The following is a 71,580-nucleotide window of genomic DNA, read 5'->3' as shown; positions in this document are numbered from 1 at the left end:
GATGTTTAAAGTAAGCTTCTTATAGACAGTATAGAGTTGGATCATGCTTGTGATTTTTTCATCTACTCTTCCAATCTCTGTCTTTGACTTGGTTATTTAGATCATTTACAGTTAATGTAATTATTGCTATGTTAAAGATTAGGTCTACCATTTTATTTTTTGTTTTGTCTTTTACCTTAGTTTCTCAATCCTGTGTTTCTCTTATTTTGCCTTCTTGTGGGTTACTTAAACATTTTTTGGTAAGTCCATTTTAATCTAATTTATTTATAATCATTTGTGTATACTGTTTGTATAGTTTTCTTAGTGGTTGCTTTTGGCCTTACACTATACATATGTAACTTATCATAGCCTACTGGAATCTGTCTTTTATTACTTCAAGTGAAGTTTCAAAATTTTACTTCCATTTAGGTCTCTTAATAGTCCCCAGTTTTAAAGTATGATTTTCTGTAGTATTTCCTTTATATACATTGAGAACCACATCAGATGGTGTCATAATTTTTGTTTGACCATCATAGGGAATTTAAGAAACTCATGAGACTAATGATAGTCTCTTATATTTATCCCACTTGTTTTCACCCATTCCATTGTTCGCCTTTTCTTTCTGAAGTTGCCAGTCTTCTGTTATTGTTTTTTATGTTTTCATAACAGTAGGTGATATCTGGGCTTTCCAGTGCCATTGGATATGAGTTTCAGGAAACACTGAGCCTGGCTCACTTAATGCTACTGAGTTGGAGGGTTTGTATACGTTGGGCCTGTTGGCACAGCAGATGCTAGCAGATTAGACTAATGCTGATGGGACTAGTGCCACAGGAGGATGCATTCCCATTCAGGCTATGCTGCTGCTACAGTAGATCAAATCCCCCTCTACCCCAAGTGTGGGGCAGTGACCTGCTGCTGTCACTGCTTCTTTATTAGGCTGCTTTCGCCTCAGGTGTGTGGTGGGATCCCTTGGAAGCTGCTGCTGCTGTGAATCACAGGGTTAAATTCATTTTAGAAATACTTAAATATAAATATATAGCCTGGCTCTTGTAGGACGTCTGTATTTGTTTTTTATTGCTTTCATACGAATTACCGCAAATTGAGTGACTCAAAACATCGTAAATTTATTACCTTACAAGTCTGACATTGGTCTCAGTTGAGTAAAGTAAAAGTGTTGGCAGGATCGACAGATGAATGGATAAAGCTGTGGCACATATATACAATGGACTATTACTCAGCCATAAAAAGAAATGAAATTGAGTTATTTGTAGTGAGGTGGATTGACCTAGAGACTGTCATACAGAGTGAAGTAAGTCAGAAAGAGAAAAACAAATACCGTATGCTAACACATATATATGGAATCTAAAAAAAAAGAAAAAAATGGTTATGAAGAACCTAGGGGCAGGACAGGAATAAAGACTCAGCCATAGAGAATGGACTTGAGGACACAGGGAGGGGGAAGGGTAATCTGGGATGAAGTCAGAGAGTGGCATGGACATATATACACTACCAAATGTAAACTAGATAGCTATTGGGAAGCAGCCACAAAGCACAGGGAGTGGAATCCTGCATTGTTTGCTGATGGTCATTTGACTGGTGTGAGCTGAAACCTTTTTGACGTTGAATTTGCATGTGGCTAATAATTCCTTATACTGAGCTTTAGGCATGTCCTTTTTTTTCTTTTCCTTTTTTTTAAAGAGTGACTACAACTTCCCTCTTCATATTGACGTCTTGAAAAATTTGTCATGTGTTGAATTTCCTTGCCTATTCCCTACCCCAGGGCATTTTTTGAGGGCAGGCGTCATTTACAGCCCAGCAGTCCTTGTGACTATTAAGCTACCATTAGCACTGGGTTTAAAGCTGCTGTTGTGGGAAAGAGCCACAAGGTGGCAGCATTATTTCGTTCTCAACTCTTGTTACTAGGGCAACAGAGTCTTCCTGGAGGTAGCGTTCCAAGGTTGTAAATTAGAGTGGAATGTGCTGGGACAAGCCCCCAGAAGTTTATGTCTCCTTACTTATGTTTGTTTTTTAAATTTAATTTCTATTTCTTATCGGAGTAAATTTGATTAGAGTGTTGTGGTTGTTTGGCTGTACAGAATCTGCTCAACGATTCATGCATATGTCTGTTCATCTTCGGATCCTGTTACCATGTATGTTATTACAGAATGTTGAGTAGACCTCCCTTGGTATTTGGTAGGTGTTTTGTCATTATATATTTTCTATGTATTCGTGATTATATAATTCATATAGTTTATATGTTATATGTTTATATACATTTAACATACATTAATCTATGTATGTTAGTCCCTTAGTCCTAAATTATCCATCCTCCCACCTTTCATTTTGGTTAACCATTAGTTTGTTTTATAAGTCTGTGAGTGTCTTTTTCTGTGGAAATATGTTCATTGGTAGCAATCTTAGGATAACATGTATAAATGATATCATAGGATATTTGTCATTCCCTTTTGACTGACTTAACCTAATATGATTATTTCTAGGCTCATCTGTAGTCCTGTAAACGGCATTGTTCATTTTTTTCCCGAGGCTACTATTCCATTCGGTACGTATACCACTTCTTCTTTGTCCATTTATCTGTTGATGGGCATTTTGTTTGCTTCCATGTCTTGCCTATTGTAAATACTGCTGCAATACACGATTTTCCATCCCGTGTCTTTTGGATTCTGGCTTTCACAGGTGACAGGCCCAATAGTGGGCCTTCCAGATCATATGGTGACTCACTTTTTACCTTTAAACACACTGCCATTCTGTTCCTATTATTGGCTGTTACCAGTTTACATCCCACTTAGACCGAGAGGTTATGCTGTTCTCCACAACTTCTTCAACATCTATTGTTTGTTGACTTTTTGCTGATGGTCATTCTGACTGGTGTGAGGTGATACCTTTGTGTAGATTGGGTTTCCATGCGTCTGACAATTCCTGATGTTTTGCGTTTATCAATGTCCTTTTCATTTTTTTTTAAGATTGAGCTAAACTTACAACTTCTAATTGCCTTCTTGAAAAATTTGCCGCGTTTGGATTTTTTGGCCATTCCCTGCCCCAGGATATTTTTTGAGGGCATGAGTCATTTACAGCCCTGCAGTCCTTGTGACTATTAGTGACCATTAGCAGTAGATTTGAGCTGCTGTTTGAGGAAACGGCCTTAGGGTGGGAAGACTTCTACGTTGCCAACTCTGCTTGCTAGGGAAACAGAACCTTGCTGCAAGTTGTGCTTTTAGGTTGCAGATTAGAGTGGAATGTGCCAGGACAAACCCCCATAAGTTTTAGCCTCCTTAATTCTTGTCTGTGTCTTTAAGTTGTAGTTTTTATCAGAGCAAACTTGATTGAAAAATGTCTTTTTTTCTAGGTGTACAGAATCTTGTTCATTTACACATATACATATATCTATTGATCTTTGGGTTCTTTTCCATGTAGGTTATTACAGAGTGTTGAGTAGACCACTCTTGGTATTCCATAGGTCTTTGGGGATTATATATTTTATATGTATTAGTATATGTGTGTTAACCCCAATATCCTAATTTATCCATTCCTCACACCTTTTCTTTGGCTTAACCATAAGTTTGTCTTCTCAATCTGAGATTGCCTTTCTCTGTGGAAATATGTTCATTTTTATGAATTTTCAGATAACATAAGTGACATCAAAAGGCATTTGTCTTTCGCATTCTGATTTACTTCACGTTGTGTGATTATCTCTAGGCTCATGTGTGGTGCTGCATATGCCATTCTTTTACTTTTTTTCGTGACTTATATTCCATTCTGTCTATATACCACTTCTTCTTTGTCCATTCATCTGTTTATGGACCTTTTTTTTGCTTCCATATCTTGGCTATTTCAATATTGCTGCAGTGCACATTTGCCTGCCTCTGTCTTTCCGATTCTGGTGGCCTTAGGTTATAGGCCCAAAAGGTGCCCTGCCGCATCATATGGTAGCTGAATTTTTACCTTTTAAAGCAGCTCCATTCAGTTTGTGTTAGTGCTGTTACCACTTTACATCCCACCAGCAGCTAGAAGGTACACAGTTCTCTACAAGCCCTTCAGCATTTATAGTTTGTAGACTTTTTGCTGATGGTCATTTGACTGGTGTGAGCTGAAACCTTTTTGGACGTTGGATTTGCATATGGCTAAGAATTCCTTATAGTGAACTTTAGGCATGTCCTTTTTTTTCTTTTCCTTTTTTTTTTAAAGAGTGACTACACCTTCCCTCTTCATATTGAGTTCTTGAAAAATTTGTCATGTGTTGAATTTCCTTGCCTATGCCCTACCCCAGGGCATTTTTTGAGGGCAGGCGTCATTTACAGTTTTTTTTTAAATTTAATTTATTTTATTTTTTATTTTATTTTATTTTTGGCTGTGTTGGGTCTTCATTGCTGCGCACTGGCTTCCTCTAGTTGCGGTGAGCGGGGGCTACTCTTTGTTACAGTGCGCAGGCCTCTCATTGTGGTGGCTTCTCTTATTGTGGAGCACGGGCTCTAGGGTGCGCGGGCTTCAGTAGTTGTGGCACGCGGGCTCAGTAGTTGTGGCGCACGGGCTTAGTTGCTCCGCGGCCTGTGGGATCTTCCGGGACCAGGGCTCGAACCCGTGTCCCCTGCGTTGGCAGGCGGATTCGTAACCACTGCGCCACCAGGGAAGGCCAAGAAGGTGTTTTTTAACGTGTAATTTGAGCAAGTGGTTCCGTGTTATTAACATGCCCGGGGCGGGGTGGGGGGTCGGTGTGACAGGCCTGCCCTCCTCTGCAGGTCTAGTTCCAGTCTCTGAAAGGCATTGAGGATTCTGTTTGAGGATTCTGTCTTCCTTTGTGTTTTCTGCTCCCCACGCTCCCTCCTGTAACCCCTTTCTGCCATCCCCACTCCCCCCACCCCCCCAGTCACACGTTGCAAACCCCAGACCCGTTTTTTCCGTTGTGATTAAACCGTCACCTGAAGCCGCCTCCAGGAGCCTCTGATCTGAACCCCCTAGTGGCATTAACGTGGCCCTCGTGCTATTAACTTCAGCCTCACAGACTTTCCCCGCTGAGAACAGCTTTGCTGGGCACTGAGGGTCTGTGACTTTTATCTCAGTTAGGCCGTTAAAAAACTGAAACATGGTTTAGATAAATAAATAACTCCTCCTTCCCTTCCTCCTGGCTCTGAGCTTGGAGCTGGTGAGCTGTCTGGGGAGAAGGTCACGGGATGGGGGCTGGGGGATGGGGAGAGAGGACAAGGTAACCGTGCCTGACACGGATCTGTAACTACACGTGGACAGAGCTCTATACTGAACGTGTCTGGTCCCTCCTTTGCTCCGAGGCGTTCCCGTTTTCTGGTTGGTGTGAGGGGTGGGGCAGAGTGGAAGGTGGACCAAGGTTGCAGTAGCTTTGTCTGACTCTAGGTCTGTGACATCCCCCTTCAAGCACATCCCTCTTCCCCACTGTCTCCCCATCTCTTCCCTCCGCCCCTTTCCGTGACTGTCTCCCTGTGTTTCCACCTTGTTGCTTTTCTGTGGTCCCTCTGTTTCTCTTTCACCCTCTACCTGTCTCCGCCTTTTGTCTCCTTCCGAACCTTCCAGCATCCCCTGTGCTGCGGTTGGCGCATGGTTTGGGGGATCGCCCTCCAACGCGGGCTGCAGGCGACTTGTCAGACTGCTTTGTGAAACCAAAAAATGTAGAAATCTTTCATTTCCTTGGCCTCTGAGGCTTCGCTGGGGTGGCGGGCAATTGGCAGGCCTGTCGGCTACACCCCACACTGGTCGTTGTTTCATATTCTTAGCTATAAAAGTGGGGATACAAATGGTACCTGCTTCATAAGGCCGTAGTGAGGATCCAGCAGGAAGTGGATGCGAAGCCCTGAGCACAGTGATTGATTCTCAGCAGATGCTCAATGAATGAAATCTCTTAAATGAAATCGTTTATTATAAAAATGTTTAGTCCGGGGTAAAAGTGGACCAGAACAATGAGCCCCCATGCATATACATCAGCCAGATTCGGTATGTTTCAACATTTTGTGTACCTGCTTTGTCCATCCCCTCTTCTTGTGGTTGCCGGAATATTTTAAAGCAATTAGCAAACCCCTCGTAGCATTTCAGCCCTATGTGCGTCTCTAAAAAATCTGAATGTTTTCTCATACAACCTTAAGACCTTTATGCCAACCAATGAAAATGATGATTCTTACTTTAATACTGAGTCCATATTCAGGTTTTTCTGATTAACTTTAAAATGTCCTTTTACTCTTGTGTTTTTTGAATCAGGATCCAAATATTGTTCTTGTATTGTAATTGGTAATAACATCCCATTAATCCAGAACAGCCCCCCACCCCACCCCCACCCCCACCCCCACCCCCAGGTAATTGACGTATTGAAGAAACTGGGCCGGCTGTAGAGTGTTCCACATTCTGGATTTCTCTGTTTGCTTTTTCGTGGTGTCATTTAAATTGCACTTCTGCTTCCTAAATTTCCTATGAGCTGAAAGCCAGCTCCAACAGCTGGATTAGCGTGTTAGGTTCGGACTTTGTAGCAAGAGGCACATGACACGTAGGGGCCGCTCTGCCGTCCGTCACTTCTCTAAAGTGGGCTCAGGTGCGCTCAGCTCTCCGGCTCCTCACTCAGCTGTCATCTGCCATTCGTTTCATTTTCACTGACGATCTCTGCATAAATCGATTATTTTATTAGGAAGTTAGGAAGCGGTGAGTTTGCTAATCATGCCATTCCTTCCACGTTGACTGCTTTTTACTCATCCACTTGCGCTATATATTTGCCTGTAAAGACAGTCAGGTGCGGTTGGCAGATTTCTGCGACGTCTCCCGTGACTTTTAAAAGCCTCCAGGGGTTACTCCCAGGGGTAACCCGCTGAAAGAGATTTTGCAGATATAATTAAGGTTGTGTTCTGGGTGGGTTGAATTTGCTCACACCAGCCCTTTAAAAGCAGAGAATGTCCTCAGGCCGGCAGCAGAAGTCAGAGAGATTGAAGCAGGAGAAAGGTGGGACGCACCCTTGGCAACTTTGCAGGTGGAGGGGGCCCCATGAGAAGGATTGTGAGTGTGTCGAGGAGCTGAGGGTGACCCCTCCTCCTTGGCAGGCAGCAAGGGAACGGGGACCTCAGTCCTACAGCCCTCGGAACTGCATTCTGCCAACAGCATGAATGAGTTTGGGAGCAGATTCCTCCCTGGAGCCTCTAGATAAGAACCCAGGTTGCCAGCACCTTGATTCTGGCTTTGTGAGCCCCTAGGCAGAAAACCCAGCAGAGCCAGCCAGGACTTCTGACCTCCAGAACTGGGAGGTATTTATTAGTGGTGTTTTTAAGTCACTGAGTTTGTGGATGTTTGTTACACAGCAATAGAAGACTAATAGAGCAGGATCAATGCTTAACTTCTTTGTTTTTAATTGCCGGTTTCCAGAATAAAAAAGGTTAAGTAAATGACAGCTGCCTTTATCTTCCTCATCCTAACATAGAAACCATACGTCTTAACGGACACCAATGAAGTGGATTCCTAATTTGCTGTCAGTAAAACTTACTCATTTAGAGATTGACAAGTGTCCTGGGTTTGGCTCATTGAAAGAATGGTTTTAAAGGGATACTGGTTATCAAATAGACAGTAAAATCAATTTGTCGGTTAAAATCAATTTGTATGGTTAAGATGTTTTGCTACCATTTTCTTCTGTGATATACTGAAATAATTTCATCATATGCAAGTGGGGCACATAACATTTGATAAATTCCATCTGTCTGTTGACAATCTACTCACTTCTCTGACTGCATACCCTCTCCTGTTAGAGAAGGATGTTTCCGATTATAAGGAGACTCCAAAATAGATGCTTAATTCATAAAGTATGCAAATGTTACTCTCATATATAAAGAACATCATGGTTAAAGTACTATGACGTCACATCATTATTGCCATGGAAGACATTTCATTTTCTCACACTGACTTCAGAGCTTAATCCAGAGTCTGAATATTGATCTTTTTGAATTCGTGTGAGAATTGGTGTCTTTGAAACATGGTTTTGGTCAAAACAAAATTTTGCAACTTTTACTCTTTGAAAAACAGCTTTATCGAGGCATGCTATTACATGTTATAAAATTCACTCACTATGAGTGTAAATTTGATGAGTTTTAGTAAACTCTGAGTTGTGCAGCCAGCACCACAGTCTAATTTTAAAACATTTCCATGTGTCAAAGAGACCCCCTGTGCCCACTTGTAGTCACTTCCTGCTCCCATCCCCAGGCAACCAATAATCTGCTTTCTGTCTCTATAGTAATTTTCCTTTTCTGAACATTTCATATGAGTGGAATCTTACAGGTTGTAGACTGTTTGTCTTTTGCACATGGCTTCTTTCATTTAACACCAGGTTTTGGAGGTTGATCCACGTTGTGTGTTCCGGTCTCTCGTTCCCTTTTGTTGCTGAATAATATTCCATTACGTGGATAGACCACATTTTGTTTATCCCTTCGCCAGTTGATGGACATTTGAATTATTCCCACTTTTGGTCTATTACAAACGATGCTGCTGTGTTCACATTCACGTACAAGTGTGGATGTATGTTTTCATTTCTCCTGGGTATGTAACTAGGAGTGGAACTGCTGGGCTGTATGGTGAATTCATGTTTAACTTTCTAAGGAATCACTAGTTGCTTTCTAAATTATACTACATTTACATTCTCACCATCATTTTATGAGAGTTCCGGGTTTGCCATAGCCTCATCAACACTTGCTGTTGTCTTTGATTCTAGCCTTCCTAGTGGGTGTGAAGTGGTGCTTCATTGGGGTCTTGATTTGCATTTCCCTAACAGTTAGTGATATTGGACATGTTTGTGGTGATTAGCCATTCTTATATCTTCTTTGGTGAAATATCTATTTAAATCTTATGCCCATTTAAAAAATTGATTGTCTTTATTTATGTTATTTATCATGTGTATAATTCACAAATACTTCCTCCCAGTCAGTGGCTTCTTTTTCATTTTCTTCATAGTGACTTTTGAAGTACAGAAGGTTTTAATTTTGAAGTCCAGTTTACAACTTTTTGGAATGAATTTTAGTGTCTTATCTAAGAACTTTTTGCCTAACTGAATTCCCCAAAGATTTTTTTCTCTTTTTCTTCTAGAAGTGTTTTAGCATTTTAGCTCTTAGGTCTTTGTTTGATTTTTGAGTTGTCATGTATAACGTGAGGTAAGGGTCTAAATTCATCTTTTTTTGCATGTGGCTATCTAGTTGTCTGAAAAATGTTTGTTTTTTTGTTTGAAGATAAAAACGTTTTCTTCCCCCGTTGGATTGTCTTGGCACCTTTGTTGAAAATTGATTGACCATAAACTTAAGGACTTATTTCTGGACTCTTAGTTTTGTTCTGTTGATGTATATGTCTGTCCTTATGCTGGTCCCACAGTGTCTTGATTACTGTAGCTTTATAGTAAGTTTTGAAATCAGGAAATAAAAATCTTCTCACTTTATTCTTTTCTTTCTTTTTTTTTTTCAAACTTGTTTTTGGCTCTTCTGGATCCTTTGCATTTCCATATGAATTTTAGCATCAGTTTTTCAATTTCTGCCCCCCCTCAAAAAAAAGCCTACTCAGATTTTGGTAGGGATTTTGTTGAACGTATAGATTTGGAGACAACTGTCATTTTAACAACATTAAGTCTTCCAATCCATGAATGAAATGTCTCTACAGTTGTTTACGTCGTCCCTAATTTCTCTCAGCAGTGCTTTGTAGTTTTCAGTCTTATGTGTCTTCTTAAATTTATTCACAAATATTTTAATGTTTTTGATGCTATTATGGATGAAATTGTTTCTTTAATTTCATTTTTGGTTGTTCATTGCTAGTACATGGAAATAGAATTGGATTTTGTATGGTGATCTTGTATCCTACAATCTTGCTGAACTAATTTATTAGTTCTAGTAGATTTGTGTATGTGTGTATGTGTGTGAGTTCTTCAGGATTTTCTACATGTAAGATCCTGTCTCTGAATAAAAACAAATGTACTCCTTTCTTTCCAGTCTGGTGCCTTTTCTTTTCGATTTTTACTTTTCACTTTAATTTCTTAAATATTTATTAACGTTGGTCTCAAACATATTTAGCATGCTTTCAAAGAACATTCGGGTTGAAAGAATGCAGAAATTATATTTGGCGTTTGGGGCTAAGGCATAAGAAATATACTTGCCATGGACTTTGAAAAAAAAAGTATGTTTCATTATAAAAAGGATACATTGGAAAGACAGAAATTGCTACCTTACAAAGTTCTTTTTTTTTTAATTATTATTTATTTATTTATTTATTTATTTTTGGCTGTGTTGGGTCTTCGTTTCTGTGCGAGGGCTTCCTCTAGCTGCGGCAAGTGGGAGCCACTCTTCATCGCGGTGCGTGGGCCTCACTATCGTGGCCTTTCGTTGCGGAGCACGGGCTCCAGACGCGCAGGCTCAGTAGTTGTGGCTCACGGGCCTAGTTGCTCCGCGGCATGCGGGATCTTCCCAGACCAGGGCTCGAACCCGTGTCCCCTGCATTGGCAGGCAGAGTCTCAACCACTGCGCCACCAGGGAAGCCCCAAAGTTCTTTTTAAAAGGATTTTCTAAGCAGGCCTGTAGAAAGAAAGATGGACACAGACATGACATAGAGACCTCTTTTTTTAATTTGGTAATTATATGCAAAATACAGGACCACAGAAGTACTGAAAAAAAAATAAGCGACACAGAGGAAAACATTTTAGGTTTACTTTTTTGTCAGTTTCAAGGAACAAAGTTACCAGCCTATTGTATGATTATAAAATTATTGCTCGAAGTGCTTTGTGCTTCAAAACATGGTAGGTGGCTAAAATCTGCAAATACTTAACCTCTGTGCAACTTCTGACTTGAAGAGCAGAGTTAAATGATAGAACATCGAGCCCTTTTGCTTGTGGTCGTAGAGAGGGAAATCTTAACCTGGGAACCCCCCTTCAGGCTTTGTTTTCTCTTTTGTTTCCACCTTTGTTTGGAAGAGTTTGTTTGTGTCCCTGTGCAGGGCCTTCCCCAGACAAACAGCCTCCCTGATTGACAGTCACAGATGGCCGCCGTCCCACCCTGTCTGACGTGTAAAACTTCCTCCAGCTGAGAGCCACCAGCCCCAAAAGGGAAGAAAACCTGAGGCCCCATTCAACCCTGCATCAATTATCCATGGCTTTGTGGAGACTTCTAGTGAGGGAAAGAGTTAAAGATCCATTTAAACTTTCAAACAGCAGAGGTAAACACTTGGCTAAGCACAGCTGATTGGATTTTCAATTGAAGAGGCCAGGCAGCCACAGGCAACGGGTGGTGAGGAACCCACAGAAATGATGGACACAGATTCTGCACTTTCAACTTGCATCTCTAGACAGTAATGCCGCCTAGAGAGGAAAGACACTGAAGAAGAGGGAAAGGCTGTGAGTCCAAACCCCACTGGTAGGCAGTCCTTTGGGCTGACTCCTTATCTGTGTTGGCTCCCACAAGCCTGGGTATTGGCGCCCCGGGTTGGAGACGCCACCTGCCCTGCCACGCAGCCTCTGCGGCTCTGAAAACTGGGGACATCTGAGAAAATTGTGGCAGCTTTCAAAGAGAGTAAAAAGGCTTAAACCAGTCCTATGAGAAATTTCGTTGTCTTTTTTGTTCGTTTATTTTAAACCAGTTTATTTGGGCCGGTTTTCCTCTTACAAGACATCATTCAGGTTCTAAGATCAGCCATGATTATCTCTTCCCAGAAAAATTCAGAAGAGCTACACTTCTGCTGGAATGGCACAATCCTTTAACATCTGCTAATCACTAGAACTATAGGAACCCTGGCATGTGACCACCAGACCCCTGATCTGCCGGCTGGCAACTCTCTCTCTGATCTTGTAGGTGGTTGCTATTTAATTTTCCCTGAGCTCTTCTGAGCCCGTGGTTGATGGGAATTACTGTTGGTTTAAGACAGTGATGGCCACCTGTGTACTAAACACAGCACTAGTATTTTCTATGCTAGTTAAAATAATGTGACCAAGTTTGCCCATCCCCCAAAAAGCAGAGCCTGAATAGGAGGTAGGCACTTCACAACTGCTATTTTCCGTCTGTCACCAGGAAAAGTTAGTGGGGAAATGAGCACGCCTCGGGGTTTTTTTTTTTATTTTATTTTTTTCTTTAAATTTATTTATTTATATTTATTTTTGGCTGTGTTGGGTCTTTGTTTCTACGCGAGGGCTTTTCTCCAGTTGCGGCAAGCGGGGGCCACTCTTCATCGCGGTGCGCCGGCCTCTCACTCTCGCGGCCTCTCTTGTTGCGGAGCACAGGCTCCAGACGCGCAGGCTCAGTAGTTGTGGCTCACGGGCCTAGTTGCTCCGCGGCATGTGGGATCTTCCCAGACCAGGGCTCGAACCCGTGTCCCCTGCATTGGCAGGCAGATTCTCAACCACTGCGCCACCAGGGAAGCCCTGGGTTTTTTTTTAATTGAAGTATAGTTGATAGAATGTTGTGTTAGTTTCAGGTGTACAGCAAAGTGATTCAGCTATACATATATATATTGTTTTTCAGATTCTTTTCCATTATAGGTTATTACAAGATACTGAATGTAGTTCCCTGTGCCATACAGTAGGTCCTTGTGTTTATCTATTTTATATATAATGGTGTGTATCTGTTAATCCCAAACTCCTAATTTATCCCTCCCCACGTTTCTCCTTCGGTAGCCATAAGTTTGTTTTCTATGTCTGTGAGTCTATTTCTGTTTTGTAAATCAGTTCATTTGTATCATTTTTTTAGATTCCATGTATAAGTGATACCATGTAATATTTGTCTTTCTCTGTCTGACTCACTTCACTTAGTATGATCATCTCTAGGTCCGTCCATGTTGCTGCAAATGGCATTATTTCATTCTTTTTTATGGCTGCATAATATACCATTGTGTATATATTGATATATACCACATCATCTTTATCCATTCATCTGTGGACGGACATTTAGGCTGCTTCCATGTCTTGGCTATTGTAAGTAGTGCTGGAGTTTGTTTTTTAAAAAAGCATATAAACTATACAATTCCTAGTTAATATATCATGATACTAAAATCCAGAATTTGGGGGCAGTGCACAGGTCTCTGCTTTATGTGCTTTGTTGAATGAGACATTGAGAATCTAATATATATTAAGTGCTCCACTGGAAATGTCTTATTAAACAAAACAGCACATAGGGGAGACTAGAACAGCGTCAGGCCACAGAGGACTTTCCACCTGCCACCAGCTCACTCTGCAAAAGGATGGATGTGAAACCCACAGACCTCTGGCATGCCAGTATCAGACAGCTGTAAGGAGTGTTTACTACTGCCCAGAAGTCTCCGAAATTCTTGGAAGGGGCTACTGGTGATGTTTCAGAGCCATGAGTTTAGATCCCACGGCAAGTGTGGGGAAACCACTCTTAGCCAAAAGGAAAGTCTAGCCAATCAGCCAACATCTGCAACTGACTCAACTTTGTAGCTGTCTCGTTGCCTGGGTCCACATAATTAAGGGAAAATGCTACATGCTCTAGCAATATTAGCAAAGCTGGGGTCTTAATATATATTCCTAGAGAGTTCTAAGGACCCAGGAAACATCACCTCTACTGGAAAAGTTGACCGTCAGCTTTTTGAACTGACAGTAGAGGGATGATTGGGCGGGTTTAGGACTTTAGGAGCCCCAAACGCCTGAAATTCCAGGTGGCAGTGCACTGTCATTAATATCCCCTGGTTTTAGCTCTTTGGGAGATACCTTTTCTGAGGGTTTTATACATTATTTTTGATTTATTTTAGTATTCCTACTTCTAGTCAAAGTCAAGACCAGGAAATGTAGAGATATGCTATGAGGTGGTTCTCGGGCTTTGTTTGAAATCTACTAAAAATTCCGTCCTTCATTCAGTGACTTTCACTGTGTACCATGCATCCGTGAGTAGTACTGCTATGGGTGCCCCTATGGAGCTGACATTCTTTGTTTAATATACTTATTTAATTATTTATTTGGCTGCGCTGGGTCTTAGTTGTGGCACGTGGGATCTTTTAGTTGCAGCATGCGAACTCTTAGTTGTGGCATGTGGGATCTAGTGCCCTGACCAGGGATCGAACCCGGGCCCCCCTGCACTTAGCCACTGGACCACCAGGGAAGTCCCTGGAGCTAACATTCTACCAGGGGGTTGGGGGGAGGGCGGGAGACAGACCAACGAATACACACTGTCCGCACAGTAGTAAATGTTGTGGAGAATTGTAGAGGCCAGAGGGGGGCAGGGCTTGCCGGTATGTGCGGCAGTTTCAAAAGGGTGTTTGGAGAAGGCACCACTTATAAAGGGACGGTTGAACAGCGTCCTGGGGAGGTGTGAGGGCTGAGCCCCTGTGTACTGGGGGGAAGTGGGTCCAGGCAGAGGGCTCAGCAGGGCAGAGACCCTAAGACTGGAACCACGTGGTGGAGGAAGAGCAAGGTGGCTGCAGCCAAGGGGCTGAGTGCGAGGGACCGCGAGACAGGTGGGGGGTGGTTGGCGAGGCTTTTTAGGCAATCACGAGGATCTCCACTTTTACTGGTCCTGGGATGGGGCACAGGAAAGTTTGAGCACTGGGGCGGCACACCCTGACTCAAGTGCTCATGCAGCATCGTCTCGGTGCTGTGGAAGCAAGAAGCAGGAGATGCTGCAGCGCTCAGCAAGAGATGATCCCGGCTTTGGGACCAGCGGCCAGCAGTGGAGGTGGTGAGAAGTCATCTGAAGATGGGAGGATAGATTTGCAGTGAATTGTGCTGTGGTACAAAAGCGGGTGGGAGGCACAGGGGCTTGCAGGGTACCATGTGCTTGGGTTCAGCTGGGGTCAGAAGGTGAAAGAAAGGCTCAGGCAAGAGCCTGAGGGTGTAGGGCGATGACTGTGTTCATGCATCTCGGAATTAAGGTGACTTGCTTGCTTTGCACAGTGGGCCGTCTGCTGAAGAGTATTGTCACACCCGCTCTGTGTTCTGCGTGATGCTTTTAGGTCAGCCTTAGAGTTCAGAGCTTTGTCCCAACTCTGCTCGCTGATGAACAGAGAAGATTCTTGTGATTTGGTGGTTTCCAAGAGAAATCCCAGCAAAGTGTGGATGGAGGTGGGGGCAGAGAGAATTGCTTTAGTCCCTCAAAGAGACTGTTTATAACAGTAGAACACAGTGAGAGCAACTAGGACAGCTTCTTCAAGAAGCACATATTCTTTCTTCCCTTGTAAGAGGCACTTACTCTCCAAAGAAATCTTTTTTTTTTTCCTTACTGGAAATATTTCACTGCTTTGATTTTATTTTTTAATTCATTGTCTTCAAAGTTTGCTCTTTCAGAATTCATTTGCTTACCATATAATCTATGACTATTTCAGAAGATTGAAATTAGGTTTGTTTTGTGGCTTCTACTTTTAAACCAAGAAGTGGGTTCAGAATTGGTGATGGAAGAGAACTTGAAATAGGATAGCTTATTGGGAACATTGATTTGGGCCCTTTTCTTCTAGTGTTAACTTTTTAGCTTATCTCTTTCAGAATATGCCTGATTTCCTTCTCGTGAGATACCACATGTCTAAGGATCCAGTTGTTACTTAATTTTTCTTTGTTTACTGATAAATATGCTGTATGCTTTTGTTCTTTTAAAAAGCAATTTTATTGAGGTATAAAACACTCACAATAAAATACATCCAATTTAAGTATAGAGTTTGAGTTTTGACAAAAGTGTGCACCCGTGTACCTGTTACCACGATCCATATATGGACCATTTCCATCACTTTAAAAAGTACACTCTGGGCCCGTTTCTAAATAGCTCATCCCACCCAGCCCCAGGCAAACACTGATCTGCTTCTGCTTCCAGTCACAATAGATTATATTTGCCTTTTCTAGAACATCCTATCAATAGAATCAAATCCTATGCACTCTTTTGGGTCTGGCCCCTTTGCCTCAGCACCATGTTCTTCCTTGAGGTTCATTATCATGTTGCTTGTGTTGGGATTTTTGTTTCTTTTATTGCTGAATAGTATTCCAATGTATGGACTTATTAACACACTTCACTTTTCATGGACATCGGGTTGTTTCCAGTTCAGGGAAATTATGAGTAAAGCTGCTATGGATATTTTTCATCAAGTCTTGTTGTGAACAAATGCTGTCATTTCTCTTTGGTAAGTGCCTAGGAGAGGCATTGTTGCATCTCCTGTGATAGGTACACACGGTATTTTTTTGTTTTTTGGTCGTACCATGCAGCTTGCGGGATCTTAGTCCCCCGACCAGAGATTGAACCTGTGCCCCCTGCAGTGGAAGCATGGACCCCTAACCACTTACCGCCAGGGAATTCCCAGTACACACACATTATGATTGTTATGTCATCTTGATGAATCTACCACTTTTATCATGATGAGAAGTCTGTCCTGGTAATAATATATTTGTTCTGACGTCTACTTTGTCTAATATTGTTATAATCACTCGAGCTTTCTTGATATTGGTGTTTGCATGGTATGTCTGTTCTCTGACCTCTGCCTTGTAATTAGACTATTTAGACCATTTACACTTGAATAATTACCAGTTTAGTTGGATTTAAATCTCGTATGTATTATTTGTTTCCTTGTTGCTTTTTTCTTCTCCAGTCTTCTTTTGGATTGAGTATATCCTAGTAAGTTGTCATCACCACTGGCTTATAATAGCTATATAGCTCTTCATTTCATTTATTTTTCTGGTGTTTCCAGGCACCTCGTCTTCCGTGAACTCCTGGTGCCTTTGCCTCGGCAGGACCACCATGGTCTGCTTGGGTCCCCCTCCCAGCACCACATTTCAGAAAGTGCCTCCAGGCGAAGAGCTGACGCAGCCTGGGGTCCTCCTAGTTTGCTTCCCTTCTTTCAGGGACTCTAGCCCCTTCTGTGTCTGAAAACAGTTACTTCATATACTTTGTCCAGTTTTCTGGTTGTTATTGTGGGAGCTTAGGTTCGGCTCTGGTTACCATATTATGTTCTGAAGTGTAATTTTATTTTTGAAATAAAGTATTTGGTTCTTGGCAGGAGAATGTGTTAAATATGTGAAATTGGGACTGCCTGTAAAACCCTAGATGCATAACACCATTGTTATGACTTCACAAAGTGATGTAAAGATGGTGATGATCAGTTTCCGGCTTAGGCATAGCAGCACGTGTAAACCTCAGAAGCAGAAGCTTTGAAAAGTTCTGTATCAGTCCCGTTTGAATGATAACAGCCCATAATCGAGCCCTTAGGTGCTCAGTGTTCTACATACAGATCTTTTTTAAAAAAAATCATCTTACGTGTGTGTTTTTTTAAATTATTTATTTATTTATTTATTTATTTTTGGCTGCGTTGAGTCTTCGTTGCTGTGCACGGGTTTTCTCTAGTTGCGGCGAGCGGGGGCTGCTCTTCGTTGTGGTGTGAGGGCTTCTCACTGTGGTAGCTTCTCTTGTTGCAGAGCACGGGCTGTAGCACGCGGGCTTCAGTAGTTGTGGTGCGTGGGCTTCAGTAGTTGTGGCTCACCGGCTCTAGAGCGCAGGCTCAGTAGTTGTAGTGCACGGGCTTAGTTGCTCCGAGGCATGTGGGATCTTCCCGGACCAGGGCTTAAACCCGTGTCCCCTGCATTGACAGGCGGATTCTTAACCACTGTGCCACCAGGGAAGCCCCTGAGGTTTTAATTTAATTTTAATTCATTTAAATTGAAATAGCCCCATGTGGCTAGTGGCTGCCGTATTAGACAGCAAAACTCCAGGTAGCAAGGGAGCAGGGGTAGAAAGACAGCCCTGTGATGGAGCAGTCAGGGGAGCCTCCCAGCAAAAGACTGACCAGCCTCTTGCCTCACTGTGGCAGGGGAAGCCCCAGGCTGGAAATGGCAAATACTTGGCACAGGCACCACTCCGAACCATTCCTGCGCCCATGGCAGACATTGCTAGTCAATCACCACACACTTTCTTGCTAGTTCAGCCATAGCTCAGGATCCTTCTCAATACAACACTCCAGGCAGTCCCCAACTACAGATCAGTAGATGCTAGCATTTGAGAGAAATATTACTGGTCATCCCTAGGCCAGGAGGCCCATCTGGGAGGTCCAGGATCTCACCAGGCTGTAAGGTGGCTGGCAAGGGACGTGTGGCCAACCTGGGTCAGTGAGGCAACCACAAATATGGAGAGTGGAGAGGCAATGTGCTGGAGGAGCCAAGATTTTTCTATTTCTTCAAGAAACACTCAGAGCATGATTTAGGGAGAGAGGAAGGGGGTGGGGGGAGAGGTGAAGACTTGTCAAAGCCAGCTGATGTGCAAAGCATTTGGAGATTTTTATTGAGCTGGGTGCAATATTGTGATTTATGAAGAAAAATACATATTTGGTCATTCGGACCAAAAATATATATTTGGCCATCTCCCACGTGGCCCAAACCTTAAAATATTTACATTTTCGCCCTTTTTGGAAAAAAAAAATTTGCTGACCCTTATTCTAGAGAGGGTTCTGAATTGCCCACAAAAGTGGACTTGCTGGATTAAAGGAAATATGCATTGAAAATTTCAGCAGATGCTGCCCTTCATACTTGCACTAGCTAGCAGTGTATGAGATTGCCTGTTCCCCAGTATCCTCACCAACACAGAGTAATATCAAACTTTTCCATGTGGCCAATTGGATAGGTGAAAATGGTATTTCACTATCGTTTTAATTGTACTTACCTTATTAGCAGTAAGATTTAGTATTAGGCAGTAGGTATAATAAAATATATATTTGGTCTTTGTCCCTCATTCCTGGCACAAAACTTCTAAACCCCGTGGAATTTCCAGATAGGAGTGTCTTTTGATATTCATAACAAAACCCTTTCAACCACACCTGAGTTTGTGTTAATGAGGTGACTTTTGGAAAGCCCCTAAGGAAGGGGCTGGTTGCCAGGGGAACCAACCAGAATTAGAGGATTGGAACTTTCAGTCTCTTCCACCCTCCCCCCCACCCCCTTGAAGGGGAGAGGGGCTTGAGGTTGAATCAGTTAATCCTGTCTACATAACGAAGCTTCAGTGAAATTAAAAGAATGGAGTTTGGGGCTTCCCTGGTGGCGCAGTGGTTGAGAGTCTGCCTGCCAATGCAGGGGACGCGGGCTCGAGCCCTGGTCTGGGAAGATGCCACATGACACGGAGCAAGTGGGCCCGTGAGCCACAACTGCTGAGCCTGCGCGTCTGGAGCCTGTGCTCCGCAACAAGAGAGGCCGCGATGGTGAGAGACCCGCGCATCGCGATGAAGAGTGGCCCCCGCTTGCCACAACTAGAGAAAGCCCTTGCACAGAAACGAAGACCCAACACAACTAAAATAAATAAATAAATAAATAATTTAAAAAAAAAGTTCTTCAAAATTATTAAAAAAAAAAAAAAAGAATGGAGTTTGGAGAGCTTCTGGATTGGTGTACCCAGGGAGGTGCCAGGTGGGACAGCATGGAAGCTTTGCACCCCTTTCCCCATACCTTGCCCTGTGCGTCTCTTCCATATGGCTGTTCCTGAGTTAGATCTTTTTATAATAAACTGGTAATCTAGAAAGGAAAAAAAAATATTATATATATATATATATATATTTGGTCATCTCATATATATTTGGCTTTCCAAAAGTCACCTCATTAACATAACAAAAGGCACCTTTTTTAAAAAATTAATTTTATTTGAGCGTAGTTCTGCTGTACAGCAAAGTGAATCAGCTATACATATACATATATCCCCTCTTTTTTGGATTTCCTTCCCATTTAGGTCACCACAGAGCATTGAGTAGAGTTCCCTGTGCTATACAGTAGGTTCTCATTAGCCTGGAAGGGCGACGCTGCACTCTCCCCTCCGTTGCCAGGCAGGCTGTGCTTCTGTTACTGCAGCCCAAGGCCCTGAGAGCCTGCTCTGGTTCCTTAGGGGCCCCTGGGAGGGGTGTTTGTCACAGGTCTCTCCGCAAGCCCAGTTCTCTCGACCGTGACTGTCCTCGATTGCGGCGTCTGCTACACGGCCTGGGTCAAAGAGCCTAAAAGTGCGGGGATTGGGACCCAACCTGGTAGGAGGAACTTGAGTCCCGTGATCCCCCTAAGCCCCTGTAACCCTGCGGTGGGCGTGGGTCCCCCTCAAGTCACGCTGCCTCCCACACCCACAGCTTCCTTCTGTCTTTGGCTGAGTCCCCTCTGGTTCCTCAAATGGCCACCAGGTGGGAGCAGAGACCTGCGGTGAGGCTGGGACTGAGGCCTCCTTGAAGATGGGCTAGGAGGGCTCCAGGCAGGGCTGGGGGCCTCTCTCACTGGGGGTCTGGGCTTGCCGGGTGGCTGGGAGCTGGGTGCGTGCCTGGGGGTGCAGGCCTCTTTTGGGGTGAGTGTGCTGTGACTGCGTGGGGTGTAGATGGGCACACCTGTGTGCAGAGGCCTCTGCAGCTGTTGGGTGCGTGTGCCCTTGAGCATGCCCGTGTGCAAGCATGCAGGGGGTACCTGTGTGTGACTGTGGGGCCTGGGTCTGCAGAATCCTCCCTGTTCCCCTGCAGGCCTGAGAAGGCTGACGATTGGGATAGCCTGGCCCTTGAACTTTATGTTTCCAAAGCGGCAGGTGGCTCCGAGGCTCGGACCTCAGGACCCCCTGCCCGCTGCGTTCCCTTAGGCTGTGTCCAGCCAGTGTGGCGGCTTGTCCTACTTTGCCAGGTTTGGGGTCCTGCTGAGCCTTTTTTATTTATTTATTTATTTTAACATCTTTATTGGAGTATACTTGCTTTACAATGGTGTGTTAGTTTCTGCTGTGTAACAAAGTGAATCAGTTATACATATACGTATGTTCCCATATCTCTTCCCTCTTGCATCTCCCTCCCTCCCACCCTCCCTATCCCACCCCTCTAGGTGGTCACAAAGCACCAAGCTGATCTCCCTGTGCTCTGCGGCTGCTTCCCACTAGCTCTCTGTTTGACGTTTGATAGTGTATATATGTCCATGCCACTGTCTCACTTTGTCACATCTTACCCTTCCCCCTCCCCATATCCTCAGGTCCATTCTCTAGTAGGTCTGTGAGCCTTTTGATTTGTGTCAGGATGGGGACTCATTGCTGTTCCTGGGGGCCTCGGGGTAGGAAAGGCCAACAGTGCACTGGGGGTGCTCCTTAGCCCCAGGCTGGGGGTTCGGGGAGGGGGAGGGCCGCCACACCGGAGTTTGTGCCCCTGGTCCTGCCAAGCCACTGGGAGGGTGGATGCTAGCCCACTTGTCACCCGCTTAGCATCCTGGGCTTCCAAGGTCCTCCTCCAGCCAGGCCCGTTTCCCTGCTCCCTTTGGTGCCTTTCTACTGCCCTCACTACCTCCACCGCCCTCTTCCGTTCTCCCTGAAAACCACGCTAAGCAGACATTTGTCAAGGTCACAGTGACCTCCATGCTGCCAAGCCCAGTGGACAATTCTCCGGCCTCCTCTGACTTGACCCTCAGCAGCACTTCAGGGGCTGGTCCTTCCCTCCTCCTGCCATCACTCCCTTCCGCAGCTCAGGAATTCCGCTCTCCTGGTTTTCCTTCTGTCCCGCTGGCCCTCCCTCTCAGCCTCCTTTGCTGGTCCCTGATCTCTCCAAGTCTGGGTGCCCCATCCCTACACCTCTTCTGTCTCCCTCTTTAAACGCCCACTTCCTTGGTGATCTCATCCAAGCTCATGGCTTTCAAATGACTCCCGTTGAGTATAATTTAATTAGTTGGTTTTTTATCATCTGTCTTCTCCCAAAGGAAAGCAAGCTCTACAGGCAGGGCTTTTTTTGTCTTAAGTCAGGTTTATTAAGGTATAATTTACATACAGTTAATGTCACCCTTTTTAGTGTTCACTTCTGTAAGTTTTTGACAAACACGTATAGTTGTGAAACTGTCTCTGCCGTCAATTACAGGACAGTTCCCATCACCCCCAAAAGTTCTCCATACCCTTGTGGTCATCCCCTCCCCCATGTCCCGCCCTGGGCAGCCACTAATCTGTTCTTTTGTCCCTTTTCCCTAGTTGTGCCTTTTCTGAAAAGTCATATAAATGGGATTGTACTGCGTGTAACCTTTGGAATCGGCTTCTTCCACTTATCACAATGCACAGCGCATTTGAGATTCACCCATATTGTTGCAGCTGTGAGCCGTTAGTTCTTTTATTCTATTGTATTTTATTGCACAGCTTTGTTTATCTGTTCGGAGGGGGACCAGTTGTCCTGGTTTCCGTGGGAGGGAATGGTTTTTCTGGGACATGGGACTTTCAGTGCTAAAACCAGGGTGGTTGGTTATCTTAGTTCTTTAGTTGAGGGACATTTGGGTTGTTTCTAGGTTGTTGATGATTTTGAATACCTACTCAATATAACCAGTGACAGAGGGTTTTTTGGTGAACACAAATGTCCATTTCTCTTGGGTAAATACCTAGGAGTGGGGTTGCTCAGTTGTATGACGAGTGTACGTATCACTGTAAAAGAGGCTGCCAAGCTGTTCTCCAGAGTGGCTGTATTGTGTAGCATTGTGGGAGAATTCCACTTGCTCTGCATCTTAACCAGAACTTGGTAGTGTGTCAAAAAAAATTAAAAACCGGTTTTTTAGCCATCTTAATAGGTGTATAATGATATCTCCTCACGGTTGGCAGAGATTTCCTTTATTCGCCTTGAGTAGTGTTGTGCCCCCAGTGCCTGGGTTAGTGCCTGCTATGTAGTAGACACTCAATGAATTTTTTTTTTTTTTTTACTGAGTGAATGAATGTATGGATGGATGAATGAATGAAGTCAAAGGGGCTTCCGGTATCTAAATCTGTTATAGCAAATACATAGCACACGTACCGCCAATTCCCCCATGCCCCATTCTGTTTCCATGGCAGACGTCACTCATCAATTGAGCCATTTTATCCACCTGCTTCATTTCAGACAGGTACGATCCAGTCCTTTGTGTAGCAAGTGAGATGAGCCCCATGAGCTAATGCAGCTTTAGTTCAAGCCTCTCATTGGCTGAAGAAGAGGCCAGGCTCAGAGCAGGGTCCAAGGCTGCCCAAGGACTCACAGCGAGCCAGTGGCAGGACTAGATCTCCAGGCTGGGCTCTCCCCAGAAAAATGCACGACGTCTCTGACAAGGCTGGAGTAGGATGGGAGGCATGGACGTGGATCTGGGCTTGAGGCCGGGTTGGAGCATTGTGGAGTGCTCCCTGGGCCCCGGCCGGGTGGGAAGGCTGATGCCGGCGCTCTTCCTGCAGGTGCCCAGGAGCTGCTGGGATGGCCTACCCGCCCACGTTGGCTCCCTGGCCCAGCGGGCGTACTGGGCTCTGCTGAGCCAGCAGAGGGACCAGAGCATCGTGGCCCTGGGCCAGAGCGGTGCTGGCAAGACCACCTGCTGCGAGCAGGTCCTGGAGCACCTGGTGGGGATGGCAGGCAGTGTGGATGGCAGGGTCTCAGGTACAGTGGTCTCCAGGTGACGTGCAGCTGGGACGTGGTGGGGGCGGTGGCGTGGGGGAAGGGAAGGGAGAGTCAGAGGGGGTGCTGGGCGGCTCTTTCTTATATCTGCTCAGCTAGCGTTCACTGAGCACCTGTGTGCAGACCCTGTGCTGGCTTCTGGGCAGGGCCACCCCTAGTCTGTTGGGTACTTTTGTGTGAATTAGAAACAGGTACTCCTTGCCTAAGACACTCACTGCCACATGTGGAACCGTCGTCACGCATTGACATTGTTAGAACCAAACACTTGACCACCACGTTCTGGGCCATCATCCTAATAAGTATACAGGCCTATGGCTATCTGATATAAATGCTGTGCCCTTAGGTGTGGTGTCCTTGTGCAGCGCACAGCCCACTGGACTGTGCAGAGGACCCGATAAGTAAAAACAAAGACAAGGAGGCACTGACAGCCGGAAGGGAGACTCAGCTGCTCATCTGTGCCAGACTCCAGTGCTCTGCACCGCTTGCTGGCCGAGCTGGGGAGGGGAGAGGCGGAGGGAGCACAGAGAAGGGGCCGGGGGGCTTCCTTGAGGAAATGATGTTTGAGCTGGGCATTAAAGAAAGAGTTTCAACATTGTAAATCAACTATACTTCAATAAAAAATAGTGTCAGTTGGTGATAATAATTACAATATTGATGGGGATCGTGGTAAATGCTTGCTGAGGACTTACGCGCCAGGCTCTATTCCAAGCAGGTTAACTTATTTATTATTTAAAACATCCCTATAAGGTAGACATTATTATTATTTGAATTTTATAGATGAGGCCATTAAAACGCAGGGAGGTTAACCAGCTTGCCCAAGGCCACACAGCTCATACATCCTAGCACCGAGATTCAAACACAGACAGTTTGGCTCCAGAGCTGTTACCCCTGGGCCAGTGTCCTCAATGTATTGTTGCCCCTCTGAGGAGCCTTTTTAGTTGTTCTTTCTCCTAATCGTCTCCCACCGTGAAAAGTTAATGCCATAGATTCACCATATATTTGTTTATGCAGTGTGTGTGTATGTGTGTATATATATACAGACACACACAGACATGTGTGTGTGTGTGTGTGTGTATCTGTGCTCTATTCTATACATAAGAAAGGAAAACTGCCCCCATCCTCAAGAATCAGTTTCTGCCCTCTTGGGGGCAGTATTCCCCCTGCTGAGAATATATGGCCCAGGCAGTATTGCTTTTCTAATAATAACAAACAATACTAACACCACCACATTTGGAGCATGTTCTGAGCACTTTACATTATTAAATCTTTTAGTCTTTGTGGCAACCACATGAGGTAAGTAAGTACTATTATTACCCCCATCTTATAGATGGGGTATCTGAGGCACAGGGAGGTTAATTTATTCGCTCCAAATCAGGTGACTAACAACGGGGAGAGGCCATATTCAAGCTTGTTTAACCATTGTACTATCCTGCTTCTCCACTGGGCTTATTCCAATGCTTTATTGATCACCTGTTCTGCACCTGGCCCAGGTTAGAGCCCTGTGAGGAGCTGGGGATACAGCAAGGAGAGGCCCTCCCAGAATGTAGATCTGCTGAAAGTGTGTGTTGGGGGAGTGGGAGTCAGGCTAGGCTGTATCCAGGTGCCTAGCACATAGTGGGTGCTTGTTAAATAGTTATGTTAAAAAGCTTGGGACTGCTGGGCTTTTTGAGCTGGCTGTGATGGGCGTTCCCCGACAGCAGGTCCAAGAATGTTAATGCTCTGCCCTCCTCCTAGACTCCACCAGGCCCAGGAGGCCCTAGGGCAGCCCTTGTCACTCAGATCGTACCAATCCTAGGTGTGTGTATCTCCCCTTCTGGGCTCACTCTTGCTCACCCCGCGCCCCTGCTTGCAGCACAGGGCCAGCCCAGCAGCGGAAGAGGTGTGGCTTAGAGCTGAGTTGGGGGAGTGGAGGGGCCCCTGCTGGGGCCTGGGGCCAGAATGGGGTCCTGTGAGAGGTGGGGGTGGCAGCACCCGGGCCACGGGTGATGCCCTGTCTGTGCCCCACCAGTGGAGAAGATTCGAGCCACCTTCACTGTCCTCCGGGCCTTTGGCTCCGTGTTCACCGGCCACAGCCGCCGTGCCACCCGGTGCTCCATGGTGATGTCACTGGACTTGAACGCCACAGGCCGAGTCACGGCCGCCCAGCTCCAGGTGAGGCCTCTGGATGGGAGGGAGAGGGGGCTCTTTGGGGCTGCAGTAGCCTCAGCCCCACTCAGCAGGGCCCACGCCTCCAGCTGGGACCCTGGAATGTGTCTAAATGGTCATCGCTCCCCAGGCCAAGGCCAGCTCCTCCCCACCTCACTCAGTGCCCAGACATCTCCTCCCGGAGCAGGCCAGCTCGTCTGTGCCTCGGAGTATCACAGGGATGAAATATTCATGAGTAGATACATAATTCAGCCACTCATTAGCTGGGTCTTAAAAGCGTAAGCTGAAATTAAACAGGCGCTCGCTGGCCTTCTGCGGCAGCCCGTGTGTGACAGGCACATGGCCTGTTTGTTCCTCTCTCTGAAATCACCTGGCTCCTCCCCTTCCCCCCCCCCCCCCGCCCCCGCCAACATTCTGTTTGAACAGAAAACAGGATTAGGTTATTAGAAGGGTTGTTTGTATGCGGAGCTAGGAGAATACCCAGACTCGCTGGTGCACGATAAATCCCTTTCTGTCCCGGCCCTGAAAGTCTACCGTGCATCACCATGTGGGTCAAGTTATTAAGGGCTTCGGTTGCATAAGAGTGTGTTGGAGGGCGGCTCTGGGTTAATTGTTAGTACCCTTGGATTCCTTCATCGGAATGAGCCCGTTGCATTCGTTGATTGCCTGCGTGGACGCTGAATCAGTGAGACAAAGGCCTGGCACGTTTTGATTTGGAGGCGTCCAGCCAAGTTGGGGCCTGAGGTGCTGCCTCGAAGAGTGGGCCTGGGGGTTGGTGGGGGTGTGCGGGCAGCCTAGCGGGGCCTCGTGCTGACCGGCGCCTGTCCTCTCCCCTGGCAGACGATGCTGTTGGAGAAGAGCCACGTGGCCCGGCAGCTGGAAGGGGAAGGCAGTTTCGAGGTTTTCTCCCAGATGCTATCCGGATTGGACCTGGCTCTCAGGTGAGCGACTGGGCTGAGCAGGGACAGCCGAGGGCAGTGAGACAAAGGGCCTCCGCTCTCCAGGGCCCCAGCCCTGCCTCTGCCCAGAGGTGAGAGGCAGTGGAGCCCAGTGGTTAGGAATCTGGCCTCTGATTCTTGCTGCCTGGTACTGCTCCTGGGCTGGGTGAACCTGGCCAGGTGTCACCTGCTCTGAACCTCCGTTTCTTCCTCTGTAAAGTGGAAATAGTACCTTGACTGCTGACCTTACAGGATTAAGTGAGATAATTCACATATGGCTCTTTATACACGCTGGGGGGTGGTGGTGGATGTCTGCTGTGACGGTGACATTTTGGTACAGGTTCTGACAGCAGCGTGGGAGGTGGGCAAGGAACAGCAGACCCCAAATCTTCCAGAAGCTCCTAAACTCTGTGAGAGCCTTGGGTGCACCTGAGGTAGCTCAGGGCGAGGAGGCACCAGGTGGGACAGCAGAGAAGCCACAAGACTCATCTGGGAGGGCCTTCTGGGGGAGGTGGCCCAGGGAGTCATCTCTGCCCCTCGCTGACTCCTGGGAATTCTTGGACATGTGGCTCCCTGTCTCTGAGCCTTGGTTTCCTCATCTGTTGAACGAATGAGTAAGGTTCTATCTAGTGAAGCTCCAGGGAGTGCTCACCCCAGGCGAGGGGTGATAATTTTCAATTTGCCTCTGCGTCCCCCATCATTTGTCTCCTGCCTTCCACCCCCGTCTGAAGGGCAGGCCCAACCTGTCCTGAGCCTCCTGGCTAAGGCCAGAGGGGCACCTTACCCTTTGGAGAGAGGGCAGATTAGGGAGGAAACTCCCAGTTTTCAGAGCAGGGTAACTGAGGAGTAAGGAAGCTTCTGGAAGGCCTTCACTTAAGAAGGGCCCATTGAGGGCAGCAAGTGAGGAATATTCGGGAGGCAGGGCCAGGGCCTGAGGCAGACCCCGGGGCCACCTGGGGCACTCTGTGGAGCCCCGTGCCATGATGCCCACCTGCCCTGCCAGGCCACTGGTGTGGGTGGGTCCTCCCTTACTTCTGGTCCCTTCTCTGTTTCCAGGACAGAACTGTACCTGCACCAGCTGGCAGACAGCAGCTCCTTCGGCATGGGCGTGTGGCCTAAGGTAAAGAGGAGGTCCTTCTGGGTGTGAGTGGGTGTCTGTGTCCCCATGGCCAAGATGGGCGGGTCCCCTGTGTGGCTCGTCCCTCTGCCACTGGGGTGAGTAGTTGGCAAGGGCTGGTCACGTGGGGGAGGCAGGGTTGCCTTTATGGGGCCTGGGCTTGTCAGGGAAATGAGTCTTGTGCTAATAAAGGGAACCAGGAGGTGGTTTGTGTAGAGGTTAGGGCGCGGTCTCCGGGACAGGCTGTCTGGGTTCAAACCCCGGCTCTGACACTTACTGGATATGAGACCTCAGGCATGGACCCTAGCCTCTCTGAATGTCTGTGTCCTCTTCGGTAAAATAACAACAGAACGGGCGGGCAGGCTGAGGAGAGGACAGAGCGTGGCACGGCCTGCCCGCCTGGGCCACGGGGAGAAGGTCGGGGCGCCGCCCGCGCCCTCGTTCTGCTGCCTGGCGTCCTTTGTGGAGGCAGGGCTCCCAAGGAGCTCAAAGGCCAGGGAAGGACACACGGGACGGTCCAGAGCCACCCTACCGCTCCAGTGGTGCAGCACCCTCTCTGAATTCCTACTGCCACCAAAACACATCCCTAAGGCCTTTGGGAAGAATTGCTAGGACCCAGGAAGGCGGCCCCTTGCTGTGGTCCAGACTTCAGCAGCTGCCGATGACCAGAGGGAGCCAGCCGGCCGGCCGTGAGCAGGAGGACAGGACACGGGGACAGGGACAGCCACAGCCGGGCTTCCCGCAGCTGTGCCCACCGCCAGAACCAGCTCCAGCCAGTCACAGCCCCCGAGATGCCAAACAGAGACGGGCGAGAGGCCGGCAGGAAACTGACACCCCCTCACTGGAGAGCCTGCCCGGTCGGGGTGCGGGGCACCATCCCCGTCTGAACTCACCCCACAGCTCAGCCGTCTCCCAGTGACCCAGACGTGTCACCACGGCCCCAGGGCTGATCCCCGACCAAGGTCAGAACTCCCCCCAGTGTGACGGCCCCCATGCCACTCCTGTGGTGGAAGGGACGGCAGGCAGAGACCAGGAGTAGAGTCTTTTTTATTAATGGCTGCGTTTTCAAAGAACCGTTTTGTTACCAGGAAAGCTCCCCAGGAAGGGATTGCATTAGTGCAACAAGGGGGAGCCTTGATGCCAGGCTTTCCAGACACTTCCAGGTGGAGACTTTTGGCCTAGGCCGGCCGCCGGGGACTCGGGGGCTGGGAGGACACACGGCCCCTCCCCCGCCCCGACGGGGCGCTAAGGCACCCGGCCCGCCTGGGGGGGCAAAACCCCGTGCCGTCAGCAGGCCGGCGGCTTGCAGCCCTCAACCTGCAGCCCTTTGCTCAGGAGGAAGGCGTCCTGCATGGGGTCACAACCCAGGAAGAGCTTCACCATGCCCTTGGCATCCTCGGAGCCCCCTGGCCTCAGAATGCAGCTTCTGTAGTCCATGGCAACCTGAGGAGAGGGGGCGGGGCTGCAGGAGGGTGGAGCACCCCCTTCACGGAGGGTGTGGGTGTGGCCACCTCTGCTGTGACTCAACAAAGGGCAGGGGAGCAGGGGGTTCTGGGCAGGGCCCTCAGAGCCTGGCAGGCCCAGGCCAAGGACCTCCGTGTTGGTCTGCACGGCAGGCCGGCCTCTCACCTTGCCACTCAGGACGCCCTCCTGCTTGAAACGAGTGTGTGGACCGTGTCCGCGGAGTACACCTCGCTGCACAGGTAGCCATAGGACTGGGCGTCGTAGCTTCCTGCCAGGTGGCCGAAGGTCGCAGGCAGGTGGGTCCCTGGGACACATGCGGAGAGGCTCCTGCCCGGCCCCCTGGCCGCTCCGTGCCCCTTCCCCAGAGCCCAGAGCTTGGGGCCTCAAAGCAGCCCTGTCTGAGTCCCCTGCCACTAGAGGGAGTATTGGCCCAACACTTCTAGAAAACGGGGACCTTGCGGGCAACTCAGTGGAGGGACACAAATCAATCTTTGCCGACTTTCTGCTGAAGCTCACGAGGGTTCACCCCTAAGCCTCTTACAGGGACAGCTGCCCGAGGCTCCGAGGGATGAGTCAGGGCTCGCCCTCCAGCACGGGGAGAGCGCGGGTTAAAGCGCTCACGAGGGAGTGAACTGCGTCTCCGCACCGACACGCTCGGGCAAACCTCGTCGACGCGTTCCGTCCAGGGTATGAAGCCCTCTCCTGCCTCTTCCAGGCTCTCCAGAAAGCACGTGCAGATACGCCCAGCCCACCCTCGGACTCCGCGGGCCACAGCTGGAGGGACCAGCCCAGGAACCCAGGCAGGAAGAGGCCAGAGGTCAGCGAGCCTCGACCAGAGCCCGTCAGTCGGTCCCCCTTCACACACCACCAGAGGATCCTCTTGACCTGGGCAGTAGCCGCCAACCGACCGCTAAGGTGGGCCCGGCGTGCGCTTGGCTACCTGGCGTGGCTGGGACCCCGAGGATCTCCTGGCAGAGGCGGGCATTGTCCTAGGCCGGGTCCGAGGGCGTCTGCGTGTGCAGGGCCTGGTCCACCTTGGCCAGGACGATCTGGCGCAGGTTGAAGAGGCCTGGAGGGCGGGAGGAAGGAGACGGGGGCGCTGGCACTGTGTCCAGGCCGCGCTTTCCAGCCGGGCGGTCCGGGAGCCCCTTTCCTTTCCCTCGGCCCGGCCGCACGGGGGTTGGCCAGCCGGGACTTGATGAGCTTGTCCAGCAGCTCCTGGGGGACGGCGCTGCTCGTGCCCCGCCGAGACTGGCAGCAGCGCCAGGGCTTCACAGGGCGCGGCGCTCCCGGCCCCAGAGCCTACCCTCTGGTTCTCATCCCCGGCTGTCACCAGAGTCGCAGGCAACGTGCCCTTCTTTTCGTTTGTCTTTTTTCCGGCCCTCGACCACGCAAAGGTGTGAAGCCCTGCCACTCGCTGCCACGTGGATGCACCGTGAGAACACGGTGCTCAGCGAGAGAAGTCAGACACAGAAGGACACACAGGGTGTGACCCCACTGAGGGGAAACGTCCAGAACAGGTAGATCCACAGAGTCAGAGTGGGTTCCTGGTTGTCAGGGACAGGGGAGGGGAGGGAATGATAACTAAGGGCGTGAGGGACCTTTTTGGGGTGAGGGAAATGTTCCAGAACAGGGCAGTAGTGACGGCTGCACAGCTCAGTAAAGTGTCCCCACGCGCTCCGGTTGCAGTCTGTGAGAGCATCGCTCTCAGGACGAAGGGCTGACTGCAGGAAGACTGAACGAGCACTGGGTCCTGGGCCCAGACGCTCATCTGGGGACCCCCCCCCCACATTGGGAAGTCACTGGGACTTGCTGAGCCTCCACCGAGACTGGCAGCAGCCCCAGGGCCTCACAGGGCGTGGTGCTCCCGGCCCCAGAGCCTAACCTCTGGTTCTCATCACTCATCACTCACCAGCCTTGCATGCAACGTTCCTTTCTTCTATTTTGTCTTTTTTAAAGGCAACTCTTGAATACCTGTATTTAACATGCAGGGAACCAGTCCTGACTCCTTGATCTGGGACTTCCAGCCTCCAGAGTCTCGAGGACATCCACTTCCGTTGTTTACGCGCCCAGTGCGTGGGGTTTGATGATGGAAACTGACACCGAGGGCGTCTCCTCGTGCGGGGTGACATCAGCGGAAGAATCCCGTGGCGAGGGCCTGCCTGAGGACCACGGGAGAGCCCGGGCCCTCCCCGCCCCCTGCCTTCAGCCCCTCGCCCGCACCCTCCTGGGAGCGGAGCTGGTGCATCGCTTGCCAGAACTCATGGAAGTAGGTCTCCAGCTCATCATGCTGGAACAGGGAGGGCGGGTTGGGCGTAGGCTTGGTGAAGTTGGCCACCATGGCCGCGATGGCAATCTGGCGCCTCCCGTCCTGCTGCAGGCAGCCCGGCTGCAGGCCAAAGCAGGCCATGTGCCCGGACTTCCCTTCCCTGGGGAGGGACGCGGGTGAGGCCCCGCTACCACAGAGGAGCCCCGGCCCACGGCCGACAGGTTCCCCCACGCATGCACCGAGGGTAGAGGTCCAGGTAGAACTTGCTGATGGATGACCTTGCCCGAGGCCACGTCCCGGACCGTGTAGAGCCTCACATCTTCATCTTCGTGACGCATGTTGGCGCCTTCCTCCAGGTCGAAGGTCAGCCCCAGCAGCTCCTGGGAGATGCCCAGCCGCCCGCGCGTGACCACCTGCATGGGGAAGGACTCATTGAGCAGGTACTGGTCCACGTGGTAGCGCGTCTCCTCCCCCTGGTTCATGTAGTAGCGCAGGTCCTAGACGTTGATGGGCCCATCAAAGTGCAGGCCCCGCCTCTGGCACTCAGCCTTCTTTAGCTCCAGGATCAGGGCCGCTCCTGCTCCCCGAGGGGCTTCAGCTTCTGGGCCAGCTCATCTGCGGGCGGAGGGGAGAGGCTCAGCTATGTCCCTGTGGCAGCCGCCCAGCCGCCCCCCACCCCACGCCCCTCGAGGCAGAATGAAGGGTTGGGGAAGGCGACCCCCAAGGGCTGACACAGTGGGGTCTCAGGCAGCACCACGTCCAGTCAAGGTCCACCTGACCCCCGTCCCCACTGGGACTCGGGGAGGCGGGGTTACCTAGGAAAGTGGCCACCACCTGGCTGGTCTTGGCCATGTTCATCTCCAGCACAGAGTCGGCACGCGTGCTGAATCCCAGCAGGCGGGACTTCTGAGCCTGCAGCCTTACCAGCTCCCCGAGGATCGTGCAGTTCTCCTGGAACCCAGAGACAGCCAGCGCTGGGGACCGTGGGCCACGCCCTCCCCACAGGCCCCGGGCCAGGTCTCTGTGGGTGGGAGGGCTCTCAGGCCACTGGCGGGCACATCCAAACCCCCTCCCTCCTCCTCCTGGCCTGGATTTCTAGACACTTTGGTGCTGTCCTAACATGTGGTCTTTATGAACACAGGTCCTTTTGGAACCAGAAACGGCGTGAACCATGATGAGCTCTAAGGCCAAGGGCAGGAAGAAATGTGACCAGGCTCTCCAGGAGCCACCCAGGGGCCTCCCCGGGCTCAACAATACAAACTTGGCTGCCGTGCAGACAGCAGCTCATCCCCACGGCGCCCGAACACCCAGCCCCTGGACGGCGAGAGACCTGTTGCTGCAGGTGCCCCGTGGTTGGCTGGTGAGGCCTGGCCCCAGGCGTACGCCACCTTCTCTGGGGCCACCTCTCTGGGTCTGCGGTGGGGTTCTCCTGGGAGCCCCCAGTCACCACAGGACCAACGTGGCCTGTCTGCAGCCCAAGAAGGTGGGGACACAGGTCTGTCCCCCGTGGACATCACCCGCGAGGCCGAGCAAGCACCAGTGGTGTCTGCGGGGAAGATGAAGGGCTCATGCACAGCCCCCATCTACTGAAGATGCTAAACGGGAGAAGCACAGACTGCAGCCACATGCGGTATGGACCAAACGCAAGTGTCCTTGCAGGAACCGATGTCTGAATGTCGAGGCTGTTCCCGGGCCACAGTGAGAAGGCCCAGGCCCCACGCAAGGCACAGAGAGGGGATGGGGGGAACATCTGCGAATCTGAGCTCATCGGGCATCACCCCAGAAGGAGAGGGAGAGAGCCAGAAGGAGATACGGAGGGAGAGGGAGAGAGAGGGAGGTACAGACGTCTCTCCTTTCCCTGGGGGTTCTCTAGTGCAGCCAAGCCTGAAAACCACTGCATTTCGGGAGATGGGTCCTCGTGGAAAAGTTAAATAGTAGCTCATGGCATTATCGACACATATTAAAATGGCCCCAAATCTTGGGGAGTCAGGGAGGGGAGCTGGCGGCTGCCTCGTAAACGAGGAGAGATTGGGCGTCAGAGGAGGTGCCTGCCTCCACCACCTCCGCCGCCGCCGCCCCCCCCCAGGGCCCCGCAGACTTCATCTCCCAGCTGTGGTCCTGGGCTGGAAGGCAGCGGGGAGGTCAGGCCGTCCCAAGCATCAACGTTGACTTCAGGGCTGATCTGAAAGGCGCCTGGTGTTTGTTGAAGCAGAAAAAAGAGAAAGCAGTGGGCAGAGGATGGGAGGGGGAGGGAGCCCCCATCAGCCCTTCTCCCTGTCTCCCTCTCTGTCTCCCTCCCTCCCTCCCTCCCTCTACCTCCCTGCCTCTCACTCTCCCTCCATCTCTCCCTCTGCCTCTCTCCCTCCCTCTCTCCCTGTCCCTCTTGCCCTGTCCTGTCCCTCTCTCCCTCCCTCCATCCCTGTCTCTCTTTCCCTGTCCCTCTCTCCCTCTCCCTCTATCCGTCCCCCCTCCCTTTCCCCGTTTCCATCTCCCTCTCTGCCTCCCTCTTTCCCTGTCCCTGTTTCCCTGCTCTGCTCTCCCTCTCCCTCTCCCTCTCTCCCTGTCCCCCTTTCCCTGTCCCTGTTTCCCTGTTCCGCTCTTCCTATACCTCTTTCCCTCTCCCTCTCTCCCTCTCGTGCTCCCTCTCCCTCTCCCTCTCCCTCCACCTCCTTCCCTCTCCAGAGAGGGAAGGAGGTGGAGGGAGAGGGACAGGGAGCAGGAGAGGGAGGGGGGAGAGGGAGAGAGGGATAGAGGGAGGGAGAGGGACAGGGAGCAGGAGAGGGAGGGGGAAGAGGGAGAGAGTGATAGAGGGAGGGAGGGAAAGACAAAGACATCTCTCCCTCCCTCCCTCTATCCCTCTCTCCCTCCCTCTCTCCCTCCCTCTCTCCCTCTTCCTCGCTCCCTCTCCTCCCTCTCCCTCCGTCTCTCCATCTCCCTCACTCCCTCCCAGAGACAGAGAGATGAAGAGGCAGAGACAAGGGAGAGGGAGAGAGGGAGAGGGAGAGAGAGGGGGAGAGAGGGAGAGACGGAGAGAGGGAGAGAGAGAGAGGTCTCTTCCTCCCTTTCCCTCTCTCCTCCTTCTCTCCCTCTCTCCCACTCTCCCTCTTCCCTCTCCCTCCCTCCCCCCTCCCTCTCTCCCTCTCCCCCTCTCCCTCGTCTCTCCCTCTCCCTCCATCTCTCCCTCTCTGGGAGGGAGTGAGGGAGAGGGAGAGACGGAGGGAGAGGGTGAGACAGAGGGAGGGAGAGGGAGAGAGGAAGAGAAAGGGCGAGGGAGGGAGAGGGAAGGAGGACGAGACGTCTCTCCCTCTCCGTCTCCCTCCCCCTCCCTCTCTCCCTCTCCCTCCCTTCCTCTCCCTCTCCCTCTCCTAGAGGGAGGGAGGGAGAGGGAGAGACAGAGGGAGAGGAGAGGGGGAGTCGGAGAAGGAGGTAGGGAGAGGGAGAAGGCGAGAGGGTGCCTGCTTCCCTCTCTGTCTCCCTCCCTCCCTCCCTCCCTCTCCGTGTCCCTGTCTCCCCCCTCTCCCTCTCCCTCTCCCTCTGTCTCTCCCTCTCTGGGAGGGAGAGAGGGAGAGGGAGAAGGAGGGAAAGTGATGGAGGGAGGGAGAGGGAGAGAGGGTGAGGGAGAGAGGGAGAGAAGGAGGAGAGAGGGAGAGGGAGGGAGGAAGAGAGCTCTCCCTCTCTCCCCCCTCTCTCTCCCCCTCCCTCTCTCCCTCTCCCCCTCTCCCTTGTCTTTGCCTCTCCCTCCGTCTCTCCCTCTCTGAGAGGGAGTGAGGGAGACGGAGAGACGGAGGGAGAGGGAAAGGGAGGAGAGGGAGGGAGGGAGGGAGAGATGTTTCCTCCCTCCCTTTCCTCCCTCTTCTCCCTCTCCCTCTCCCTCTCCGTCTAACTCTCCCGCTCCCTCCATCTCTCCATCTCCCTCACTCCCTCCCAGAGGGAGAGGGGAGGGAGAGAAGGAGAGGGAAAGAGGAGAGGGAAGAGGGAGAGGAAAGAGGCAGAGGAAAGAAGCAGAGGGAAGAGGCAGAGAGGGAAGAGGGAGAGAGGGAGAGGGAGAGAGAGGGGGAGAGAGGGAGAGACGGAGAGAGGGAGAAAGAGAGAGGTCTCTTCCTCCCTTTCCCTCTCTCCTCCTTCTCTCCCTCTCTCCCACTCTCCCTCTTCCCTCTCCCTCTCTCCCCCCTCCCTCTCTCCCTCTCCCCCTCTCCCTCGTCTCTCCCTCTCCCTCCATCTCTCCCTCTCTGGGAGGGAGTGAGGGAGAGGGAGAGACAGAGGGAGGGAGAGGGTGAGACAGAGGGAGGGAGAGGGAGAGAGGAAGGGAAAGGGCGAGGGAGGGAGAGGGAAGGAGGGCGAGACGTCTCTCCCTCTCCGTCTCCCTTCCCCTCCCTCTCTCCCTCTCCCTCCCTTCCTCTCCCTCTCCCTCTCCTAGAGGGAGGGAGGGAGAGGGAGAGACAGAGGGAGAGGAGAGGGGGAGTCGGAGAAGGAGGTAGGGAGAGGGAGAAGGCGAGAGGGTGCCTGCTTCCCTCTCTGTCTCCCTCCCTCCCTCCCTCCCTCTCCGTGTCCCTGTCTCCCCCCTCTCCCTCTCCCTCTGTCTCTCCCTCTCTGGGAGGGAGAGAGGGAGAGGGAGAAGGAGGGAAAGTGATGGAGGGAGGGAGAGGGAGAGAGGGTGAGGGAGAGAGGGAGAGAAGGAGGAGAGAGGGAGAGGGAGGGAGGAAGAGAGCTCTCCCTCTCTCCCCCCTCTCTCTCCCCCTCCCTCTCTCCCTCTCCCCCTCTCCCTTGTCTTTGCCTCTCCCTCCGTCTCTCCCTCTCTGAGAGGGAGTGAGGGAGACGGAGAGACGGAGGGAGAGGGAAAGAGAGGAGAGGGAGGGAGGCAGAGGGAGGGAGGGAGGGAGAGACGTCTCCTCCCTCCCTCTCCTCCCTCTTCTCCCTCTCCCTCTCCCTCCAACTCTCCCGCTCCCTCCATCTCTCCATCTCCCTCACTCCCTCCCAGAGGGAGAGACGGAGGGAGAGGCAGAGACAGGGGAGAGGGAGAGAGGAAGAGGGAGAGAGAGGGGGGAGAGAGGGAGAGTGAGAGAGGGGGAGGGAGAGAAGGAGAGGGAAAGAGGAGAGGGAAGAGGGAGAGGAAAGAGGCAGAGGAAAGAGGCAGAGGGAAGAGGGAGAGGAAGAGGGAAGAGGGAGAGAGGAGAGAGGGAGATAGGGAGAGGAAAGAGAGAGGGAGAGGGAGGGAGAGGGAGAGAGGGAGGGAGAGAGGAAGAGACAGAGGGAGAGACAGAGAGGGAGTGGGAAAGAGGTAGAGGGAGAGCGGAACAGGGAAAGAGGTACAGGGAGAGAGGGAGGCAGAGAGGGAGGAGAGGAAGCAGGGAGAAAAGAGAGAAAGAACACACCGTCTACATTTCTGTCAAATGACACCGGGGATCCTTACACAACCAGGAGAAAGTAACACAGGGAGGCTCTTTCTCAGCTGGAACTGGAACTGCAGACGGGGCCAAACACCACCAGGCTGGCCACACGTGTCCAGCCGCCGCTCCAGCCCCGTCAGCCGTGAGTCCGGTCACCAGGGCTCTGAGTGTCTGCTCCAGGGAGCTGGGGTTCACCCTCTCACCCGGGAGGCCGGGCCAAGAGAGCAGGGCCCCGGGCTGGACACATAGGGGAAAACGCATCCCCACAGGACAGCTTGTGCGAGCAGATTCAGCTACCAGATTCTAGAGGCCCGGGACCACCCTGTGGCCCGTGAAACCCAGGAGCCACGAGGGTCTTGCAACGTGATTCCTGTCCGTTGGACTGTAAAGTTTGTGTAGGGAATCTTGGAAACAGTGGTAACAAGGCTGAATTGGAACGAGCTTTAGGCTATTATGGACCACTCTGAAGTGTGTGGGGTGCTAAAAACCCTCCCGGCTTCGCTCTCGTTGAATGTGAAGATCCCCGAGATGCAGCCGATGCTGTCCGAGAACTAGATGGGAGAACACTATGTGGCTGCCGAGTAAGAGTGGACCTGTCGAATGGGGAAAAGAGAAGTCGAAATCGTGACCGCCTCCTTCTTGGGGTCGTCGCCCTCGAGATGATTATGGGAGGAGGAGTCCTCCACCTCCCACACATCTCCAAGATGGAGAGCCTTCTCCGTCAGCCAGAGCAGGTCCCTTTCTAGATATAGGAGAAGAGAGAGATCCCTGTCCCAAGAGAGAAATCACAAGCCGTCCCGATCTTTCTCTAGGTCTCCTAGCCGATCTAGGTCAGATGAAAGGAAATAGAAGACCACTTTGCAAGAGGAGTGGTGTACAGGCAATAACTTCATTTGGCAGGAGTATGTACAGAAAATTCAAGTTTTGTTTGAGACTTCCGAAGCTTGGTGCACTTTTTAAATGTTTTAGTTGTTCACATTTGTTTGTCTCTTGGGACAGTGACACATAAAGGTGTCATTCTCTATGGTTTGAAATGGGTCCTGGGAGGCATGTAATATGAAGAATTGTTACCTTACAATGTTCCCTTAAGCAAAATTGAACTTGCTTTGAATTTTTGGTCTTGCCTAGACTGATAATAAAACTCTAACTCCTGCCCACCTAAAGTGTGATGTTTACTATTATGGAAACAACACTGGCAAACATTGAAAAGACTTTCTGTAGCTGGGATATGGTATGCAGCTGTAGTTAAGCAAGCAGTCTTTAAAAGGTGCTGTGAACCCAAGCCAGCAGGTAAAAATGAAAGCCGCACCCTTACCCTAGATTAGAGGTTTAAAAATTCCACTAGTCTTCACACCGGACAAGAGATTGTCCAGGGAGTTTAAAATCTAAGAAGTTTCAAGGAAGTTAGTTTACCTTTGAGTTAGGTCATACGTCCCCTCTGTGATTGCTGTACATGAATACATAGCTCTTTGTAATATTTTTTGGAAATTTGAGATTATCAAGATACCAATGTCCTGCCAGATTAAGAGTATATTGTAGAGCTGAACTTTGAGTTACTGTGCAATTTTTTTTTTCATGCTGTCATTTGTAATATGTTTTGTGAGAATCCTTGGGATTAACGTTTTGGTTGCAAAAGAAAAAAAGAAAAGAAAAGAATCCGCCTGCCAATGCAGGGGACACAGGTTCAAGCCCTGGTCCGGGAAGATCCCAGGTGCCGCAGATCAACTAAGCCCGTGGGCCACAACTACTGAGCCTGCACTCTAGATCCTGGGAGCCAGAACTACTGAGCCCCCGTGCCACAACTACAGAAGCCCACACGCAACGAAGACCCAACGCAGCAAGAAAAAAAAGATGATACTGGCCAGGTGATCAAGGGTAAAATCGTTTGTCATAAGTCCCGTTGATGGTGTGTATCCTTGATGTGACCTGAGGAGAATGGCATTTTTATCTCTGTTTGGGTCTTCCGCCCCAAACCCCATAACTCCAGACCAACCATAAGAAAACATCAGAAAACAAACAGACTAACAAATTGAGGGACAAAACACCTGACCAGTCCTCCTCAAAACTTTCAAGGTATCAAAACCCAGCGACGTCTGAGAAATGTCACAGCCCAGAGGAGACTGGGACAGAAAAAGGATGTTAGGGGAACACTAGGGAAATTCTAATAAAGTGTGGACTTTAGTTAATAACAATGTATCCATCTTGGTTCCTTAGTTGGATAAACATGTCACACTAAGGTACTAATGAGTTGGAAATAGGGGTACTGGGTCAGGGTCCACGGCACTCTGTACACTCTGTACAGATCTTTGCAACTTTTTTGTAACTCTAAGCTCTTGTAAAATTAAGCGAGTACTGAACAGAGCTAAGAATGTTATTTCCCTGATTTGAACATGCCTGAGTTTCTTTTCATGGTCACATTTTTGCTATTTGGATGTGTCTTGGAATCAGTAGCAAAGGAGAGTTGCCAGCCCCTGGGAAGATGTGGGTGGTTCGCAGGTGGCTTGCTCTGGAGCTGAAGACCACGGTGGGAAGTCTGCAGCCTCGGGCTGCACTTAGAAACATGGGAGGGGATGGGCTAGCTCAGTTAGGGATGGAACCTATAAATAAAACTTTTTTCTTTTCCGTTATGGCTTATCACAGGATACTGAATATAGTTCCCTGTGCTAGACAGTAGGACGTTGTAGTTTATCCATCCTATATTTAATAGTTTGCATCTGCTAACCCCAAACTCCCAATCCAACCCTCCCTCACTGTTTCTCCCCCTTGGCAACCACAAGTCTGTTCTCTATGTCTGTGAGTCTGTTTTTGTTTTGTAGACGAGTTCATTTGTGTCGTATTTTAGATTTCACATATAAGTGAGATCATATGATATTTGTCTTTCTCTTCTGACTTACTTCACTTAGTATGATAATCTCTAGGTCCATCCACGTTGCTGCAAATAGCATTATTTCATTCTTTTTATGGCTGAATAAGATTCCATTGTATATATGTACCACATCTTCTTTATCCATTCATCCATCAGTGGACATTTAGGTAGCTTCCATGTCTTGGCTACTGTAAATAGTGCTGCAATGAACGTTGGGGTGCATGTATCTTTCTTTCTTTCTTCTTTCCTTCTTCCTTTCTTCCTTTCTTTCTCTCTCTTTCTTTCTTTCTTTCTTTCTCTCTCTTTCTCTCTTTCTCTCTTTCTTTCTTTCTTTTTTCTTTCTTCTTTTATTGTCACACGGCATGTGAGATCTTAGTTCCCTGACCAGAGATGGAACCCACGCCCCCTGCACTGGAAGCATGGATTCTTAACCACTGGACCACCAGGGAAATGCCAGGGGTGTATGTATAGTTTTGAATTAGAGTTTTCTCCGGATCTATGCCCGGGAGTGGAATTGTGGGACCCTATGGCAGCTGTATCTGTTCCTGCACGCCTCACATCAACCACCTGCACTCCAATCCTTGCTCTCAACGTCATCTTCAGGGAACCCAACCTGCGACAGGGACCTTGACAAGAAGAAATGGCTCAGGGAAAAGCTACCTGCACAGGGAGGAGATAGAGACCATCGCCCCTGGGGTGCGGAGGGGAGAGTGGGTGCAGAGGTTTGTCATTTCACCCCCGATACTCATCTCAGCCCTCGTGGCTGCCCCACTCTAGGTCACCTCGGGATACAGAGGTGACCCGGTTAGAGTCCCTGCCTGTGCAGGAATCGGGGCACCAGCGGGTCTGAATAATATTAGTGCAGGGTCTCCCCCGTGGCACTGGGGTTATTCGGGGCGGGTCATCCTCTGCTGAGGGCCCCTCCTGGGCACTGTGTGGGGTTTAGCAGCATCCCTGGCCTCACCCATTTGATTCCAGGGGCCCTCCCTCCCAGTTGTGACAACCACAGATTTTCCCCACACATCACGGAAGAACTGGGTGAGGCGGGGGCAGGATGGCTCTGGGCGAGGACAGCTGTGTTGAAGCAACCAGCCTGGCCCAGGGCAAGGTCTGCCCCAATCCCGTCAGCGCCTGCATTTAGAACTGCCCCTTTCCTCTCCCACCTCCCCTGCCCTGCAGTGGTCTCCGAGACATCATCCCCATGTAATAAATCACACCTTCTCAGTTTACTGTTTGCTGCCCTCGCTAGAACGTGAGCTGTTTGAGGACAGGGATGCTGTTATGTCCCCAGCACCTAGAAGAGTGTCTGCTGTGTAGTAGATGCTTCATAAATACTTGCTGAATAAAGGAGTTGAATAAAGGGATGAGTGGATGAATGAATGAAGGTTACAATGGAAGGAGGGGGGAGATTCCCTTTCTGGCTCTCGGGGGTTGGGAGATCAAGTGAAAGATCTGTCCTAAATAGGCTGACCAGCCTTCTGGGGTTCCCCGGGACTGAGAGTTTCCCCAGAGTTCCAGCGCTCAAACCTGAGCGGTCCTGGGCAAACTGGGGGCGGGTGTTGGTCACCCTATCTAAACACAGTAACAATTCCAGCTGCAATAGCAATGGCCAATGACCTCTACGGTCTTATTGACCATGCACAGTTCTCTACCTGGCGGGGAAGGGTGGGCCGGGATTGGAATTCTGGTGATCCAGGGCGGGTGAGGGCACACCCCGGGCTTGTGGAGGGGAGTCCAGGAAGGTTCTGGAGGAAGTGACAGTGACACAGGAGGGAGGGAGGAGTCTAAGGAAGAACATCCCACATGACAACCTGTGCCAATGGCCCTGGGCCCAAGGTCACACCTGACCAGGGCTTGCTTTTTTTTTTTCTAATTTACTTTTCCCCACATGGATATGCAATTGTCCTAATGCCATTTATTGAAAACTCCTTAATTTCCCCACTTTCTATCATATCAAGTTCTCATATATCTGTTTCTGGACCTTTTTTCTATACCATAGAGCTATGCGTCCCATCCTTACACCACTAGGGCTGTTTCATCACTATAACTTTATTTATTCATTTTGTTTTGGCCGTGCTGTGTGGCATGTGGGATCTTATGTCCCTGACCAGGGATCGAACCCGCGTCCCCTGCAGTGGAAGCTCGGAGTCTTAATCACTGGACCTCCAGGGAAGTCCCCAGGGCTTGCTTTGACATCCATGGAATGGTGGCAGGTGGGCACGGGGAGCAGCTGTCTGTGAGCCATCCTGGGTAGAAATGCAGGGTGGAGGGGAGGACAGATGGAGCTGGAGGGGAAGAAGCGGAGGAGGGAGGGAGGAAGGGAGGGAGGCCGGGGGAGAGACAGACAGAGAGTTTCCGGAGACAATAGCTCTGGCCGTGTCCTAGGGCATGAAAGCTGAAAATAGCTCCTAGTGCCGGGAGCCTTGGAGCCGGAGCCTGGGAGCCAGGGTGACTGGCTCTCCTCCCTGGTGTGCGTGTGTTGCGGGGGGGGGTGGGTGGCTCTGGGCTTCTCAGGCTGGGAATGGGGTGCACAGAGCAGGAACGGAGCAGGGACCCTTCTCTCTGGAACCTCGTGGGCCATCCTCAGCTCACAAAGCTGAGCCACTCCTTGCCCTACGAGTGGGGGGCTTATCCTCCCTGTCCCCTGGATCATACCCCCTCACACACAACTTCCCCGTGTGTGTTCCCAGCAACCAAGAGAATCTGTTTTTAAAAGATTTGGGGGAGGGGGGTAACCATACAAACAAGAGCAGAATGGATACTTTTTCAGGATATGAATGGCTCTGTGTAAGCCCACCCCCAGGGTAACCACAGTCCTGACCTCTAACACTCTTGACGAGTCAGCCTTGGTCTGGGCTTGCGGACCCACGGAAGCTTCCTCATTCCCTCCTTCAGATCCCGACTCTCCCTCGGCGTCTTTGTGAGAAGCACCCGGGGAAGTGGGACTGCTAGGCTGTACTGCTGCTAGAACTCCACCTGGGCTCCACCAGGCTCCAGCCCCCCGCCCTGTCCACCTAACTGACCCTGAGGCACCTCAACTGGTAGGAGCAGCATCACCTTCCCTCCTGGGACTCGTGATACTTAAGGGAGACACCGAAAGACAAGCCTTTGGCTCCCTGGCTGGCAAAGAGCAGGTACTCAATTGTCATAAGTGTCCGTATCAGTGAGGGTTCTCCAGACAAACAGAATCCATATGGGGTGTGTGTGTATATACACACACACGTACATATGTACAAGCATACAAAAATATACAGCTGTGTACATATGCAGTATGCATACACACATATACACATATAGTATATACAATACACACATACATATATACACACATATAAAATGCAGTTTGTATATATACAGTATGTATACACACATATACACACAATATAGACAATACACACATACATATACACTATACATACACACATATAAAATGCATAGTTTGTATGTATACAGTATGTACACATACGTATAACATATGCAATATACACACCTAGGTACATATATAGCATACGTATATACACACATACAAAGATATTTAGGTGTGCATATAGACAGTATACATACATACACATATAATATATGCAATACATACACGTACATACATATAGACACACATATACACCTACATATAAAAGCATATAGCATAAAAATATATATGTACTGTATATAGAAATTCATCGTATATATACATACATATATCATATATATAAGATATATACACATACATATATACAATGTGTACACACACACACCTATATGTAAATATGCGCATGTACATACACATATAAATTCATACGCAAGTGTGTATATAATAGTATATTCAATATACATATAATACCTAGAAACATATTGGGGGGGAGGTGTCACGGTACGTCAAGGGCGGGAGTCGAACCCGCCACCCCAGGCCCCGAGGGGTCTCCCTGGGTCTCCACTTCGGGCCGGTGGGTGTGGCCGGGGGGGGGGGGCAGCTGAAGACGTGCGTGCGTGCTTGCGTGCGTACGTGCGTGCGTGCGTACGTGCGTACGTGCGTGCGTGGGGGCGGGTCCACGGGGCGGGAGGCGCTCGCTGCGAGTGAGTGGTTCAGCCGGGCCCCGGCTCATTGTGCTTGCCTCACGCCGGCCCCAGTTGGCAGCAGCGCTGGAGGCCCCGGGCCTGTGACCACAAAGAGGGAGCCGGGGGCCGGACGGGAGCAGGCCGGCGGCGGCGGCGGCGGCGGCGGCGCCGGCTGAGGCCCAGGCCAGGCTCCCTCCCCTCAGCCTCCCGCCCGCCCGCCCGCCTGTCCCGCCCCCGCCGGCGGCGCCCCGCCCCTCCCCCAACCGCCAGACTAGCCTGGTGCGGGGGCCGCGCGCGAAAACGTGGGGGAGAAGCTGAGGCTGGAGTCGCCCGTGGTGGCCGAGCCCGCCGTCTACCCATGGCTGCTGCTGGTCTACGTGAGTGCCGCCCGTCCCCTCTTCCCGGACCTCCACCTCTCTTCCCCCACGGCGCGCGCTGAGCCCACCGAGTAACGGAGCGACTCAAGTCGCCAGACCCTCTTTGGAGCCCCCCTTCCCGCCCTGCCTGGTTCTCCGCGGCTGTTTCCAGCCCCCGCGCGCAGGGTGGGCAGAGGGGAGCCGGGGCCGGCCGGGGGCACAGACTCGGCAGCGGGGACCCCGCGCTTCCGAGGGGCGCCCGAGCCGGTCTGCCGTTGGCCCTGTAGGGCTGGGGACCCAGGTCCGCCCCCTCCCCCCGGCCTGGACTGCCGGCGGGCTTGCCCTTCCATACTTTATGATCTGACACGTCGGGTTTCTTTTTCCTGGCCAGCTTTACCATTACCTGACCAGCTTTCCCAGCATCCCCTGATAATGTGTTAGATATTCAAGTTTTAGGGCCCGGTCCCAGCCCTATGGAATCAGCAACTCTGGTGGGGCTCAGTGATCTCTGTTACAACAGGCCCTCCAGATGATTTTTATTCACCTTAAAGTTTGAAAATATCTGCATTGTCAGCTGGCCGAAGCGTCCACCAGCAGGTGAAGGGGAGTGGCGCCTGGAAAAGATAGGGACTAGCCAAGGTAAGTACAGTAGCATTTGCCATGGTAGTAATGGAGAATGCCTTTTCTCCACTGGTTGGCACAGACTAGTATCTGGGAGCAGTGGCAGGGTTATTTAGGATGCTTTACATTGCAGTGTAGAGTGACCGCTGTCCTGGTTTGCCAGGGACTTCCCCTGTGTGAGCACTTAAAATCTCATCCTGGCAAACCCCTTAGCCTTGGGTTTGATAAACTTAGGGAATAACATGAAATTTAGGGGAAACATGATCTAGGTTTTGGGCAAGTCACAAGTGCTAATTAAAGCTAAGCAAGTATGGACAACATCTAGCCTTCTTTACCCCTTTGCGGGGAGGTAAATCTTGATTGGGTGAGAGGACTTATTGTTAAGAGATCTTTGTAGAAACATCCCCTTCTGCTTAGTCCGCTGGTTCTCCGTTCTGGCTAGACATTGGCATCGTCTGAGGAGAGTTAAAATGATTGTATTGGTCTAGCATGACCAACCGTCGGTGTGAGGGTTTTTAAAAAGTGCTTCAGAGGATTCTAATGTGCAGCCAAATTTAGGTGCCACTGCTTAAGCTTTTGAACCGCTGCTATGTATTTTCACCTCATCTTGCTGTGAGAATATCCAACTGTAGTTGAGGTTTGTTGTTTTTCTTTTTCTTTTTTTAACTGTCTTATTATAAGATTTACTGTCTTAAATAAGATTGAATGGACAGAAAATCCTGCTAGTCCATCTGGTATAGCTGGATACCCAGAGTAATATCGTTAAGATATGTACCATTTAAGTATTGTGACTGGCCTTTTAAAAATTAACATATGCATTAAATTAGTATTGATAGTATAGATCTCTTTCGAAGTTGTCATGTTGGGGAGCTATACCTCTAATCTGCTGCCATTGCTAAATATCTGGACACCTCTTATTAGGAATTGCTTTTAAAAATCTTTAGGGATTAAAACCAAGATTGTTGTATTATTTGTACTGGGACCACAAAAACCTCACAGAGTTCCCCCGCTGTACCTTCTACCCCCATCTCTAACCCTTGGCAACTTCTAATCTGTTCTCCATCTCCACAGTTTTATTATTTTAAGAATAATATGTAAACATAATCATGAATTACTTAATCTTCGGAGATTGGCTTTTAAAAACTTTTCCCTCGGCATCATTCCCTTGAAGTTCATTTCAATTTTTGCATATATTAATAATTTGTTCCTTGTTGTTGCTGGGTAGTATTCTATCATAAGATTTTATCACAATCTGTTTCAACATTCACCCATTGAAAGACATTTGGGGAGTTGCCAGTTTGTGGCTATTAGAAATAAAACTGCTATGAACATTTATGTGTAAGTTTCTGTGGGAACTTCATTAAGTTTTTGTTTCTTTTGGATAAATGCTCAAGAGTACAATTACTGCATTGTAGGGTGAATCTACTTTTAGGATTAAAAGAGACTGTCAAGCTGTTTCTCAGAGTGGCTAAACCATTTTATTTTCCCACCAGTGATGTGATATAATTTTTCTACGTACTCGCTAGCATTTGATGTTGTCACTATACTTTAATTTTAGTTATTCTCTGATATCTCATTATGGTCTTAATTTGCATTTCCCTGATGGCTAACGATGTTGAACATCTTTTCATGTGCTTCTTTGCCATGTGTATATTCTCTTCCATGAAATGTCTGTTCCTGTCTTCTGCCTATTCTCTAGTTGGATTTTTTTAAGTTGTTTGGAGAGTTCTTTGTATATTATAGATACAAGTCATTTGTCTCCTATGGGATTTTCAAATATGTTTTCCCACTGTGTAATTTGAGTTTTCATCCACTTAAAAGGATCTTCTATGAAGCATTTTAAACTCATTTTGATGAGATCCAATTGATCAGTTTTTGCTTTTATTGATCATACTTTCGGTGTCAAGTCTAAGAATTATTCACCTAGTTGTAGATGCCAAAGATTTTCTCCTATTTTTTTTTTCTAAAAATGTCCTGCTTTTACATTTAAGATTATGATCCACTTTGATTTAATTTTTGTGTAAGATGTGTAAGGTTTAGGTTAAGGTTCATTGTTTGTTTGTTTGTTTTTGTCGAGGGATGTCCAACTGTTTCAGTACCATTTTTTGAAAAGTCTATTCTTCCTTGATAGCTTTTGCACTGCTGTCAAAACCAAGTTAAATGTATTTGTGTCAGTCTATTGCTGGGTTCTCTGTTCCATTCCATTGATCTATGTATCTACCCTCCATCACTACTGCGAAATCTTGAAATTGGGTAGATTAATTCCTCCCATTTTAATCTTCCTTTACAAATTGTTTTAGCTATTCTTCAGCCTCTTCCTACCATATAAATCTTAGAATAAGCTTGTCTATATCCACAAAAACCTTGAGGGCATTTTAAGAGTAATTGTGTTAAGCCTCTTAACTTGGGGAGAATTGACAGCTTTATTATGTTGTGTTTTCTAATCCATGAACAAGGTATGTCTCCCTCTTTGTTTGGGACTTTTAAAATTTTCTTCATCAGCATTTTGTAATTTTCAGTATAGAGGTCCTATAAATGTCTTATTGGGCTTCTATTTAAGTATTTATTTAGGTCAGTTGTAAATGGCATCACATATTTTTATTTAAGCTTCTACACATTTGTTATTAATATATAATTTGATAAAATTGTGTGGATCTTGTACTCTAAAACATTTACAAACTAATATTATTTCTCAAGCTTTATGTGGATTCCTTGGTATTTTCTCCATTTAGATTATCATCTCATCTTCAGATATAGACAGTTTTAGTTTTCCTTATTCAATATAATAGGATATATTACTATTCAACATTCAGGAGGATATATTCCTTCCTATTCAACATAGTAGGAATAGTTCTTTCATCTTTTAAATAAACTTTTTAAAAATTTAACTTTTAAATTTATCTATTTATTTATTTTTGCTTTATTTTCTTACTAGAACCCCCAGTAATATATTTAATAAAAGTGGTGAGAGCAGATATCGGTGCCTTGTTTCTGATCTTACAGAGAAAGCGTTCAGTCTTTCACAGTTAAATATAATGTGGGTATAGGTTGTTTGTAGATCATCTTTATGAGTTTCTGTATGTTCCTTTTCTATTCCTAGTTTGCTTGGAGTTTCTTTTCTTCTTTTTTTTTAAATCATGAATGGGATTGGATTTTGTCAAATGCTTTCTCTGCATTAATGATTAGGATCACATGACTTTTCCCCCTTAATCTATTGGATATGGTAGATTACATTGTTTGATTTTCAAATATTTAACCAACTTTGCATAACTGGAATAAATACCACTTGGTCATGGTATATTATTCTTTTTATATATTTCTGGAGTTAATTTGCTAATATTTGGCTGAAGATTTTTACAGCCAATTTCATAAAAAATACTGGCCTGTAGTTTTCTTCTTTCTATACTATCCCAGTCTGGTTTTGGTATCAAGGTAATACTGGCTTCATAAAATTAATTAGGAACTGTTCCCTCTACTTCTGTTTCTTATCAAGTCATGTAAAATTGGTGTTAATTCTTTAAGTCTTGGGTAAAAGTGAAACATCTAAGCCTGAATATTTCTTTTGGGAGTTTTTAAATGAAAAATCAGTGTTTCTCATAGTTACAGGAAAATTGAGATTGTCTCTTTCATCTTGGCTGAGTTTTGGTAGTTTTGGGTGTAGACGCATTGGTCCATTTCATCCACATTTTTGAATTTATAGTGTAGACTTGTTCATAATAACTTGTCCCTTATTAACCTGCAGGATATGTCATGGTATCCTTGGTTGCATTTCTGATATCTGTGATTTGTGCCATCTCTCTTTTTATCTTGATCAGTCTTGCTACATCTTTCTTGATGAGATTGTTTATTTTGAAGAACCAGCCTTTTGTTTCATTGATTTCCTCCCCCCCCCCCATTTTCCTGTTTTCAGTTTCATGGATTTTTGTTTCATCTTTATTATTTCCTTCTTTCTGCTTGTTTAGTGTTTTTTCCTCTTCCGTTTTTACTATTTTAATATAGAAAATTAGACTATTTCTTTGAAATATTTTCTTTCCCAATTTAGTGCTATAGACTTCCCTTTCAGCATTGCTTTCACTTCATTCCACAAATGTTGATCTGTTATATCTCCATTTTCTTTTATTCTATGCATTTAAAAATTTTTCCTTGACTTTTTACCCATGAGTTATTTGGAATTGTGATGTTTAGTTTTCATGTGATTGAAGATTTTCCTGTTGTCTTTCTGTTATTGATTTCTAGTCTGGTTCCATTATGGCTAGAGAATATACTCTCTATGATTTTAATTCTTTTAAATCTGCTAATGTTTTTTTTTAGCACCCAGTGTATGGTATATGAGTGAATGTTCCATGGACACTTGAATATGTATTCTGCTTTTATTGAGTGTGTTCTTTAAATGTCAGTTATATCCTGTTGATTGATGATGTTTTCAGTTCTTCCATACCCTTGCTGATTTTTGTCTCTGGGAGTTCTATAAATTGCTGTGTTGAAGTCTCAAATAATAATTGTGGATTTGAAATTCTCTCCTTTTACCTTTTTCAGTGTTTGCTTCATGTGTTTTGAAGTTCTGTTGTTTGGTGCACACACATTTAGTATCACTAGGTCATCTAGGTGGATTATTCCTGTTATCTTTATGTAATGACCCTCTTTGCCCCTAATAATTTCCTTTGCTCTGAAATCTACTTTATCTGATATTAATATAGCCATTCCTGCTTTTTCTGATGAATGTTCACATGATATACCTTTTTCATCCTTTTACTTTGAACTACCTATATCATGATGTTTAAAGTAAGCTTCTTATAGACAGTATAGAGTTGGATCATGCTTGTGATTTTTTCATCTACTCTTCCAATCTCTGTCTTTGACTTGGTTATTTAGATCGTTTACAGTTAATGTAATTATTGCTATGTTAAAGATTAGGTCTACCATTTTATTTTTTGTTTTGTCTTTTACCTTAGTTTCTCAATCCTGTGTTTCTCTTATTTTGCCTTCTTGTGGGTTACTTAAACATTTTTTGGTAAGTCCATTTTAATCTAATTTATTTATAATCATTTGTGTATACTGTTTGTATAGTTTTCTTAGTGGTTGCTTTTGGCATTACACTATACATATGTAACTTATCATAGCCTACTGGAATCTGTCTTTTATTACTTCAAGTGAAGTTTCAAAATTTTACTTCCATTTAGGTCTCTTAATAGTCCCCAGTTTTAAAGTATGATTTTCTGTAGTATTTCCTTTATATACATTGAGAACCACATCAGATGGTGTCATAATTTTTGCTTTGACCGTCATAGGGAATTTAAGAAACTCATGAGGCTAATGATAGTCTCTTATATTTATCCCACTTGTTTTCACCCATTCCATTTTTCCCCTTTTCTTTCTGAAGTTGCCAGTCTTCTGTTATTGTTTTTTATGTTTTCATAACAGTAGGTGATATCTGGGCTTTCCAGTGCCATTGGATATGAGTTTCAGGAAACACTGAGCCTGGCTCACTTAATGCTACTGAGTTGGAGGGTTTGTATACGTTGGGCCTGTTGGCACAGCAGATGCTAGCAGATTAGACTAATGCTGATGGGACTAGTGCCACAGGAGGATGCATTCCCATTCAGGCTACGCTGCTGCTACAGTAGATCAAATCCCCCTCTACCTCAAGTGTGGGGCAGTGACCTGCTGCTGTCACTGCTTCTTTATTAGGCTGCTTTCGCCTCAGGTGTGTGGTGGGATCCCTTGGAAGCTGCTGCTGCTGTGAATCACAGGGTTAAATTCATTTTAGAAATACTTAAATATAAATATATAGCCTGGCTCTTGTAGGACCTCTGTATTTGTTTTTTATTGCTTTCATACGAATTACCGCAAATTGAGTGACTCAAAACATCGTAAATTTATTACCTTACAAGTCTGACATTGGTCTCAGTTGAGTAAAGTAAAAGTGTTGGCAGGATCGACAGATGAATGGATAAAGCTGTGGCACATATATACAATGGACTATTACTCAGCCATAAAAAGAAATGAAATTGAGTTATTTGTAGTGAGGTGGATTGACCTAGAGACTGTCATACAGAGTGAAGTAAGTCAGAAAGAGAAAAACAAATACCGTATGCTAACACATATATATGGAATCTAAAAAAAAAGAAAAAAATGGTTATGAAGAACCTAGGGGCAGGACAGGAATAAAGACTCAGCCATAGAGAATGGACTTGAGGACACAGGGAGGGGGAAGGGTAATCTGGGATGAAGTGAGAGAGTGGCATGGACATATATACACTACCAAATGTAAACTAGATAGCTAGTGGGAAGCAGCCACAAAGCACAGGGAGTGGAATCCTGCAGTGTTTGCTGATGGTCATTTGACTGGTGTGAGCTGAAACCTTTTTGACGTTGGATTTGCATGTGGCTAATAATTCCTTATACTGAGCTTTAGGCATGTCCTTTTTTTTCTTTTCCTTTTTTTTTTTAAAGAGTGACTACAACTTCCCTCTTCATATTGACGTCTTGAAAAATTTGTCATGTGTTGAATTTCCTTGCCTATTCCCTACCCCAGGGCATTTTTTGAGGGCAGGCGTCATTTACAGCCCAGCAGTCCTTGTGACTATTAAGCTACCATTAGCACTGGGTTTAAAGCTGCTGTTGTGGGAAAGAGCCACAAGGTGGCAGCATTATTTCGTTCTCAACTCTTGTTACTAGGGCAACAGAGTCTTCCTGGAGGTAGTGTTCCAAGGTTGTAAATTAGAGTGGAATGTGCTGGGACAAGCCCCCAGAAGTTTATGTCTCCTTACTTATGTTTGCTTTTTAAATTTAATTTCTATTTCTTATCGGAGTAAATTTGATTAGAGTGTTGTGATTGTTTGGCTGTACAGAATCTGCTCAATGATTCATGCATATGTCTGTTCATCTTCGGATCCTGTTACCATGTATGTTATTACAGAATGTTGAGTAGACCTCCCTTGGTATTTGGTAGGTGTTTTGTCATTATATATTTTCTATGTATTCGTGATTATATAATTCATATAGTTTATATGTTATATGTTTATATACATTTAACATACATTAATCTATGTATGTTAGCCCCTTAGTCCTAAATTATCCATCCTCCCACCTTTCATTTTGGTTAACCATTAGTTTGTTTTATAAGTCTGTGAGTGTCTTTTTCTGTGGAAATATGTTCATTGGTAGCAATCTTAGGATAACATGTATAAATGATATCATAGGATATTTGTCATTCCCTTTTGACTGACTTAACCTAATATGATTATTTCTAGGCTCATCTGTAGTCCTGTAAACGGCATTGTTCATTTTTTTCCCGAGGCTACTATTCCATTCGGTACGTATACCACTTCTTCTTTGTCCATTTATCTGTTGATGGGCATTTTGTTTGCTTCCATGTCTTGCCTATTGTAAATACTGCTGCAATACACGATTTTCCATCCCGTGTCTTTTGGATTCTGGCTTTCACAGGTGACAGGCCCAATAGTGGGCCTTCCAGATCATATGGTGACTCACTTTTTACCTTTAAACACACTGCCATTCTGTTCCTATTATTGGCTGTTACCAGTTTACATCCCACTTAGACCGAGAGGTTATGCTGTTCTCCACAACTTCTTCAACATCTATTGTTTGTTGACTTTTTGCTGATGGTCATTCTGACTGGTGTGAGGTGATACCTTTGTGTAGATTGGGTTTCCATGCGTCTGACAATTCCTGATGTTTTGCGTTTATCAATGTCCTTTTCATTTTTTTTCAAGATTGAGCTAAACTTACAACTTCTAATTGCCTTCTTGAAAAATTTGCCGCGTTTGGATTTTTTGGCCATTCCCTGCCCCAGGATATTTTTTGAGGGCATGAGTCATTTACAGCCCTGCAGTCCTTGTGAATATTAGTGACCATTAGCAGTAGATTTGAGCTGCTGTTTGAGGAAACGGCCTTAGGGTGGGAAGACTTCTACGTTGCCAACTCTGCTTGCTAGGGAAACAGAACCTTGCTGCAAGTTGTGCTTTTAGGTTGCAGATTAGAGTGGAATGTGCCAGGACAAACCCCCATAAGGTTTAGCCTCCTTAATTCTTGTCTGTGTCTTTAAGTTGTAGTTTTTATCAGAGCAAACTTGATTGAAAAATGTCTTTTTTTCTAGGTGTACAGAATCTTGTTCATTTACACATATACATATATCTATTGATCTTTGGGTTCTTTTCCATGTAGGTTATTACAGAGTGTTGAGTAGACCACTCTTGGTATTCCATAGGTCTTTGGGGATTATATATTTTATACGTATTAGTATATGTGTGTTAACCCCAATATCCTAATTTATCCATTCCTCACACCTTTTCTTTGGCTTAACCATAAGTTTGTCTTCTCAATCTGAGATTGCCTTTCTCTGTGGAAATATGTTCATTTTTATGAATTTTCAGATAACATAAGTGATATCAAAAGGCATTTGTCTTTCGCATTCTGATTTACTTCACGTTGTGTGATTATCTCTAGGCTCATGTGTGGTGCTGCATATGCCATTCTTTTATTTTTTTTCGTGACTTATATTCCATTCTGTCTATATACCACTTCTTCTTTGTCCATTCATCTGTTTATGGACCTTTTTTTTTGCTTCCATATCTTGGCTATTTCAGTATTGCTGCAGTGCACATTTGCCTGCCTCTGTCTTTCCGATTCTGGTGGCCTTAGGTTATAGGCCCAAAAGGTGCCCTGCCGCATCATATGGTAGCTGAATTTTTACCTTTTAAAGCAGCTCCATTCAGTTTGTGTTAGTGCTGTTACCACTTTACATCCCACCAGCAGCTAGAAGGTACACAGTTCTCTACAAGCCCTTCAGCATTTATAGTTTGTAGACTTTTTGCTGATGGTCATTTGACTGGTGTGAGCTGAAACCTTTTTGGACGTTGGATTTGCATATGGCTAAGAATTCCTTATAGTGAACTTTAGGCATGTCCTTTTTTTTCTTTTCCTTTTTTTTTTAAAGAGTGACTACACCTTCCCTCTTCATATTGAGTTCTTGAAAAATTTGTCATGTGTTGAATTTCCTTGCCTATGCCCTACCCCAGGGCATTTTTTGAGGGCAGGCGTCATTTACAGTTTTTTTTTTAAATTTAATTTATTTTATTTTTTATTTTATTTTATTTTTGGCTGTGTTGGGTCTTCATTGCTGCGCACTGGCTTCCTCTAGTTGCGGTGAGCGGGGGCTACTCTTTGTTACAGTGCGCAGGCCTCTCATTGTGGTGGCTTCTCTTATTGTGGAGCACGGGCTCTAGGGTGCGCGGGCTTCAGTAGTTGTGGCACGCGGGCTCAGTAGTTGTGGCTCGCGGGCTCTAGAGCGCAGTCTCAGTAGTTGTGGCGCACAGGCTTAGTTGCTCCACGGCATGTGGGATCTTCCGGGACCAGGGCTCGAACCCGTGTCCCCTGCGTTGGCAGGCGGATTCGTAACCACTGCGCCACCAGGGAAGGCCAAGAAGGTGTTTTTTAACGTGTAATTTGAGCAAGTGGTTCCGTGTTATTAACATGCCCGGGGCGGGGTGGGGGGTCGGTGTGACAGGCCTGCCCTCCTCTGCAGGTCTAGTTCCAGTCTCTGAAAGGCATTGAGGATTCTGTTTGAGGATTCTGTCTTCCTTTGTGTTTTCTGCTCCCCACGCTCCCTCCTGTAACCCCTTTCTGCCATCCCCACTCCCCCCACCCCCCCAGTCACACGTTGCAAACCCCAGACCCGTTTTTTCCGTTGTGATTAAACCGTCACCTGAAGCCGCCTCCAGGAGCCTCTGATCTGAACCCCCTAGTGGCATTAACGTGGCCCTCGTGCTATTAACTTCAGCCTCACAGACTTTCCCCGCTGAGAACAGCTTTGCTGGGCACTGAGGGTCTGTGACTTTTATCTCAGTTAGGCCGTTAAAAAACTGAAACATGGTTTAGATAAATAAATAACTCCTCCTTCCCTTCCTCCTGACTCTGAGCTTGGAGCTGGTGAGCTGTCTGGGGAGAAGGTCACGGGATGGGGGCTGGGGGATGGGGAGAGAGGACAAGGTAACCGTGCCTGACACGGATCTGTAACTACACGTGGACAGAGCTCTATACTGAACGTGTCTGGTCCCTCCTTTGCTCCAAGGCGTTCCCGTTTTCTGGTTGGTGTGAGGGGTGGGGCAGAGTGGAAGGTGGACCAAGGTTGCAGTAGCTTTGTCTGACTCTAGGTCTGTGACATCCCCCTTCAAGCACATCCCTCTTCCCCACTGTCTCCCCATCTCTTCCCTCCGCCCCTTTCCGTGACTGTCTCCCTGTGTTTCCACCTTGTTGCTTTTCTGTGGTCCCTCTGTTTCTCTTTCACCCTCTACCTGTCTCCGCCTTTTGTCTCCTTCCGAACCTTCCAGCATCCCCTGTGCTGCGGTTGGCGCATGGTTTGGGGGATCGCCCTCCAACGCGGGCTGCAGGTGACTTGTCAGACTGCTTTGTGAAACCAAAAAATGTAGAAATCTTTCATTTCCTTGGCCTCTGAGGCTTCGCTGGGGTGGCGGGCAATTGGCAGGCCTGTCGGCTACACCCCACACTGGTCGTTGTTTCATATTCTTAGCTATAAAAGTGGGGATACAAATGGTACCTGCTTCATAAGGCCGTAGTGAGGATCCAGCAGGAAGTGGATGCGAAGCCCTGAGCACAGTGATTGATTCTCAGCAGATGCTCAATGAATGAAATCTCTTAAATGAAATCGTTTATTATAAAAATGTTTAGTCCGGGGTAAAAGTGGACCAGAACAATGAGCCCCCATGCATATACATCAGCCAGATTCGGTATGTTTCAACATTTTGTGTACCTGCTTTGTCCATCCCCTCTTCTTGTGGTTGCCGGAATATTTTAAAGCAATTAGCAAACCCCTCGTAGCATTTCAGCCCTATGTGCGTCTCTAAAAAACCTGAATGTTTTCTCATACAACCTTAAGACCTTTATGCCAACCAATGAAAATGATGATTCTTACTTTAATACTGAGTCCATATTCAGGTTTTTCTGATTAACTTTAAAATGTCCTTTTACTCTTGTGTTTTTTGAATCAGGATCCAAATATTGTTCTTGTATTGTAATTGGTAATAACATCCCATTAATCCAGAACAGCCCCCCACCCCACCCCCACCCCCAGGTAATTGACGTATTGAAGAAACTGGGCCGGCTGTAGAGTGTTCCACATTCTGGATTTCTCTGTTTGCTTTTTCGTGGTGTCATTTAAATTGCACTTCTGCTTCCTAAATTTCCTATGAGCTGAAAGCCAGCTCCAACAGCTGGATTAGCGTGTTAGGTTCGGACTTTGTAGCAAGAGGCACATGACACGTAGGGGCCGCTCTGCCGTCCGTCACTTCTCTAAAGTGGGCTCAGGTGCGCTCAGCTCTCCGGCTCCTCATTCAGCTGTCATCTGCCATTCGTTTCATTTTCACTGACGATCTCTGCATAAATCGATTATTTTATTAGGAAGTTAGGAAGCAGTGAGTTTGCTAATCATGCCATTCCTTCCACGTTGACTGCTTTTTACTCATCCACTTGCGCTATATATTTGCCTGTAAAGACAGTCAGGTGCGGTTGGCAGATTTCTGCGACGTCTCCCGTGACTTTTAAAAGCCTCCAGGGGTTACTCCCAGGGGTAACCCGCTGAAAGAGATTTTGCAGATATAATTAAGGTTGTGTTCTGGGTGGGTTGAATTTGCTCACACCAGCCCTTTAAAAGCAGAGAATGTCCTCAGGCCGGCAGCAGAAGTCAGAGAGATTGAAGCAGGAGAAAGGTGGGACGCACCCTTGGCAACTTTGCAGGTGGAGGGGGCCCCATGAGAAGGATTGTGAGTGTGTCGAGGAGCTGAGGGTGACCCCTCCTCCTTGGCAGGCAGCAAGGGAACGGGGACCTCAGTCCTACAGCCCTCGGAACTGCATTCTGCCAACAGCATGAATGAGTTTGGGAGCAGATTCCTCCCTGGAGCCTCTAGATAAGAACCCAGGTTGCCAGCACCTTGATTCTGGCTTTGTGAGCCCCTAGGCAGAAAACCCAGCAGAGCCAGCCAGGACTTCTGACCTCCAGAACTGGGAGGTATTTATTAGTGGTGTTTTTAAGTCACTGAGTTTGTGGATATTTGTTACACAGCAATAGAAGACTAATAGAGCAGGATCAATGCTTAACTTCTTTGTTTTTAATTGCCGGTTTCCAGAATAAAAAAGGTTAAGTAAATGACAGCTGCCTTTATCTTCCTCATCCTTACATAGAAACCATACGTCTTAACGGACATCAATGAAGTGGATTCCTAATTTGCTGTCAGTAAAACTTACTCATTTAGAGATTGACAAGTGTCCTGGGTTTGGCTCATTGAAAGAATGGTTTTAAAGGGATACTGGTTATCAAATAGACAGTAAAATCAATTTGTCGGTTAAAATCAATTTGTATGGTTAAGATGTTTTGCTACCATTTTCTTCTGTGATATACTGAAATAATTTCATCATATGCAAGTGGGGCACATAACATTTGATAAATTCCATCTGTCTGTTGACAATCTACTCACTTCTCTGACTGCATACCCTCTCCTGTTAGAGAAGGATGTTTCCGATTATAAGGAGACTCCAAAATAGATGCTTAATTCATAAAGTATGCAAATGTTACTCTCATATATAAAGAACATCATGGTTAAAGTACTATGACGTCACATCATTATTGCCATGGAAGACATTTCATTTTCTCACACTGACTTCAGAGCTTAATCCAGAGTCTGAATATTGATCTTTTTGAATTCGTGTGAGAATTGGTGTCTTTGAAACATGGTTTTGGTCAAAACAAAATTTTGCAACTTTTACTCTTTGAAAAACAGCTTTATCGAGGCATGCTATTACATGTTATAAAATTCACTCACTATGAGTGTAAATTTGATGAGTTTTAGTAAACTCTGAGTTGTGCAGCCAGCACCACAGTCTAATTTTAAAACATTTCCATGTGTCAAAGAGACCCCCTGTGCCCACTTGTAGTCACTTCCTGCTCCCATCCCCAGGCAACCAATAATCTGCTTTCTGTCTCTATAGTAATTTTCCTTTTCTGAACATTTCATATGAGTGGAATCTTACAGGTTGTAGACTGTTTGTCTTTTGCACATGGCTTCTTTCATTTAACACCAGGTTTTGGAGGTTGATCCACGTTGTGTGTTCCGGTCTCTCGTTCCCTTTTGTTGCTGAATAATATTCCATTACGTGGATAGACCACATTTTGTTTATCCCTTCGCCAGTTGATGGACATTTGAATTATTCCCACTTTTGGTCTATTACAAACGATGCTGCTGTGTTCACATTCACGTACAAGTGTGGATGTATGTTTTCATTTCTCCTGGGTATGTAACTAGGAGTGGAATTGCTGGGCTGTATGGTGAATTCATGTTTAACTTTCTAAGGAATCACTAGTTGCTTTCTAAATTATACTACATTTACATTCTCACCATCATTTTATGAGAGTTCCAGGTTTGCCATAGCCTCATCAACACTTGCTGTTGTCTTTGATTCTAGCCTTCCTAGTGGGTGTGAAGTGGTGCTTCATTGGGGTCTTGATTTGCATTTCCCTAACAGTTAGTGATATTGGACATGTTTGTGGTGATTAGCCATTCTTATATCTTCTTTGGTGAAATATCTATTTAAATCTTATGCCCATTTAAAAAATTGATTGTCTTTATTTATGTTATTTATCATGTGTATAATTCACAAATACTTCCTCCCAGTCAGTGGCTTCTTTTTCATTTTCTTCATAGTGACTTTTGAAGTACAGAAGGTTTTAATTTTGAAGTCCAGTTTACAACTTTTTGGAATGAATTTTAGTGTCTTATCTAAGAACTTTTTGCCTAACTGAATTCCCCAAAGATTTTTTTCTCTTTTTCTTCTAGAAGTGTTTTAGCATTTTAGCTCTTAGGTCTTTGTTTGATTTTTGAGTTGTCATGTATAACGTGAGGTAAGAGTCTAAATTCATCTTTTTTTGCATGTGGCTATCTAGTTGTCTGAAAAATGTTTGTTTTTTTGTTTGAAGATAAAAACGTTTTCTTCCCCCGTTGGATTGTCTTGGCACCTTTGTTGAAAATTGATTGACCATAAACTTAAGGACTTATTTCTGGACTCTTAGTTTTGTTCTGTGGATGTATATGTCTGTCCTTATGCTGGTCCCACAGTGTCTTGATTACTGTAGCTTTATAGTAAGTTTTGAAATCAGGAAATAAAAATCTTCTCACTTTATTCTTTTCTTTCTTTTTTTTTTCAAACTTGTGTTTGGCTCTTCTGGATCCTTTGCATTTCCATATGAATTTTAGCATCAGTTTTTCAATTTCTGCCCCCCCTCAAAAAAAAGCCTACTCAGATTTTGGTAGGGATTTTGTTGAATGTATAGATTTGGAGACAACTGTCATTTTAACAACATTAAGTCTTCCAATCCATGAATGAAATGTCTCTACAGTTGTTTACGTCGTCCCTAATTTCTCTCAGCAGTGCTTTGTAGTTTTCAGTCTTATGTGTCTTCTTAAATTTATTCACAAATATTTTAATGTTTTTGATGCTATTATGGATGAAATTGTTTCTTTAATTTCATTTTTGGTTGTTCATTGCTAGTACATGGAAATAGAATTGGATTTTGTATGGTGATCTTGTATCCTACAATCTTGCTGAACTAATTTATTAGTTCTAGTAGATTTGTGTATGTGTGTATGTGTGTGAGTTCTTCAGGATTTTCTACATGTAAGATCCTGTCTCTGAATAAAAACAAATGTACTCCTTTCTTTCCAGTCTGGTGCCTTTTCTTTTCGATTTTTACTTTTCACTTTAATTTCTTAAATATTTATTAACGTTGGTCTCAAACATATTTAGCATGCTTTCAAAGAACATTCGGGTTGAAAGAATGCATAAATTATATTTGGCGTTTGGGGCTAAGGCATAAGAAATATACTTGCCATGGACTTTGAAAAAAAAATGTATGTTTCATTATAAAAAGGATACATTGGAAAGACAGAAATTGCTACCTTACAAAGTTCTTTTTTTTAAATTATTATTTATTTATTTATTTATTTATTTATTTAGTTTTGGCTGTGTTGGGTCTTCGTTTTTGTGCGAGGGCTTCCTCTAGCTGCGGCAAGTGGGGGCCACTCTTCATCGCGGTGCGTGGGCCTCACTATCATGGCCTTTCGTTGCGGAGCACAGGCTCCAGACGCGCAGGCTCAGTAGTTGTGGCTCACGGGCCTAGTTGCTCCGCGGCATGTGGGATCTTCCCAGACCAGGGCTCGAACCCGTGTCCCCTGCATTGGCAGGCAGATTCTCAACCACTGCGCCACCAGGGAAGCCCTGGGTTTTTTTTTAATTGAAGTATAGTTGATAGAATGTTGTGTTAGTTTCAGGTGTACAGCAAAGTGATTCAGCTATACATATATATATTGTTTTTCAGATTCTTTTCCATTATAGGTTATTACAAGATACTGAATGTAGTTCCCTGTGCCATACAGTAGGTCCTTGTGTTTATCTATTTTATATATAATGGTGTGTATCTGTTAATCCCAAACTCCTAATTTATCCCTCCCCACGTTTCTCCTTCGGTAGCCATAAGTTTGTTTTCTATGTCTGTGAGTCTATTTCTGTTTTGTAAATCAGTTCATTTGTATCATTTTTTTAGATTCCATGTATAAGTGATACCATGTAATATTTGTCTTTCTCTGTCTGACTCACTTCACTTAGTATGATCATCTCTAGGTCCGTCCATGTTGCTGCAAATGGCATTATTTCATTCTTTTTTATGGCTGCATAATATACCATTGTGTATATATTGATATATACCACATCATCTTTATCCATTCATCTGTGGACGGACATTTAGGCTGCTTCCATGTCTTGGCTATTGTAAGTAGTGCTGGAGTTTGTTTTTTAAAAAAGCATATAAACTATACAATTCCTAGTTAATATATCATGATACTAAAATCCAGAATTTGGGGGCAGTGCACAGGTCTCTGCTTTATGTGCTTTGTTGAATGAGACATTGAGAATCTAATATATATTAAGTGCTCCACTGGAAATGTCTTATTAAACAAAACAGCACATAGGGGAGACTAGAACAGCGTCAGGCCACAGAGGACTTTCCACCTGCCACCAGCTCACTCTGCAAAAGGATGGATGTGAAACCCACAGACCTCTGGCATGCCAGTATCAGACAGCTGTAAGGAGTGTTTACTACTGCCCAGAAGTCTCCGAAATTCTTGGAAGGGGCTACTGGTGATGTTTCAGAGCCATGAGTTTAGATCCCACGGCAAGTGTGGGGAAACCACTCTTAGCCAAAAGGAAAGTCTAGCCAATCAGCCAACATCTGCAACTGACTCAACTTTGTAGCTGTCTCGTTGCCTGGGTCCACATAATTAAGGGAAAATGCTACATGCTCTAGCAATATTAGCAAAGCTGGGGTCTTAATATATATTCCTAGAGAGTTCTAAGGACCCAGGAAACATCACCTCTACTGGAAAAGTTGACCGTCAGCTTTTTGAACTGACAGTAGAGGGATGATTGGGCGGGTTTAGGACTTTAGGAGCCCCAAACGCCTGAAATTCCAGGTGGCAGTGCACTGTCATTAATATCCCCTGGTTTTAGCTCTTTGGGAGATACCTTTTCTGAGGGTTTTATACATTATTTTTGATTTATTTTAGTATTCCTACTTCTAGTCAAAGTCAAGACCAGGAAATGTAGAGATATGCTATGAGGTGGTTCTCGGGCTTTGTTTGAAATCTACTAAAAATTCCGTCATTCGTTCAGTGACTTTCACTGTGTACCATGCATCCGTGAGTAGTACTGCTATGGGTGCCCCTATGGAGCTGACATTCTTTGTTTAATATACTTATTTAATTATTTATTTGGCTGCGCTGGGTCTTAGTTGTGGCACGTGGGATCTTTTAGTTGCAGCATGCGAACTCTTAGTTGTGGCATGTGGGATCTAGTGCCCTGACCAGGGATCGAACCCGGGCCCCCCTGCACTTAGCCACTGGACCACCAGGGAAGTCCCTGGAGCTAACATTCTACCGGGGGGTTGGGGGGGGGGCGGGAGACAGAACAACGAATACACACTGTCCGCACAGTAGTAAATGTTGTGGAGAATTGTAGAGGCCAGAGGGGGGCAGGGCTTGCCGGTATGTGCGGCAGTTTCAAAAGGGTGTTTGGAGAAGGCACCACTTATAAAGGGACGGTTGAACAGCGTCCTGGGGAGGTGTGAGGGCTGAGCCCCTGTGTACTGGGGGGAAGTGGGTCCAGGCAGAGGGCTCAGCAGGGCAGAGACCCTAAGACTGGAACCACGTGGTGGAGGAAGAGCAAGGTGGCTGCAGCCAAGGGGCTGAGTGCGAGGGACCGCGAGACAGGTGGGGGGTGGTTGGCGAGGCTTTTTAGGCAATCACGAGGATCTCCACTTTTACTGGTCCTGGGATGGGGCACAGGAAAGTTTGAGCACTGGGGCGGCACACCCTGACTCAAGTGCTCATGCAGCATCGTCTCGGTGCTGTGGAAGCAAGAAGCAGGAGATGCTGCAGCGCTCAGCAAGAGATGATCCCGGCTTTGGGACCAGCGGCCAGCAGTGGAGGTGGTGAGAAGTCATCTGAAGATGGGAGGATAGATTTGCAGTGAATTGTGCTGTGGTACAAAAGCGGGTGGGAGGCACAGGGGCTTGCAGGGTACCATGTGCTTGGGTTCAGCTGGGGTCAGAAGGTGAAAGAAAGGCTCAGGCAAGAGCCTGAGGGTGTAGGGCGATGACTGTGTTCATGCATCTCGGAATTAAGGTGACTTGCTTGCTTTGCACAGTGGGCCGTCTGCTGAAGAGTATTGTCACACCCGCTCTGTGTTCTGCGTGATGCTTTTAGGTCAGCCTTAGAGTTCAGAGCTTTGTCCCAACTCTGCTCGCTGATGAACAGAGAAGATTCTTGTGATTTGGTGGTTTCCAAGAGAAATCCCAGCAAAGTGTGGATGGAGGTGGGGGCAGAGAGAATTGCTTTAGTCCCTCAAAGAGACTGTTTATAACAGTAGAACACAGTGAGAGCAACTAGGACAGCTTCTTCAAGAAGCACATATTCTTTCTTCCCTTGTAAGAGGCACTTACTCTCCAAAGAAATCTTTTTTTTTTTTCCTTACTGGAAATATTTCACTGCTTTGATTTTATTTTTTAATTCATTGTCTTCAAAGTTTGCTCTTTCAGAATTCATTTGCTTACCATATAATCTATGACTATTTCAGAAGATTGAAATTAGGTTTGTTTTGTGGCTTCTACTTTTAAACCAAGAAGTGGGTTCAGAATTGGTGATGGAAGAGAACTTGAAATAGGATAGCTTATTGGGAACATTGATTTGGGCCCTTTTCTTCTAGTGTTACTTTTTAGCTTATCTCTTTCAGAATATGCCTGATTTCCTTCTCGTGAGATACCACATGTCTAAGGATCCAGTTGTTACTTAATTTTTCTTTGTTTACTGATAAATATGCTGTATGCTTTTGTTCTTTTAAAAAGCAATTTTATTGAGGTATAAAACACTCACAATAAAATACATCCAATTTAAGTATAGAGTTTGAGTTTTGACAAAAGTGTGCACCCGCGTACCTGTTACCACGATCCATATATGGACCATTTCCATCACTTTAAAAAGTACACTCTGGGCCCGTTTCTAAATAGCTCATCCCACCCAGCCCCAGGCAAACACTGATCTGCTTCTGCTTCCAGTCACAATAGATTATATTTGCCTTTTCTAGAACATCCTATCAATAGAATCAAATCCTATGCACTCTTTTGGGTCTGGCCCCTTTGCCTCAGCACCATGTTCTTCCTTGAGGTTCATTATCATGTTGCTTGTGTTGGGGTTTTTGTTTCTTTTATTGCTGAATAGTATTCCAATGTATGGACTTATTAACACACTTCACTTTTCATGGACATCGGGTTGTTTCCAGTTCAGGGAAATTATGAGTAAAGCTGCTATGGATATTTTTCATCAAGTCTTGTTGTGAACAAATGCTGTCATTTCTCTTTGGTAAGTGCCTAGGAGAGGCATTGTTGCATCTCCTGTGATAGGTACACACGGTATTTTTTTGTTTTTTGGTCGTACCATGCAGCTTGCGGGATCTTAGTCCCCCGACCAGAGATTGAACCTGTGCCCCCTGCAGTGGAAGCATGGACCCCTAACCACTTACCGCCAGGGAATTCCCAGTACACACACATTATGATTGTTATGTCATCTTGATGAATCTACCACTTTTATCATGATGAGAAGTCTGTCCTGGTAATAATATATTTGTTCTGACGTCTACTTTGTCTAATATTGTTATAATCACTCGAGCTTTCTTGATATTGGTGTTTGCATGGTATGTCTGTTCTCTGACCTCTGCCTTGTAATTAGACTATTTAGACCATTTACACTTGAATAATTACCAGTTTAGTTGGATTTAAATCTCGTATGTATTATTTGTTTCCTTGTTGCTTTTTTCTTCTCCAGTCTTCTTTTGGATTGAGTATATCCTAGTAAGTTGTCATCACCACTGGCTTATAATAGCTATATAGCTCTTCATTTCATTTATTTTTCTGGTGTTTCCAGGCACCTCGTCTTCCGTGAACTCCTGGTGCCTTTGCCTCGGCAGGACCACCATGGTCTGCTTGGGTCCCCCTCCCAGCACCACATTTCAGAAAGTGCCTCCAGGCGAAGAGCTGACGCAGCCTGGGGTCCTCCTAGCTTGCTTCCCTTCTTTCAGGGACTCTAGCCCCTTCTGTGTCTGAAAACAGTTACTTCATATACTTTGTCCAGTTTTCTGGTTGTTATTGTGGGAGCTTAGGTTCGGCTCTGGTTACCATATTATGTTCTGAAGTGTAATTTTATTTTTGAAATAAAGTATTTGGTTCTTGGCAGGAGAATGTGTTAAATATGTGAAATTGGGACTGCCTGTAAAACCCTAGATGCATAACACCATTGTTATGACTTCACAAAGTGATGTAAAGATGGTGATGATCAGTTTCCAGCTTAGGCATAGCAGCACGTGTAAACCTCAGAAGCAGAAGCTTTGAAAAGTTCTGTATCAGTCCCGTTTGAATGATAACAGCCCATAATCGAGCCCTTAGGTGCTCAGTGTTCTACATACAGATCTTTTTTAAAAAAAATCATCTTACGTGTGTGTTTTTTAAATTATTTATTTATTTATTTTTGGCTGCGTTGAGTCTTCGTTGCTGTGCACGGGTTTTCTCTAGTTGCGGCGAGCGGGGGCTGCTCTTCGTTGTGGTGTGAGGGCTTCTCACTGTGGTAGCTTCTCTTGTTGCAGAGCACGGGCTGTAGCACGCGGGCTTCAGTAGTTGTGGTGCGTGGGCTTCAGTAGTTGTGGCTCACCGGCTCTAGAGCGCAGGCTCAGTAGTTGTAGTGCACGGGCTTAGTTGCTCCGAGGCATGTGGGATCTTCCCGGACCAGGGCTTAAACCCGTGTCCCCTGCATTGACAGGCGGATTCTTAACCACTGTGCCACCAGGGAAGCCCCTGAGGTTTTAATTTAATTTTAATTCATTTAAATTGAAATAGCCCCATGTGGCTAGTGGCTGCCGTATTAGACAGCAAAACTCCAGGTAGCAAGGGAGCAGGGGTAGAAAGACAGCCCTGTGATGGAGCAGTCAGGGGAGCCTCCCAGCAAAAGACTGACCAGCCTCTTGCCTCACTGTGGCAGGGGAAGCCCCAGGCTGGAAATGGCAAATACTTGGCACAGGCACCACTCCGAACCATTCCTGCGCCCATGGCAGACATTGCTAGTCAATCACCACACACTTTCTTGCTAGTTCAGCCATAGCTCAGGATCCTTCTCAATACAACACTCCAGGCAGTCCCCAACTACAGATCAGTAGATGCTAGCATTTGAGAGAAATATTACTGGTCATCCCTAGGCCAGGAGGCCCATCTGGGAGGTCCAGGATCTCACCAGGCTGTAAGGTGGCTGGCAAGGGACGTGTGGCCAACCTGGGTCAGTGAGGCAACCACAAATATGGAGAGTGGAGAGGCAATGTGCTGGAGGAGCCAAGATTTTTCTATTTCTTCAAGAAACACTCAGAGCATGATTTAGGGAGAGAGGAAGGGGGTGGGGGGAGAGGTGAAGACTTGTCAAAGCCAGCTGATGTGCAAAGCATTTGGAGATTTTTATTGAGCTGGGTGCAATATTGTGATTTATGAAGAAAAATACATATTTGGTCATTCAGACCAAAAATATATATTTGGCCATCTCCCACGTGGCCCAAACCTTAAAATATTTACATTTTCGCCCTTTTTGGAAAAAAAAAATTTGCTGACCCTTATTCTAGAGAGGGTTCTGAATTGCCCACAAAAGTGGACTTGCTGGATTAAAGGAAATATGCATTGAAAATTTCAGCAGATGGTGCCCTTCATACTTGCACTAGCAGTGTATGAGATTGCCTGTTCCCCAGTATCCTCACCAACACAGAGTAATATCAAACTTTTCCATGTGGCCAATTTGATAGGTGAAAATGGTATTTCACTATCGTTTTAATTGTACTTACCTTATTAGCAGTAAGATTTAGTATTAGGCAGTAGGTATAATAAAATATATATTTGGTCTTTGTCCCTCATTCCTGGCACAAAACTTCTAAACCCCGTGGAATTTCCAGATAGGAGTGTCTTTTGATATTCATAACAAAACCCTTTCAACCACACCTGAGTTTGTGTTAATGAGGTGACTTTTGGAAAGCCCCTAAGGAAGGGGCTGGTTGCCAGGGGAACCAACCAGAATTAGAGGATTGGAACTTTCAGTCTCTTCCACCCTCCCCCCCACCCCCTTGAAGGGGAGAGGGGCTTGAGGTTGAATCAGTTAATCCTGTCTACATAACGAAGCTTCAGTGAAATTAAAAGAATGGAGTTTGGGGCTTCCCTGGTGGCGCAGTGGTTGAGAGTCTGCCTGCCAATGCAGGGGACGCGGGCTCGAGCCCTGGTCTGGGAAGATCCCACATGACACGGAGCAAGTGGGCCCGTGAGCCACAACTGCTGAGCCTGCGCGTCTGGAGCCTGTGCTCCGCAACAAGAGAGGCCGCGATGGTGAGAGACCCGCGCATCGCGATGAAGAGTGGCCCCCGCTTGCCACAACTAGAGAAAGCCCTTGCACAGAAACGAAGACCCAACACAACTAAAATAAATAAATAAATAAATAATTTAAAAAAAACGTTCTTCAAAATTATTAAAAAAAAAAAAAAAAAAAGAATGGAGTTTGGAGAGCTTCTGGATTGGTGTACCCAGGGAGGTGCCAGGTGGGACAGCATGGAAGCTTTGCACCCCTTTCCCCATACCTTGCCCTGTGCGTCTCTTCCATATGGCTGTTCCTGAGTTAGATCTTTTTATAATAAACTGGTAATCTAGAAAGGAAAAAAAAATATTATATATATATATATATATATTTGGTCATCTCATATATATTTGGCTTTCCAAAAGTCACCTCATTAACATAACAAAAGGCACCTTTTTTAAAAAATTAATTTTATTTGAGCGTAGTTCTGCTGTACAGCAAAGTGAATCAGCTATACATATACATATATCCCCTCTTTTTTGGATTTCCTTCCCATTTAGGTCACCACAGAGCATTGAGTAGAGTTCCCTGTGCTATACAGTAGGTTCTCATTAGCCTGGAAGGGCGACGCTGCACTCTCCCCTCCGTTGCCAGGCAGGCTGTGCTTCTGTTACTGCAGCCCAAGGCCCCGAGAGCCTGCTCTGGTTCCTTAGGGGCCCCTGGGAGGGGTGTTTGTCACAGGTCTCTCCGCAAGCCCAGTTCTCTCGACCGTGACTGTCCTCGATTGCGGCGTCTGCTACACGGCCTGGGTCAAAGAGCCTAAAAGTGCGGGGATTGGGACCCAACCTGGTAGGAGGAACTTGAGTCCCGTGATCCCCCTAAGCCCCTGTAACCCTGCGGTGGGCGTGGGTCCCCCTCAAGTCACGCTGCCTCCCACACCCACAGCTTCCTTCTGTCTTTGGCTGAGTCCCCTCTGGTTCCTCAAATGGCCACCAGGTGGGAGCAGAGACCTGCGGTGAGGCTGGGACTGAGGCCTCCTTGAAGATGGGCTAGGAGGGCTCCAGGCAGGGCTGGGGGCCTCTCTCACTGGGGGTCTGGGCTTGCCGGGTGGCTGGGAGCTGGGTGCGTGCCTGGGGGTGCAGGCCTCTTTTGGGGTGAGTGTGCTGTGACTGCGTGGGGTGTAGATGGGCACACCTGTGTGCAGAGGCCTCTGCAGCTGTTGGGTGCGTGTGCCCTTGAGCATGCCCGTGTGCAAGCATGCAGGGGGTACCTGTGTGTGACTGTGGGGCCTGGGTCTGCAGAATCCTCCCTGTTCCCCTGCAGGCCTGAGAAGGCTGACGATTGGGATAGCCTGGCCCTTGAACTTTATGTTTCCAAAGCGGCAGGTGGCTCCGAGGCTCGGACCTCAGGACCCCCTGCCCGCTGCGTTCCCTTAGGCTGTGTCCAGCCAGTGTGGCGGCTTGTCCTACTTTGCCAGGTTTGGGGTCCTGCTGAGCCTTTTTTATTTATTTATTTATTTATTTTAACATCTTTATTGGAGTATACTTGCTTTACAATGGTGTGTTAGTTTCTGCTGTGTAACAAAGTGAATCAGTTATACATATACGTATGTTCCCATATCTCTTCCCTCTTGCATCTCCCTCCCTCCCACCCTCCCTATCCCACCCCTCTAGGTGGTCACAAAGCACCAAGCTGATCTCCCTGTGCTCTGCGGCTGCTTCCCACTAGCTCTCTGTTTGACGTTTGATAGTGTATATATGTCCATGCCACTGTCTCACTTTGTCACATCTTACCCTTCCCCCTCCCCATATCCTCAGGTCCATTCTCTAGTAGGTCTGTGAGCCTTTTGATTTGTGTCAGGATGGGGACTCATTGCTGTTCCTGGGGGCCTCGGGGTAGGAAAGGCCAACAGTGCACTGGGGGTGCTCCTTAGCCCCAGGCTGGGGGTTCGGGGAGGGGGAGGGCCGCCACACCGGAGTTTGTGCCCCTGGTCCTGCCAAGCCACTGGGAGGGTGGATGCTAGCCCACTTGTCACCCGCTTAGCATCCTGGGCTTCCAAGGTCCTCCTCCAGCCAGGCCCGTTTCCCTGCTCCCTTTGGTGCCTTTCTACTGCCCTCACTACCTCCACCGCCCTCTTCCGTTCTCCCTGAAAACCACGCTAAGCAGACATTTGTCAAGGTCACAGTGACCTCCATGCTGCCAAGCCCAGTGGACAATTCTCCGGCCTCCTCTGACTTGACCCTCAGCAGCACTTCAGGGGCTGGTCCTTCCCTCCTCCTGCCATCACTCCCTTCCGCAGCTCAGGAATTCCGCTCTCCTGGTTTTCCTTCTGTCCCGCTGGCCCTCCCTCTCAGCCTCCTTTGCTGGTCCCTGATCTCTCCAAGTCTGGGTGCCCCATCCCTACACCTCTTCTGTCTCCCTCTTTAAACGCCCACTTCCTTGGTGATCTCATCCAAGCTCATGGCTTTCAAATGACTCCCGTTGAGTATAATTTAATTAGTTGGTTTTTTATCATCTGTCTTCTCCCAAAGGAAAGCAAGCTCTACAGGCAGGGCTTTTTTTGTCTTAAGTCAGGTTTATTAAGGTATAATTTACATACAGTTAATGTCACCCTTTTTAGTGTTCACTTCTGTAAGTTTTTGACAAACACGTATAGTTGTGAAACTGTCTCTGCCGTCAATTACAGGACAGTTCCCATCACCCCCAAAAGTTCTCCATACCCTTGTGGTCATCCCCTCCCCCATGTCCCGCCCTGGGCAGCCACTAATCTGTTCTTTTGTCCCTTTTCCCTAGTTGTGCCTTTTCTGAAAAGTCATATAAATGGGATTGTACTGCGTGTAACCTTTGGAATCGGCTTCTTCCACTTATCACAATGCACAGCGCATTTGAGATTCACCCATATTGTTGCAGCTGTGAGCCGTTAGTTCTTTTATTCTATTGTATTTTATTGCACAGCTTTGTTTATCTGTTCGGAGGGGGACCAGTTGTCCTGGTTTCCGTGGGAGGGAATGGTTTTTCTGGGACATGGGACTTTCAGTGCTAAAACCAGGGTGGTTGGTTATCTTAGTTCTTTAGTTGAGGGACATTTGGGTTGTTTCTAGGTTGTTGATGATTTTGAATACCTACTCAATATAACCAGTGACAGAGGGTTTTTTGGTGAACACAAATGTCCATTTCTCTTGGGTAAATACCTAGGAGTGGGGTTGCTCAGTTGTATGACGAGTGTACGTATCACTGTAAAAGAGGCTGCCAAGCTGTTCTCCAGAGTGGCTGTATTGTGTAGCATTGTGGGAGAATTCCACTTGCTCTGCATCTTAACCAGAACTTGGTAGTGTGTCAAAAAAAATTAAAAACCGGTTTTTTAGCCATCTTAATAGGTGTATAATGATATCTCCTCACGGTTGGCAGAGATTTCCTTTATTCGCCTTGAGTAGTGTTGTGCCCCCAGTGCCTGGGTTAGTGCCTGCTATGTAGTAGACACTCAATGAATTTTTTTTTTTTTTACTGAGTGAATGAATGTATGGATGGATGAATGAATGAAGTCAAAGGGGCTTCCGGTATCTAAATCTGTTATAGCAAATACATAGCACACGTACCGCCAATTCCCCCATGCCCCATTCTGTTTCCATGGCAGACGTCACTCATCAATTGAGCCATTTTATCCACCTGCTTCATTTCAGACAGGTACGATCCAGTCCTTTGTGTAGCAAGTGAGATGAGCCCCATGAGCTAATGCAGCTTTAGTTCAAGCCTCTCATTGGCTGAAGAAGAGGCCAGGCTCAGAGCAGGGTCCAAGGCTGCCCAAGGACTCACAGCGAGCCAGTGGCAGGACTAGATCTCCAGGCTGGGCTCTCCCCAGAAAAATGCACGACGTCTCTGACAAGGCTGGAGTAGGATGGGAGGCATGGACGTGGATCTGGGCCTGAGGCCGGGTTGGAGCATTGTGGAGTGCTCCCTGGGCCCCGGCCGGGTGGGAAGGCTGATGCCGGCGCTCTTCCTGCAGGTGCCCAGGAGCTGCTGGGATGGCCTACCCGCCCACGTTGGCTCCCTGGCCCAGCGGGCGTACTGGGCTCTGCTGAGCCAGCAGAGGGACCAGAGCATCGTGGCCCTGGGCCAGAGCGGTGCTGGCAAGACCACCTGCTGCGAGCAGGTCCTGGAGCACCTGGTGGGGATGGCAGGCAGTGTGGATGGCAGGGTCTCAGGTACAGTGGTCTCCAGGTGACGTGCAGCTGGGACGTGGTGGGGGCGGTGGCGTGGGGGAAGGGAAGGGAGAGTCAGAGGGGGTGCTGGGCGGCTCTTTCTTATATCTGCTCAGCTAGCGTTCACTGAGCACCTGTGTGCAGACCCTGTGCTGGCTTCTGGGCAGGGCCACCCCTAGTCTGTTGGGTACTTTTGTGTGAATTAGAAACAGGTACTCCTTGCCTAAGACACTCACTGCCACATGTGGAACCGTCGTCACGCATTGACATTGTTAGAACCAAACACTTGACCACCACGTTCTGGGCCATCATCCTAATAAGTATACAGGCCTATGGCTATCTGATATAAATGCTGTGCCCTTAGGTGTGGTGTCCTTGTGCAGCGCACAGCCCACTGGACTGTGCAGAGGACCCGATAAGTAAAAACAAAGACAAGGAGGCACTGACAGCCGGAAGGGAGACTCAGCTGCTCATCTGTGCCAGACTCCAGTGCTCTGCACCGCTTGCTGGCCGAGCTGGGGAGGGGAGAGGCGGAGGGAGCACAGAGAAGGGGCCGGGGGGCTTCCTTGAGGAAATGATGTTTGAGCTGGGCATTAAAGAAAGAGTTTCAACATTGTAAATCAACTATACTTCAATAAAAAATAGTGTCAGTTGGTGATAATAATTACAATATTGATGGGGATCGTGGTAAATGCTTGCTGAGGACTTACGCGCCAGGCTCTATTCCAAGCAGGTTAACTTATTTATTATTTAAAACATCCCTATAAGGTAGACATTATTATTATTTGAATTTTATAGATGAGGCCATTAAAACGCAGGGAGGTTAACCAGCTTGCCCAAGGCCACACAGCTCATACATCCTAGCACCG

The 71,580-nt window shown here is 47.2% G+C and overlaps 1 pseudogene across 1 annotated transcript; it reads right to left on the bottom strand.

The window, feature by feature from the left end:
• Positions 1–28,705: 28,705 nt before the first annotated feature.
• LOC309621716 (thimet oligopeptidase-like) lies at positions 28,706–41,492 on the bottom strand (annotated as a pseudogene). Its single transcript has 8 exons — positions 41,481–41,492; positions 32,041–32,176; positions 31,465–31,840; positions 31,190–31,385; positions 30,132–30,174; positions 29,897–30,025; positions 29,122–29,260; positions 28,706–28,935 (listed from the first exon to the last, which is right to left on the bottom strand). The product of its transcript is annotated as a thimet oligopeptidase-like (transcript).
• Between the last annotated feature and the right edge of the window lie 30,088 nt (positions 41,493–71,580).

Source organism: Balaenoptera borealis (genome assembly GCF_965194805.1).
Source record: "Balaenoptera borealis genome assembly, contig: HAP1_SCAFFOLD_924, whole genome shotgun sequence".
NCBI lineage: Eukaryota > Metazoa > Chordata > Mammalia > Artiodactyla > Balaenopteridae > Balaenoptera > Balaenoptera borealis.
This window is presented reverse-complemented; position numbering and strand designations above follow the sequence as displayed.